Raw genomic sequence first — 72,089 nt, 5'->3', positions numbered from 1 at the left:
GGCTCACGAGAGGCTCCTCATCCTTTCTTACCTGTAAAGACAAATAAAAACGGTAGCCATGCACCAGAAAACAGGCTTTCCCTACACACCACATACCATGACCGCAAATATTTTCTCTGGGAAATTTGGGTCTCTGTGTTCTATATCATTTTGTGACTGTACCCTAAGCAGATGATGCACCACTGAAGATTTAATATTAACAAAAAGATAGGTGGTCTGGCGGAAGCTCCACCTCAATCCTCCTCCCCCATCTCTCTCCCCAACCCTCCCCCCTCACCACAACACCCCCATCTCAGAAAGCCCGCCAAACGCAGCTCCACCCCAAGAGATGCTGAAGACCACTCCCACAGAGTATTTACACTGCCCCCCAGAAAACAGACATGTGGTATTTCAGTCTCTCTTCTCCATCTCCTGTCTGAGGGCCAAAAAATCACCCAGGAACATTTTACCCATTAAACTTGGGCTTTTTCTAATTTCGTTTGATTTGGTCTGTCAAGTTGGGAGTGTAGGCCCCAGCCCCTCGCATCTATCCCAGCCCCTCGGCCTGGTCTGGACTCCAAATCCCAGCAGGCCAGGTCCTGAGGGGTCAGGACCACTTTCCCCAGGTTATTTAAGTGATCTCCTAAAAGAGGAACACATGGTTCCTTTTCCTTGGGGGGGGGGGGGGGAGGTGTAGCATTTGCAGGGCTTCCCAGTTTCCCCCGTTGGGGCCACCTGAGAGTGCAGAACTCCCATTAAACCTGGATATTGCTTAATTTGGCTTGTTTTGATTTGGCTTGATTGGGAATTTTTGCTTCGGCAGGGAGCTCTCGTTAGGAAATATTCCTAACAGGTCTAATTTGGATTGCTATTTCAACTGAGAGTCTTATGGGGTGCAGAAACTTTTCAATAAGAAAATATAAAACAAAACAACAAATTCTGGAGCTAGGAAGTACAACTGAAGTGAAAATCTCCCTAGAAGGAATCGGCAGCGCCTGTCTGAGCAGTCGGAAGAAAGGATGCGCAGATGTGCAGTCCAGGCAAACTTAAAACTACACATTTCAAAAAACAACGGAAAATGGAGCAAAATGAACAGAGCCTAAGGGAATTTACAGACATCTCAAAAGAGGATGAGGGGGAGAGGAAAAAGATTATTTAATGAAATCCTGGTCAAGGAAAGCTTCACAAGTTTGATGAAGTGCATCATCTAGTAACTCCAAAGAAGCCAAATGAACATTAAGTATGAGAAACTAGAAAGGCTGCATCAAGACACTCTGTAAGTCAAACTTTCAAGACAAAATATATTGCCGGGCGGTGGTGGTGCACGCCTTTAATCCCAGCACTTGGGAGGCAGAGGCAGGCGGATCTCTGTGAGTTCGAGGCCAGCCTGGTCTACAAGAGCTAGTTCCAGGACAGGAACCAAAAGCTACGGAGAAACCCTGTCTCAAAAATTCAAAAAAAAAAAAAAACTTTAGAATTCAAGACAAAATATATTGACAGCAGCAAGAGAATGCCTCAACATGTAGGAAGAACTTCCAATAAAATATCACCGGATCCCACATCAAAATTCTTGGCCAGAGGATGTAGACTGATATTTAAATAGTCAAAGATTAAAAACTGTCAACCAACTTACAAATTGTTTCCTCGAAAATGAAGAACCAGGACATTGTATTGTCAAACAAACAGAAGCTGACAAAATCATTGCCACCTAAACAGGCCCTGTGAAAATTGCTAAAGGAAGTCTAAGGCATTAAAATCTAGGATGTTAGGTAGACACTCAGCCATATGATGAAATAGACCTAACAGGATGGCATAGTTTTGTGTCTAGTAAGCAGGCAGTCCCCAGCACTGAGTAAAGATCTCTTGCAAAGAACTTTGAAGATAAATGTGTTAAACATTTTTAATAAAACTATATTATTGAATACTTGGGTTTGAACTGTGCTCTTCACATATCCATATGTTGAAGTCCCAATGTTCAATATATCAAAATGTGTCTGTCATTAGGCCTAACATTATTATAGATGCCATAGTTAAGATGAGGTGACAATGCAATAGGGAGCCCTGAGTCTAACAGGACTAGTGTCCTAATAAACAGGAAAACACTGGAGGCAAGCACACAGGAAGGATGCCATGTAAAGAACAAGAATCATAATGAAGAGAGGTACCAGGGGAACATTTCCACAAGCCAATGAGCACCAAAGGCTGCCAGGGGATTATGGGACAGTTTTCCTCTCACAGAATCACTGTGAGGAAGCAGCCCTCCTAGCCTTCCAACTGGGAGACAAAAACAATCTCCCATGTACCAACCAGTTTGTGCTATTTTGCTATAGCACCCCTTGGTAACTAATATAAGCACACCATACAATACAAGCAGTTTATAACATCAATTACAGAGAGTGAGGCGGGAGGACATATCTGGACAGAACTTTTGTATATGATTGGAATTAAGCCGCCATTAATTAAAATCACATTATTATAATTTTGGGATGCTATATAATATAACTATAGTAGCCATAAAATATTGTGGTAGAATATATACAAAAGGAAATGAAAAAGGGATTGGGGTGCATGATGTGAAATTCCCAAAGAATCAATAAAGAATTGTGTTATTAAAAACTGGCTAAAATAAAAAAATTTATGAGATATATACCTGTATATATAATATCATAAAATTTAACTAGTTTACATTAAAATTTTATTTCACAATTCTCAAAGACCACTCATTAGCATATCAATTAACTTTATTTTCCATTACTCAGTCAAAATGTATTGAATACCATTAAAATGGTAGTTCTCTTTCCATTTCCCAGCTTCCAAAGACAACTAAAATAAGTCTCTACTATAAAAGACTTAACTGTGAGTCCCCTATAGTAGAACATGCCTATAATACCAGCGTTCAAGGATGAGGCAGGAGGATCAGCTCAAGTCCAGCTTTGGCTACATAGGGAGTTCAAGGCCAGCATGAGCTACAAGAGAACCTGTCTGCTTGGAAAGTCAAGGGAGTAAAATTAGAAAACATCCCATGTGATGAGAAATGCCACAGTGGTAGGAATAGGGAGGTTGGGAAACAGAGAAGTAGGAGCACTTGGCTAAGACAAGAAACGTCTTGAAACACTTATGGGAGGACAGGGATAAATTAGCTGCTGTGGTAGTTTGAATGTAATTGGCCCTATAAACTTTTAGGGAGTGGCCCTCTTAGAAAGTGTAGCTTTGTTGATGTAGGTATAGCCTTGTTGCAGGAAGTGTGTCACTGTGGAGACGGGCTTTGAAGACTCATATATGCTCAAGCCACGCCCAGAGTTTCAGTTCACTTCCTATTGCCTTTGGATCAAAATGTAGAATTCTTGCTGGCCAGTGGTGGCACAGCCCTTTTATCCCAGCACTTAGGAGGAAGAGGCAGGCAGATCTCTGTGAGTTTGAGGTAAGCTTGGTCTATAGAGTGAGTTCCAAGACAGCCAGAGCTACACAGAAAGACCCTGTCTTGGAAAAAAAGAATTCTCAGCTCCTCCAGGACCATGTCTGCCTGCACGCTGCCACGTCCCACCATGATGATAATGGACTAACCCTCTTAACTGTAAGCAAGGTATCCCAATTAAATGTTTTTCTTTATAAGAGTTGCCGTGGTCACGGTGTCTCCTCACAGCAATAGAAACCTCAACAAAGATAGTTGACGTTCTTGTCATTATGACAGAATGCCTGACAAAGCCACCTTAAAGGGGGGAAGGGTTTATTTGGTTCACAGTTTCTATTAATCATCATCGCAGTTGGAAGATGTGGAATGTTAAAATAGATTTTTAAGGTATAATGTGTATATTGTGTGCATGATGTGTGTTGGGGGTACACGTGTACCATGGCCTACCTGTGGAGTTCAGAGGACAACTTTGTGTGGAGTTGGTTCTCTATATCTACCTTTATGTCATTTCTGGGGATTGACCTCAGGGTCCCAGGTTTGCATGGCAAGACCCTTACCCACTGACTCCAGTAAAGTAGATTCCTTACCTCACAGCATAGATAAAAACTATAGAGAAGGGACCAGAAACCAAGCATAACCTTCCAAGATATGCCCCCACGTGACCTACTTCCTCCCATTTGACCCCTCCTCCTAAAGTTGAACCACTTTTCAAAATAGCACCATGAATCTCTGTGAGTTTGAGACCAGCCTTGTCTACAAGAGCTAGTTCCAGGACAGGCTCCAAAACCACAGAGAAACCCTGTCTCGAAAAAAAAAAAAATAGCACCATGAGCTGGGGACCAAGCATGGAAAAGTAGGAATTGGTCACTGACCTGAGTCTTAGTGAGTGTGGAGAAGCCAGGCAAAATAAAAAGGGGTTCAAAGAGAAAAGAAACATCACGTGAAGGCACAGGTAGAAAAGAGAGCACAAGGAAATTAGAAAACTTATGATATATGAAATTGGTAAAGATGGGTGATGAAACAAAGACTGAAGAGATGGACAAGATTCATAAAAGTAATCTTATACACTAATGAGAGCTCATGGTTTAGCCTAAGGGCAATGAGTACCCACTGAATAGTTTATAGAGTTGGGAAAAAGGAGTAGTCAGTCATGTCCCTAAAACAGGCCTCCCTGGTTATCTGGTGAGAAAAGACAGACGAGGGGACCAACTCTCCAACCTTACAGTCTATACAACTGATAAAAGGCATGACCATGATAAGGGGATGATCACGAAGATAATTAGAGTCAAGAATTGCTGATGAAAAAGACTCATTTAGTAGTTAGATGTAAGTGATGGGAATGCGTGGGTTTCTGGCTAGGAAAATTTGGCATGGACGGTGGTGGCACAAAACTTTAATCCCAGCACTCAGGAAGCAAAAGCAGGTGGCTCTTTGAGTTCGAGGCAGCTTGGTCTACGGAGTGAGTTTTGTGGTTTTCTAGACAGAGAAACCCTGTCTACAAAAGCAAACGAGAGAGAAAGAGAGAGAGAGAGAGAGAGAGAGAGAGAGAGAGAGAGAGAGAGAGAGACAGCAGGATGACGGGTAGGGAGAACAGATGGTTTTCAGGAGTGGAGTCTGGGAAATGCATGGTGTGCAGAGATTGGAAAGTCCACTGGACAGAAAGGAGAAATGCCCTGAAGTTTAAGAGAATTGATGTCTAAATGCAAATTTCCATAATTAGAAATAAATATAAATCTGCCAGTGGGTAATTTAAGCAAGAGAACAACTCCTCTATATGACACCAAGATCAAACCATATGGGCCATTGCCCACTCAGCTTTACATATAATAAGCTTATGAGAATAAGTCAACTAAAGATAAACGTGGACGCTTTCCAACTGGTTTTCATCTTGAAGCAAAAAGATGTTTTCTGTGGCAAATCAAAATCCTAAATTCTTTCTATTTGAAACCAATCTTTTCGGGCTCTTGTTTACAGAAAGGAACCAACAAACAAAAACAAAAACTAAACAAATGCTGTCATGTTCTGCTCTTGTATCAAAGAGAAAACCATCATCAGTTTTTCCTACAGATGACAGGAACCCTTCCTAACCAGTAAGTTCTATCTGAATAATTCCTGAGGAACTGGATCAGATCAAACAGAAAGGAAGACTGAGCAGGGTGGTGGTCGTGGTGGGTGGCGGCACTAGGGAGGCAGAGGCAGGTAGATCTTTGTGAGTTCAAGGCCCGCCTCCTCTATGGAGTGAGTTCAAGTACAACTAGAGCTGTAACACAGGGAAACCCTGCCTCAAACCCCACACCCACACCCAAAAGAAGACTGATCTTTGGATGAAGAAAACTCTAAATTGAAATCATATTCCATTTCTTAGAACATGTATTCATGCAGGGTGTGGTTGCTCACACCTTTAAGCCCAGCACTCAGTAGGCAGAAGCAAGTGTATCTCTGTGAGTCAGAGGCCATTCTAGCATACATAGTGAGTTCCAAGTTATCCAGGATTACAAAGAGAGACCCTGTCTCAAAGAAAGAAAGGGGAGTTTGGAGGTAAAGAATCCTCATGCAACAGATGGCTGCACCTTCTTATTGATTGATTGATTTTTTTTTATTTGACTTTATTTTATGTGCATTGGTGTGAAGGTGTCAGATCTTCTGGAACTGGGGTTACAGAGAGGTGTGAACTGTCATGTGGGTGCTCAAAATTGACCCTGGGTCTTTTGGAAGAGCAGGCATTGCTCTTAACCACTGAGACAACTCTCCAGCCTGACTATAGCTTTTCAATGTTATTGCTGCCAAGGGCTCTCTCCCGTTCATTTGGAGACTTTGACACTGCGTTCACAGGATCCTCTCTAAATTCTGCAGCAGCCTAAATTAGCCAGGGCTCTCCAGGGAGACAGAACCCATAGGATACATATGCAGCCAGAGAGACGTTTATGTTAAGGAGTCAGCTCATGTAAGTGTGGAGACTGTCAAGTCTGAAATCTGTTGAGCAGACCAGCAGGCAGGATTTCTACATTGCAGTCTTGGGGAAGAATTTCTTCCTCTTCAGGAAACCTGTTTTATTCCTGGAGTTCTTCCTCCTAGTTAGCTTCAGCTGTCAATTTGACACAGCCCAGAGTTATCTGAGTGAGTCTCAACTGAGGGATAGCCTGGATTATACTGGCCTGCGGACACGTCTGTGAGGCAGTTTCTTGACTGCTAACTGATACAGAAAGGCCCAACCCACTGTGGGTGGTACCATCCCTAGGCAAGGGGGCCTGAACTTAAAAAAAAAAAATGCTAGCTGGGCGGAAGCTAAGGAGGAACCAGCAAGTAGCTTTCCTCTATAGTTTCTGTTTCAGCTCCTGCTTGAATCCCTACCTTGAAATCCCTCAGATGGGAAGAAGTGTTAGCTGAATTGAACCCTTTCCTCCCCAGGGTGATTTTGGCTGTGGTGATTATCACAGCAGCGGAAAGCAAACTAGAGTATCAGCTAATAGGAAAGCCCACATACATCAGGAGCTCAGTCTGTATATAAATAGAGGAGCTGATGAGATGACCCAGGCAACAAAATGTTTGTTGTACAAGCATGAGAACCTGAGTTTGAATCCTACATAAAAGCCCGGCATGGTGGCATGGGTCTATAACCCTAGTGCTGGGAGAAGGGCAGAGACAGGTTGAGCCCTGAAAAGCCATGGCAAGTCAGCAATTCTAGTCAATCTGAAACCGAGGTTCAGTGGGAAACCCTGTCTCAAAAAAAAAAAGTGGAGGGCTGGGAGATAGCTCAGTGGGTAAGAGGGGTAAGAGCACTTGCCCTTCACAAAGACCTGAGTTCAAAGTTCCAGCACCCATGTAAAAGCTGGCCATGACTGTGAGTACCAGCATTGGGGGACATTTATATTAATCTACCTTTGTCACCTGGATTTTTAGCTCTCCTCCATATTGTATGTCCAATTTCTCCGTGTCTTGCTGGCAAATTCTTCTTCCCAGAGTTCTTATCTCTTCCTGAAAGTCCTGCCTACCCTCTTCTGCCTGGTCATTCATTCTAATTAAACCAACCAGAAGGTGCCTTGACAAAGACACATCTTCATAGAATACAAAAAGATTATCCTGCAACTACTTAACCAGCTACTCAATCTAAGAAAGATCACGTTTAAGCCAGCTTGGGCAATTTAGCAGATTCTGTTTCAAAATAAAAATCTTAAAAAGAGGGCTGGAGAGATGGCTCAGCGGTTAAGAGCATTGTCTGCTCTTCCAAAGGTCCTGAGTTCAATTCCCAGCAACCACATGGTGGCTCACAACCATCTGTAATGAGGTCTGGTGCCCTCTTCTGGCCTGCAAGCATACTCACAGACAGAATATTGTATACATAAAAAATAATAAATAAATATTAAAAAAATCTTAAAAAGAGGGGCTAGAGATGGCTCAGGGATAAAGAGCTCTGCCTGCTTTCCCAGAGGTTCTGAGTTCAATTTTCAGCCACCACAAAGTGGCTCACAACCATCTATAATGAGATCTGGTGCTCTCTTTTGGCATGCAGGCATCCCTGCATGCCGAACACTGTATATGTGATAAGTAAATTTAAAAACATCTTTAGAGAAAGAAGAGCTGGCTAGAGAGTTCAGCAGTTAAGAGATGTATTGTTCTTGCCTAGGACCCGGGCTTGGATTCCGGCAGCAGCATGAGTTGAATCATAACCATCTGTAACTCTTTTCCAGGGGATCTGATGTCCTCTTCGGGCTTCTACAGATACACACACACACACATTGAATCTTTAAAAGGAAGGAAAAGAAGAAAAAAGAGAAGGAAAAGATTGAGGCCTATTCAAGGACAGCACACACGTTCATTACGTCTAAAGCCCTGAATTCACACCACAGTACCAAACAAAACAGCAAGAGCAAACAAACAAACAAAAACACCAAACAATGGTCAGTCCCTTGCACAGCTACCTCTTCACTCATAGGTCCATTCTTCTGTTCCCCACTTGCTTCCAAGCCATCTCTCTGGTGTCTGGAATCCACAGCACACATCTAAACACTCTACCTCTCAAATCCAGCATTGTGGACTTCCTTTATCTTGCTTTACCCACCTCTGCAAACACTCAAGATTGAATATAACCAGACACTGTCTTTCTAATACATAGCCATGGCAGAAGCAAATAGGAACTTTTGAGAAAAACACTGCGGTACACGATGCCCGTCTGTCTTCTTTGCGCTGCCATACAATTCCTGAGCTGGGCAAGGGGCTGGAGATTGAAACACACAAAGACACAGAGACAGAGAGAGACAGGGACACAGGTCATTCTTGAAGCCAGAATGCCCCAAGAATGCCCCCTTTATTGTGTACAGAGGCAGCTTATATACGGATAGCCACGCCCCAGCCAAACGCACCAGAAACAATTCCCCTGCCATCAGGAACTCCTGAGGGTTTCCTGCTCAGAGCAGCTGTAGGCACTCAGATCAGGGGAAAACAAGTTGTTTGCAAGAAATTCAGTATCCTGGGGTTCACAGCTCCCAACAAAAGACAGCTCAAATTGCATCTCAAGTCTGCCAGTTACTAAGTAAGTAGACATGGGCAACCTATCTTAAGCCTTCATTTTACCTCAATAACTATTTCTACATATTGCATTATATACAATAAACACATAATAATATTTATCTAAGTATTATCAGAATTAATAAAATAGTGAATGTAAGGAGATTAGCAGAGTTCCTGATGCCACCAATAGATAGTGGCCATGATAAGCTTCTGCTTAAAATTCTCCAGACTGATGCTTCATAAATAGATTGTTTTCAACTTCTGCAACACCTGTGTGAGGTTTGAGACCATATCAGGCTCCACCTTTTCAATTCCCTGCCACTGCTCATCAAGGTCAAGCCACCGCCCACAACTCTGATCTTGCTCTCAGCAGGTAACTTTGCTTCCTAGTCAGTGAAATCACTGGGAGCATCAGGTACCAAGGACGATTCTCCTGGCAGAACCCTGGGACAAACATATAAAGCATAATCCACTCTTTCAGGGTCTCATTAAGTAGCTCAGGTTGGTCTGAACAATATATAGATCAGACTGACCCTGAACTCACAGAGATCTCTCTGCTCTATCTGCCAAGTACTGGAATTAAAGGCATGTGCCACCCCACTCGGCAAAAATCCATTCTTAAGAAAGTGAATTAGGAAATAGATGCCCATGAATGTTTCTGGTCTTGCCCTGAACTTAATTATTCTCCTCCAGAAGACACAAGTTCTAGATCAATGACCTCTGTGTTTTGTGTTCCTTTTTCTAATCTGCCCCTTCAACCTGTTTTTTCCTTTTTCTTTTTGAGACATATAGCTTAGTTGGCCTCAAGCGTCCTAGGTAAACACTCTTCCTAATCTATGTTAGCACAAGGGCCTGAGTTTGGTTCCCAGCACAATAACAAAATAAACAAAAAGGAATGTATATTCTACTTGTCTATTTGCCTTCCATTATTTTATATATGTTGTACTTGAGAAGTGGTGCAGTATACACACATTTCATTCATTGATTTCAGGTCAGCTTGGGAGAAGAAAGCGTTAGTGTTGATTTACCTAGTGAGTGAGTGCCCAGAACAAGCAGAAGCCACCTCTGCTGGCTAGCTTTGTGACAACTTGACAAAAGCTAAAGCCATCTGAGAGGAGAGAGCCTCAACTAAGAAAATGCATTTTCTTAATTAGTGATTGATGGGGAAGGACCCATGGGGTGAGTGGTGCCATCTGTGGGCTGGCGGTTCTGAGGTCTATAGGAAAGCAGGCTGAACAAGCCATGAGAAGCAAGCCAGTAAACAGCACCTCTTCATGGCTTCTGCATCTGCTCCTGCTGCCAGGGTCCTGCCCTGTTTAAGTTCCTGTCCTGACTTTCTTTGATGATGAACAGCAATGTAGAAGTATAATTCAAATAAATCCTTTTCCTCCTCCAATTTGCTTTGGTCATATTTTTTTTGTCACAATAGCAGTAACCCTGACTAAGACAATGAAAAACACAAATCTGCCATTCCTTCCACTGGTCTCTGTTTCTGGGTGCCGCTCATGGAGTGAGTAGCTAGCAACGGGAACCGGAGTCTAGAGTTTCTGAAGTCAAGCCACTGCCTTCCTCTCCTGTTCAATGAAGGAACGAATAATCGGCTCCAGCACAGAAGAGAACTCACAGGGGTGAGCTTATTGAGAGAGACATGGCAGTCTCTCGTGGCTCATAAATACAAATGACTTGCTTTATAAGTGATTTAAGAGATTTTAAGTGCTATTTTGACTATACATGATTACTTGTAACATATTTGTTGTATTATGTAAAACTTTTCATTTGACTGGAAAATCATAAAAATGAAGAGACTAGCTGAAACTGAGTAGAGAAGCAAATGGCATATGGAGCTTGTTAGAGAGAGACAAAAATAAGCAGGCTCCATCGTCTAACCTACATAGAGGAGGGGACCAAAGAGGAGCAAATATTTATGATTTGTCTTAGTTAGGGTTACTACTGCTGCAATGAACCATCATAGCTGAAAGCAAATTGGGGAGGAAAGGGTTTTTTTGGCTTACACTTCCACATCATTGTTTATCATCAAAGGAAGTCAGGACAGAACTCAAGAACAGCTGGAACCTGGAGGCAGGAGCTGATGCAGAGGTCATGGAGGGGTGCTGCTTACTGGCTTGCTTCTCATGGCTTTTCTTTCACCAGGACCACATGTCCAGGGATGGCACCACCCACAATGTGCTGAGTACCTCCCATATCAATCACTAACTAAGAAAATGCCCTACAGGCTTGCCTACAGCCAGATCTTATAGAGGCATTTTCTCAATTGAGCCACTCTTTTCTCAATTGAGGCTCTCTCCTCTCAGTTGACTTTAGCTGTGTCAAGTTAACATAAGACTAAAACTAACCAACACACTAACAATACATCAGGCACGTTAAACTTTCAGCATTTATGTCTTAAATGAACCACTCACGGTTGACTTTACTAGTCCTTTGCCTACCTTCCTAACGTAAACCACATTAGAACTACCCATTAAGTTGGTTGGTAAGATTCAGCTATTGGCCAGCAGAGCTGTCCTGCAACCTCTGCTATCTTTCAAATATAAAAGTACATAAGCTCCATGTATCTTCAATCTATGGGCGCCTATGCTCAAATATGAACTCTGATCCTCAGATCCACATCATAAAAGAGGAAAGCAGTAGCATGATTAATAAAAACCCAGAGACAGATACTGGAATTCAACCTGAAGGTCAGAAAGGCAAAACAGCCAGCCACTGGCTCTGACCTCTACCTCATTCTGAAATGGTGATCCTGCCCCCAGTAATCCTCAGAAAGAGAGTGACTGAAAGCTGCCTGCTCCTGTCTTATATTCCTCTCTAGAGCTGGGATTAAAGGCATGCACCACTAACTACCTGGTTTCTGTAGCAAACTAGTGTGGCTACTGGGATTAAAGGTGTGTGTCACCACTGCCAGGTCTATATGGCTGACCAGTGCAGCTGTTTTACGCTCTGATCTTCAAGCAAGCTTTATTTATTAAAATACAAATGAAATATCACTACAGAAAGCTGACTTGGAAGAGGACGAACAGAAACATGAACACTGCAGAATCCACAGTCAGGTAGCATGGTCTACCGCTCCACTATACCTTATCAACTATGTCGATCTACCTTATCTCTTTCCTCATATCTTTCACTGTGTCTCTTAAATTTTATAATCAAATACAATTCAAGTTTCTTATTTTAGTCAGTGGTTCTGTTGTTGTTTTTGTTGCTTAACCTTTTCTGGGAAGGCAAAGAAATTTATTCATACCAGACAAAGAAGACACCAGCAAGCCAAAGAAAGGATTCCAGCCAAGTAAAGCTTGATAAACCAACAAGTGTAACTAGGGTCAGTTGTGTTTTTCCTTTTCCCCAACAAATGCCTTTCTTCAGCTGGATTCTGTCTGCTGCTAATGGCAGTGTCTGAGATTTCTCTACTGCTATCTGTCCTGCTCCAGATTTTTCCTGCCTTTTAATTCTTTAACTGAGAAAACAAAACAAACCAATTAAGACCCCTATACTCAATCACAAGGAGGGAAGGGTCCTCATGAGGTTCTGAAGAAGACTAATGCATTTTGTGAAGCTCATGTGCCCCCATGAGCCACACAAACTTTGTGTACATCCCCTTCCCTCCAGTAGGGAATATCAATGGGCCCAATGTCATGAGAGTCCCCTGTGGACAATCATACTACTCTGATTCAAGATGATCATATTCAACCCAGAGGAAACAGGTATACAATACTACAGTTTTTTCTTTTGTTTCTTCCCACCTCATCTTCTTGCGCATAGGAGGTAATGATATAAAGATTATATAGGTATTATCCCAGAAGTTTGACAAATTATGAGTTTCCATAATAATTATGGTAAGAAGTTTCTATTACTGCAGCTGTCATGAGGAGCAATCTACGGGTATAAACACAGATATTTAGAAAGGAAATTCATAGATACATTACATCTGTTTAACAGAGCAATAGCAGCCGCCTCTCCACTCCTCCACCATCTTCCTAGCAAACATTTTTTTTGTCTGTGGTTACAATATGAAATATGAATCCTCTCCTCTGGAGTGGGGTTTAAATCCAATCAGAAGATAGTAGGTTGCACCCACAACAATCATGCCAATGTTGTACCAATAGGCACATCTTGCCAGGCATGGTGATAGCATAACATGCCGAGACCATAGCTGAGCAGGACCTTTAGTAATAATTGTATCCCAGCAGCCCACGTATGTATCAGGCATATAAATGCTAGCCAATAGGAAGGAAACTTACAGCACAGTGCAAGTTTGATTTCTCTGTGTCCCACAATCATACTATATGGTGTCGTCAGACATCGGAACGTTCCACATAGTTCTAGTGTGTAAGCAAGAACAGTGACAAGAGCTTGTAGGGGATGCTGGTGGAGAACAGGAGCTTCCCTGGACAGCAACATATAAAGAGGCAGCCCAATCTGTCACCGGCAGTTCTAACCAACAACCTTAGGGCTTTCAAAATGCTCTATCACACTCACACAGGGAGCCTTTATTCAAACTCACTAGCTATTGTTTTCACTGTTTCCTGGATGTTGTTCCAAGTCCAGAATACTCTTGAGTCAGCATTATATAATGAAACTTTTGCAGTGTGTGTGGACAGGATCTAGGAAGCTTTGGTGCCATCATTTCCAAGCAAATACAGTTTGGTCTTGGGACCTAATAGCTAAGGGGTTGTTACTTGGGAGGGTCCAGTATAGCCTAAAAACACCTATCCCAACACTTGTGTCATTTGTCCCATCAAGGGAGTGATGCTGAACGTACTGTTGTGGCTGAGGAACTTATTTAGACGAGATGTGCATGGGATGTCCACAGACACTTTCTATTTCTGTGTGGTCCTGGCTGTCCTGGAACCCATTCTGTAGACCAGGAGGGCCTTGAACTCACAGTTCTGCTTGTTTCTGTTTCCCAAGTGCTGGAATTAAAGGCTTGCACTACCTCTGCTGGCTCTATTTAGCTTTTTATAGTCCACTTTACCTCCACAAACTGTCTGCTTTCTTTGCCATCCATAATGGGCTACCAAAAAGGTATGGTCTATGAGCCCATATCACCCCGCCATGCATGTTTGATTTTATAGCTTAAATCTTCTAGTGAAAACTTCCATTAATGTGTGGAAAATATATTTGAACAGTACATGCATGTGCTGTCTGTATACTTTCACAGATGAGAAATGTACACAGCACACTAATAATTTTTTACACGTACTGTTCCATCTCCACTGGCCTTTCTGCTTTGGATGGTTGCTGTGAATTAAAGCACACCTAGCTCAGCATCTACAGCCTTCACAATAGCTTCACAACAAATCCCATCCAAGTGAGGGCCTCTGGTTACTCTCATGGCCTCCACAGACCTGCAACACTAGCTAACTCCTTCGGGGAGTAGTTAGGGTGGTAACCATCCCGCAGGTCTTCTTCCACAATAGCTGGTGGACAGGGGATCATCTGTACTTCTTTTGCCATTCATCTTTTCAGTGAACTGTTCAGACTTTAAAGCTTTCCAGAGGCTCATAAACATCTTTTTATCCCCCAACCCCCATCGCTCTCTCTGTCTGTGACCCAGACAGAGCTTTTCTATGATTTTCCTTAAACTCTTAAACTTTCCATTCTCTGTAAAAACTAAAAACTCAGCACTTTTTATCCCATCTTCCCTCTTATCCACATTTCCTACTAATAAAGAAAGTCCCTTCTGTGTAGTGTAATATTATTTTAAGATGCGTTACATTTGTTTATGCCGTGGAACATGTGTTTAATGATGCACAGATGTGTTGCATTCTTTTTTGTTGCATTTGTTTAACTCTGTGAAGCTGTGTTACTTTACCTGTCTAAAACACCTGATTGGTCTAATAAAGAGATGAACGGCCAATAGCATGGCAGGAAAAAGGATCGGCAGGGCTGGTAGACAGAGAGAATAAAGAGAGGGAGAAAAAGATCAAAGAGGAGCAAGAGAACAAGGAGAGGAGGACACTAGGGGACAGCCACCCAGTCACAGAGTAAGAGTGAAAGTAAGCTATACAGAAGTAAGAAAAGGAGAAACCCAGAGGCAAAAGGTAGATGGGATCATTTAAGAAAAGCTGTCTAGAAATAAGCCAAGCTAAGGCCAGGCATTCATAAGCAATAATAAGAATCTGTGTGTGTTTATTTGGGAGCTGGGTGGCAGGCCCCCAAAGAGTAAAATAACCAGCTACACTCCTGTATATCTATTTCCAGGTCTAGTTCCCTTAGGTGGGTAAGTTCCCTTGGGACAGACAGATAAGCCTCAGCTGCATGTTTCATCACTGTCAAGAGAGATCATATAAATGCAATTAGAGCTTGTGGCAATCCATTCGACATCACCCCAGGGTTTCTCCCATGGGCACACCATTCTGTAGTCATCTTTGATTCTGTCAGTTTCACATGTGAGATATCATGATAATCTTCCTGGGGAAACTAGTCATCTTTATAGAGTGGCACTACCAGACTCAAGATAGGTTCCATTCAAGTCCAGATTGGGGAAACAGGGACTATATTGGGATTGCTGCAGAAGCATAGGCGACACAGGCAACTCTGCCACCAGTAAGTCCCCTGGGCAAATGCGGCCAGCTACTTCGCTGAGGAATCCCACCTATACAATATCATTCCTGAAAGAAGCACCACTTTAGAGTCCCTTGAACAATCTATGAGAAACTGTACTACCGAGGAGTTCCCAACCCCCAATCAACCTTCCACCTCCTATATAACCTAGGAAAGTAGAGGGACTTTGTGAAGATTTCATGCAGATTCATGAGCCCCGTGAGCCCCACTAAACGAATGCCAGGAGCTTCCCCCCTCTTTCCAAAAGAGAACACTAATCTGTCCAAACTCTTGAGGGCTGCCCTTACAAAATCATGGCTACTCTGATACAAAATACAATCTAGAGGAAACAGATGTAGAACTCTGCTGTTGTTTTCATGACTACTTTTCCTAAGGCTTTTGGAAGCAAGCGTTGCCCCAGGCTAACTTCTTGTATAACATAAGCTCACTTCAGAAACTTTAACAAGAAAAACAAAAAACAAACCTGTGATTTTTACGGTTTCAAAGGTCATTAAATCTGTCTATTAGAACATAGGTTGAAAAATTACATGCAATCACATTCAGATTTCATCAACAGCCAGTGGATCTCTAAATTTGAGGGTTGCCTGCCTGGTCTACAGATCAAGTTTCAGGACAGCCAATGCTACGCAGAGAAATCCTGTCTCAGAAAACAGACAGGCTCCAAACCTACAGAGAAACCCTGTCTCAAAAAAAAAAAAAAAAAGAAAGAAAGAAAGAAAGAAAGAAAGAAAGAAAGAAAGAAAGAAAACAGAACTCATAAACAGAGATTTAGGACATCAGTATTAAGTACAATACCTTGGGTTCTGGAGACAAATTACTTCTAGTTAAATCCTGATTTTGATATTTAATATCATATGATCTTCGGCAAATGTCTTATATTTTTGGTTGTGAGCCTAGCCTTTAACGGCTGAGCCATCTCTCCAGCCTAAATGTCTTCACCTCTCTTCAGTTACCTCATTTGTCAGACAGATAACTACAGTGTTTACTTCATATATTTACAGTGAATAGTAGAGCATAAAAGAGCATCTTCTACCCATGTATGAACACGCATGCATATCAAGCCTGTGTCCGGCGTTCCTTCTTATACTATACTATTAGATAATAAAATAACAAGGAGGATTAATTTCCTTTGTAACTAATAAAATAAGATGAATAGAATTTGTAGGTGGACTTTTCATTGAGCCTCCAGCTCACAAATAATGACACAGAGACTTACTATTAATAATGAAAGCTCAGCCTTAGTTTAGGCTTGTCCTACTAGTTCTTATAACTTAAATTAACCCATTTATACTAATTTATGTTCTGCCGTGTGGTATTACCACATCTCCTTACTGCCCACCCTGTTTCCTCCCAGTCTAGCTAGCAACTCCACCTTCTTCTCCGAGTTTTCTCTCTGCTCAGAAATTCCACCTATACCTCGCCAGGCTATTGGCCGTTCAGCTTCTTACACCAATCACAGCAATGCATCTTCGCATAGTGTACAAATACCCCACACCAAGAATTATATCACCACATAAAAATTCCTAATCAATTAGTTGATATAAACATTACTCATCAGAGGCTGTTAGCATTACAAAAAGAAAAAGGCTAGCGCACATTTTTGTATTGCCTAGTGGAAAAACACACAGCCACCTACAAAGTAATCTGTCCTAAATAAAAATTGAATCTGAGGGGGCTGGAGAGATGGCTCAGAGGTTAAGAGCATTGCCTGCTCTTCCAAAGGTCCTGAGTTCAATTCCCAGCAACCACATGGTGGCTCACAACCATCTGTAATGGGGTCTGGTGTCCTCTTCTGGCCTGCAGGCATACACACAGACAGAATATTGTATACATAATAAATAAATAAATATTTAAAAAAATTGAATCTGATAAAACATCTAGATCCCGTTACTGATTCACACAAAAATGCAGAAGGGAAAGGAACATGTTATACACATCAAGTGTCAAAAATCTACACTGTGGTAAATAACATAATATAATCCCTTATCCCAAAAGAGAAAATAATATAGAGGCCCTAAAACATGTACCAACTAAGCCAGGAGTGGTGGTGCACGCCTTTGATCCCAGCACTCAGGAGGCAGAGGCAGATGAATCTCTGTGAGTTGGACCAAGCCTGGTCTACAAAGAGAGTTCCAGGACAACCAGGGCTATTACACAGAGAAACCCTGTCTCCAAACAAAAAAAAAAAAAGCACAAAATAACTCAACAAACTGGGAAAAATATTATATTATATGCAAATGTGTATGGGCAGAGAGAAGCTACGTTAGTGGTTGATCAGGACTGGAGAGCTGAGATAAGGAGAGTAATAGCTACGTAGGTCTGGGTTTCCTTTTGGGTAATGAGAAAGTTTAAAAATTGTATTCTTGTTGGTCTGTATGGGTCTGCAGATGATAAACAACAGCCGGACTTCCAGATTTGAATGAGCAAGTTTAGAAGAACATAGCATGCAAAAGAAAGAATAAATAGTGGCTGGAGAGATGGCTCCGTGGTTAAGAGCACACTGGCTGCTCTTCCAAAGGTCCTGAGTTCAATTCCCAGCAACCACATGGTGACTCACAACCATCTATAAGGAGATCTGGCGCCCTCCTCTGGCATGCGGGCATACATGGAATGTTGTATACATAATAACTAAATAAAATTCTAAATAAATCTTTAAAAAAAGAAAGAAAGAATAAATAGCTGGGCAGTGGTGGCACAAGCCTTTAATCCCAATACTTGGGAGGCAGAGGCAGGCAGATCTCTGAGTTCGAGAACAGCCTGATCTACAGAGCCAGTTCCAGGATATCCAGGGCTACACAGAGAAAATCTGTCTTACAAAACCAAAAGAAAAAAAAAAGAAGGAATAAATAGGATAACAAGGAGCAGAAAGAAAGCAAAACATCATCCAATTGGGTACTTAAAATATCCAGCAGGAATTGACGGGGGAGGCCCCACTGAGGCAGCCAGCTAGAGTTCCTGACTGAGAGAGTGAAGTCTCCTCAGGAGACGCTTCTAAGGAAAAGAATAAATAGCAGCAGAAAGGTAACATCATCAAATTGAATTTTTAAAACCATCTGGCAGAAACCAACTGATCAAATTGAAGCAGTCAGCTGAACCTCCAGTTCCCTGTGCCTACTGCAGGCATCTTAGTAGCATGGGATAAACAACAGTAACCTCTGCTAGAAATGGTTTGCCTCAGGGCTGTTTTCAAATACTTGCTGTTTCTACCCTGGGCTTGTTGGACTATTTTCATCCTCTTGCCGTTCCAGAAGTGTGTGTGTGCTAGGATGGCAGCTCATTCACAAACAAAGAGGCCTTAGAAGAGACTATGAGAAAAAGAGGCTTCCCTCTTAAATGGGGAGCAGGAAGGCAACCCCATTTCCAGAGACAACTTCTCAGTGAGATCAAACAGCACATGAGCATTTACCAATATTATGTACAGTAGTTTATGTAACAAATATAGTTTACATTATTCAAAGTGTATCACATAGAACTATCAGATACGTAAAAGAAGAGCTCTGAAGATGGAGGAAAATATCCAAAGAATAAAATATTACAATTTAGAGGAAATAACATAATCAAGAAAAAGCATGGTATTTTAGAGATTAAAAAGAAAAGTCACTCTGTGACTGCCATGTTTCTTTAAAGATGACAAGGAAGGACCCACAGTTTATGAAGACCACAGTAAGAGTTGGGACTTTACCTGAGAACAAGAGAAACTGTTGGCTGTTGGCTGACATGGTTTCCAAGCATTACAATTCTGGCTACCGTTTGGTTAGTGAAGAGAAGAGGGAGTCTATTTGGGAGCCAGGTAAGCCATATTACCATTTTCTAGGTGCCATCTGTTCTGTTTCAGGATGGTGGCAGTGGGAATGAGCATATTTAACAGGAGTTGTTCAATTGGATTGACTTGCAGTAGGGTAGGAAAATGACAAGGTTGACCTACCCAACTGAGCAGATGGTGAAATGGGAACATTGGAGAGGGGCGCGTTTCAGGGTAAGGAAAAGAGTTTTTGTTTATATAATTAGAAGAATCTAAAAGGAAGAAACTTGCATTGTGTTTTAGGTAAGTAATGGGCTCTTGTAGAAATAATTCCAGTCAGACTAGAAATCTTTCTCGTGAGTATAAAGCATTCTATCTCTGAAATATGTTTTGGTTTAAATAACTGAGTTCCCATTCAACAGTAATGATCTACCACAAGAAAGTACTGTTTTTACAAGAAATGAGTCTCCCAAGCAACTCATGGACAAAATAATACCCCCTCCCCAGAATTTGCCTGGAATTTGAATTCCTCAGAATCATCCACGCTGGGTTAATAATTAAAAGTCCCTCACACTGTCTAGTTTGTTTGTTTCACCTGTGTACAGGATTCCGATTTCACAAAATCCTCCCAACAGAATTATTCAACCTGGTGTCAAAGAAAGGTCTACCTATTCTAGCAACCCAAAGGCAAGTCTCTGCTAGCTCGGAAAGAAAAGAGGTGGGAGGCTCAAGAAGCCACAGAAGTTGATCCTGCCTGGAACCAAAATACAGAAGAGGCTTCCAGCAACAGTCGATCTTCTTAGCATTTTTTTCTCACAACACCTTCTGCAAGCATCTAGAACTCTGCCTTTAAGAGACCAAAAGCCATTTGTCAATAAATTCTTCAGACATAGGGTGGGAATGGGATGGGAAGATGATAACATTTTAGAAGCAAAATGAGAAACAGACAAAGCTAAAGAGAGAAAAGGAAATGAGACAAGAGAATTAAAGCTGTGTGTGTGAATGTGTGCATATGTGTGTGTGTTTTCTGCCCAGCCAGTCAACATTAGCTATCTCCTCAGTCCCTTGAGTCACAATTAGAGAAGTCCAATTGAATGCTCTTTTATTGACTGTCTATTAACTACCCTAAGACTTTGTCTACTTTATTCCCTCTAGATTCTTCACCGGTTGTTTCCATGACACATGTTTTCAGCACATACTCCACCAAGGGCTTTAAACCCAGGCACCGCCCTAGACAGTGAGATTCTTCAATTCTCAGTGCAAAGACACACCCAAAGTATTTTAAAAACATGACAGAGAAATACTAAGAAATCTATAGATTAGGTTGTCGAGGATTAAATACCTTCTATATACTTGAAAATTTGTTGGAAACTGTGAAAGGCTGCCGCAGACCTTGGTTTCGTTACCTTTATATTGAAAGAACCTTTCTTTGGGTAGGGAGCTCTGATGCTCGGAGGTTTGCCATGTGGAGGGTGGATTAAAGTCGGAGGAGGCCAAGTGTCTATTGCAACCGGGAGATCAACCTTGCACAAAGAAGTCTTTCGGTTTAAAAGCTGGAGGTGTGGGTACATAGTATACTAGTATACATATACAAATGCACAGCGCCCAAGGTGCAGAGCCTTGACTGGCATCCTGCCCTCCTCCACGCTTCCTTGGGCACAATGCCACCTGTCTCCGGGGGTACTCCCGGGGCACCCCCCGGCTTAATCACCAAGTCTGGTTCTCTGAGGGAGTTTTAATACCTAAGCGCTGATTTTGCAGGCAACCAAAACTTGAAAGCCCTTTAGACTGTATCAGTCAAGTGACCCCCACATTCCCTCCCCCAAGAGCAGAGAAGAGTCGGTGTACTAGGATGCCTGCCATTCACGGTTGGGGAAGGAATAGTTCACAGTCGCTTTAGGTTGTAGAAGCCACTCTGTGTTGGGGAAACGAGAGAGACATGGGAGCCGATTTCTCTTTTTCTAGTCATCTCAAAACTGCACTTCCTGCCACGGTAATCAGAAAAATGCTAGGGCCACCTCACAGCACTGCGAGGATGCCAGGCGAGCCATTACGCTCTGTGGGACCACTTATAAGGGATCCCTGTCCATCATGGAGAAAGCAGGACTCGCTAGGTTCTCAGCGGCCCTCGTGGCCACGCCTGGATAGGCCTCAGTTTCCACGTGCGAAAAAAGGCCACATGACCCAAACTTCTTTTCCGACAGAGAAGGGCTGGGGTGCTTTGCAGCTGCAACCACTAGAGAAAAACAGTTTCTTTAGGTTTTTAGTTTCAAGGAAAACCAAACCGTCCTAACGTTTCCCTTGGTGCAGCTCAGGGCACGTCTACAGAAGGACAAACTGGACAAGCCTCACGGCGCTTGTGCACACGTAGAAGCACACAGACAAGTGCACAGACCGGGTCAAGGCCCCGCGGTGCTTCTGTGTCTGGCTGGCTCGACAGGCTAAGGACAGCTCGCTCTGCGCTTGCGCAATAGCCGCGCACCGCCTTCAGCCCGGCCCCGCCCCTCCCCTTCCCCAGCCCGGCCATCCGCGCGGAGAATTGTGGGACACAAACAAAGTGCCCCCAAACAGGCTGGAGTGAAACGAGCGGCTACGGCGGCGCCGGCCCGCACGCGCGCTGCGGCGGCTCCCTCCCAGCCTCCCCTCCCCTCCCCTCAGTCCCTTTCCCCTTCCCCACCCCGCCCCGCCGGGCCAGCGCAAGCCGTCGCCCGCCCTAGGCAACCGCCCCCAACGGCCGCCCGCGCGCCGCGGGCTGGGCCCCTCGCTCCTCCTCTCAGGCCCCACGGGCGCCGGGCGCTCTCCTCCCCGCGCCTCGTACTCTCACACCTCGCGGGCACGCGGGCGAGCGGCGCCGCCATGCGCGCCCAGTTCCAGGCTGCACACTGGCCTAGGCGCGGCGGCCCGAGATAGGGTCCCCTGAGCCTCCCGGGGGAGGAGAGGAGCCAGCCGTGCGCTCCGCCCCCTCCCCCCGGGGTTGCCGGCGCCGCCGCCGCCGCCACCTCGCCGCCTCAGCCAGGCGGGGAGGAGGAGCAGGAGCAGGCCTCCGGACCCCCGCACCGCCGCCCGCAGGTAACGGGGAGGGGAGGGCCGGCGGGAGGAGGAGGGAGACGGCGGGCCCGCCCGGGGACCGACACCACGCGTCGCCCACCTGGACGCGGGGGTCGGGGGGAGGAAGACCGGTTTGTCACCCCGGTTCGTACCGGGAAACACCCCACAGGGCCCCCTCATTGGCATTTAATCGGGGAGGGGGGCTGGCCTGGATCCCTGCGGACCTGAAGTAGTCACCCGGATCTTCCGAGGGAGCGGATTTGCAAGACAATCCGCCCCACAGCAAACGCGCTGCTGGCGGGTGTTTGTACGCGCTCACCTGGTCTCCCCGCGAGCCCTAGACCTGTTTATTCCTCCCCTCCCGGCTGCTTCCTCCAGCCCCCCCCCCCCCCCCCGTTTTTGAACGGCACTTTTCTTTTAAAAAGAAAAGAGGAAGAGGATGCAAACACACACCGCGCACACACACACACCTACCTGAGGATCTCTCTGTATCTGGTCATTTTACTGTCGGCCTAACAAAAAGAAAGAGGTTACCTGCAAGTGAAATGACGACTTAAGTTATAACCGATTAAAGGAAATTGCATGTTGGATTTTTTTTGAACCCGAATCTATTGTAAACTGTGATGTCCGTGTACTTTCTAGTAACTTAAAGAATTTAAGACCAAAACTTACTTTTTTAATATATAAGCATACTAATCTGTTGAATGTTTATCGAAAAAATTCTTAACTTCCGCTTATTATCATTTTATGCGTAGATAAGTTAATATCCAAAACAAACTATAGATAATAGATACCAGAGACTGGATAAAGATTTGATATTTGCTTTTGCTCTTTTGATAATTTTTGGTTTAAAAAAAATATAGATCTTGATTTTTTTCTCATTCACATTGATTTCCAGCTGATTTATAATATTTGTATCTTTTGGAGTTTTCCACGTGCAATGTAAAAATGAATGTTTTCTTAATTTTTATTTTCTGATTTGATTTAATAAGGAGAACCAGATTTACTTTGTGCAACAGTGTTTTGCTTTTTATATGTGTGGTCTTAGTCTCAGAACCCGATGATGTAGGTAACTTTTGAATTTTATAGAAGAGACAGAAACTTAGTAACATTACTTGTAACTTGCCCTAGGTTATGCAAGTAGTAAGTTGACAATTGAACCCAGGTGTCTTTCTGCTCGTCCTCTCAGCAGTGATATTATTTCATTTATGGCCTGAAAGTTTTCAGTTTTACACAGTTGTCTGGAAAACACAGTGGCCGTATTAGTACCAGATTCAGTATTCAATGTTTCTTCCTATATTGCATGTTTTATTCTTGTTGAGACAGTGTGCCTCCTCCTGTTTGATTCTTAAATCTTTCCTAAAAATACCAAGTCGATAACAGTGCCCATCAAATTTTTTATTCAAATGTCCTCAGTAGTCCCAAAGTATCTCCACAGCTGTAGCCAATCGAGATTCCTGTACTGCATTTGGTGATTATGTGTATTTAGTCATGCCTATTGTTAAAGAGGGTAATACCCAGACTATCCATGGGGGGGGGGTGCACTTAACTGACCAAACCAGTTGTTTTTTGTAAAACATTTGAGCCGTGCATGACCTTGTCCTCTGAGTGTCATTTTATTTACTGCTCTTTCTTTTTAAGTGAAAGTTTGATTCCAGACCTGCCCAACTCTGTTTGCATAAGGCCAAGGATATCTATGAATACAACCCAACACAAAGTTGTAAACTGAAAATATTAGGTTTTTGTGTGGATAACATGGTTGTGCGGTCCTTTGAGAACTGTAGATAAAGATAGTATCTTGTCAAGAGATTGAACATCTCTGGAACAGAGATTTCATTGGTTTAAAGTCAAGAATGCTTAAATAGGTGATGCCCTATGCTCCAATTGTATGTGTTAGGAGTTGGTAGTGTTTGAACACCACACAGTTGACGGTGTTAAATAGAATCACTTGATTAAAGGGGTGACTGCAAGGTCTTTTGTAAAGGTGTGGTTTGACATTTTGATTATATGTGGTCTTAAGATAATAATGGACAGGGAAGCAAGTAACTTATTTCTGACTACTTTCCTTAGTGATTTTTAGCTCTTAATTATTTTATTGAATAATCTCTGAATTTTCTTTCTTAAGTATGAACTAAATTCCTAAAAATGCAGATTAAATGCTTGATTTTATCACCTTAATTGTTGGTTAATTTTAAAGATCTAGGGAAATTGTTATCCTAATGAACATACACACATATATATATTTCTTCGTTTTGGGGGGGTTATTAAACCATTACGGACTTGAGAGTTGAGGGAGTAGTACCACCAGGGAATTTATTAATTTTATAACCAATTAGGATCGTTTTTGAGGGCCACATTGTCACCAGTTTGGATATAAGAACCCTTTCAAACTGGCTACAGTGTCTTCTTTATCTTGAAGCACTTTGTTGTAAAAGGTACCCAAGGCTGCTTTTGCTGTGCCATCTGGAAAGGGCTGTTTATCCAAGGAGTCTTGGTCTTTTCAATGAGAAATGATATATATAAAAAGATCCGAAAGTTTGGCATAATCGTTGCTGCCAGAGTATTACTGTTTCTAGACTTGTTTGAAAGGGTAGAACTAAGAATTTACTTAGGGTCTCATTCTGGAACTCAAAGACATCCTTCTACCTCTGCCTTTCAGGTGCTGGGATTAAAGGTGTGTGCTGCCACACCCAGCCATTTTGCATTTGTTTAATCCTGAGTTCATAGTGATATAGCCAATTCAAATTAGCAAGACAGACTTTGTCATCTTTGAGTCTACTTTATCAAAAATGAACTTTTGCGGGGGGGGGGGGGGGGGGAGGTTTGAGACAGGGTTTCTCTGTAGCTTTTGGAGCCTGTCCTGGAACTAGCTCTTGAAGACCAGGCTGGCCTCAAACTCACAGAGATCCATCCGCCTTCCTCTGCCTCGAGTGCTGGCATGTGCCGCCATCGCCTGGCCTAAAAGTGAAGATCTTGCTAACGAAAGTATGTTTGTTTTCTGCTCTATTTACAATTTAAAAATTGCAATACTGGTACTACTGATTCTTATTAAAATGAAGATTTATTTTATTATTTGTTTTTTAAGATTTAAACATTTTTTTGTGTGGGGGTGTTTTGTGTACTTATTTGTCTGTGTACCATATATGTGCCTGTTGCCCTCAAAAGCTGGAAGAGGGTGTTGGAACCCCTGGAACTTACAGTTGGTTGTGAGCTGCTGTATGGGTATTGGGAACTGAGCCTGGGTCCTCTGCATGGAAGCAAGTACTCTTAATTGCTAAACCATCTTTCTAGTCCCAGGATTTTAGTTTTGAATGTATAAAATATATGCATAGTTCTAAAATAATGCTGTAAAAACTATGCCTTTAGTCAGGCGGTGGTGGTGCATGCTTTTAATCCCAGCACTGAGGAAACAGGCAGGCTGATGTCTGTGAGTTTGAGGCCAGCCTGGTCGACAAGAGCTAGTTCCAGGACAGGCTCCAAAGCCACAAAGAAACCCTGTCTTGAAAAACAAACAAACAAAAAACAATACCTTTAGAAACTACACTTAAAGCTGGGTCTTTAATCCCAGTACTCGGGAGGCAGAGGCAGGCCAATCTCGTGAGTTCTAGGCCAGCCTGGTCTACAGAGCAAGTTCCAGGACGTGCTTCAAAGCGACATAGAAACCCTGTCTTGAAAAACAAACAGACAAAAAAAAAAAACCTTCAGAAAACTTCACTCAAGGGCCTAGGTACAGGCCTCTAGTATTATCAGAAATCGAAATCAAAACCTTGGCTCAAGTGCCAGAGGGTTAGCAGTAGGATAGGCTGAAGTCACATAGTACTATAGTTTTACAGCTGCATTCAGATGCCTTTGGCTAATCTTCAGAAATTTGCAGAGTAGATTTGAAGCCTACTATTGCAGGTGTCATATATTCATGAAAGAAAAACTGCAGTTCTTACTTGTTCTGGGGAATGGGAGTAGCTCTGTGGATAAAGTACCTGCCATAGCAAGTGTGAAGACCTGGGTTCAACTCCCTAGCACCAGTGTGTGGAGAAGTTGGAGCCCAGGATTTGAGGTGTGTGGAGAAGTAGCAGGATCCTAAGACTTGCTAGACTGCCAGTTGAGCCAGTAGATGATCTCCAGGAAAGTAATAGAGGAAGACAGGAGACTAACCTTGTACCTTCCTTGTTCCCCACTCAAATCATCCTTAAAGCTGAATATATTTGATAGAGGTTTGTGAATATTTGCTTTTATACTATACAACAAAACTAGCTGCATATGCTGTCTGCAGATGTAAAGGTCGTTTGGACTCATGATCAGTGAAGATATGGATTAGATAAATTTTGTTAAAACTCATAATTATGTGGAATGAAATACTGTGTCCATAGTTTTCAGAGGAAGCAGTGGTTGTCTAAAGTATAGCCATGCAGCAGCTATAGCTTATTGTAGTATGCTGTGTGGGCTAATCTGATTGTAATTACTAGCCATTGTTGCACCTTTCCTGTGCTAAATATTTTGTAAATTATCTCAGTTAAGGCTCATTTTAACACTTATGATATTTTTTTACTAGTGTTTTATTTTGCAAGTAAAACCGATAGCTAGAAGAATTAAATGACATGTCTTAAGATGTCATAGCTAGTGAGTAGCAGACCCAGGTTTCAAATTCAAGTGTCTTTTCAGAGTTAGCACTCACCTAGTTGCTGTACCTCACAACTGAGTGTAACAAGTTAAGACAATGAACTTATTTCCAGAACTATATGTAAGGAACCACATGACTTAAATTATAGTGTAGGAACACTGAAATTGTAGGCCAGAAGTCACAAGTATTTGTCTTTATAAGTCCTTACTTATAAGTCCTTATTTATAAGTCTATTATAAGTCCTTAGATTTCCCTTCTAAGAAATTTGGGAGTCCTGACCCTGTGTCAAGAATGTTTGTAAGATAAGATTTTATTTAAAGGTATCAGAAATCAAAATGAATTGGTAAGTGGATAGGTTTGTTTTTTAAAAAAAAAATTAAAAAGTGGGAAATTATAGTTAAGGGAGTGATTAAACATCCTTTTTTTCCTTTTTTTTTTTTTTTTTTTTTTTTTTGAGACAAGGTTTCTGTAGCTTTGGAGCCTGTCCTGGAACTCACTCTCTCAGCCACTTGTCTTTTCCTCCTGAGTGCTAGGTTAAAGGAATGCTCCACCACCACCCAGCTAATGTCAGTTCTTATTAGAATCCAAGGCTGTAGCTCAGAGAAGAGTGCTGCCCAGCAGGTGGGGTTCCGGCATCGTGTAAACTGAGGTAGTAACAGACATGGTGAGCCTGTAATGCCAGCACTCCAAAGGTGGAGGAAGCAAGAGGATCATCCTAGACCTAAGCCAATTTAGGTCATCCTGGATTGTTGCATGAGATCCTGTCTCAAAATCTCAAAACTACAATAGGATTTGAGTTCTTCAAGACAAAATAAACAACCACTCCTCAGCTCCAATATTATGGCAGTTAACACAGAGACTCACACTATCCCGCCACACACAACCCAGTCACTGTACAGAAACTAGGAGATGTGATGTACTTAGCCTAAATGAGACATATAGTATTACTTCCAAGGCTTAGGATCTCCTACGAAGAGGGGCAGAAAAATTGCAAGAGCAAGTCAAAGGTAGTGGCTGACTTCAAGGAAATAGTACTTTCTGCACACAACAGGGTTTCTGTTCACATACACTCAGTGATTGTGATAGCATGAGCAAGACCTGCACAAGATCAGGCCAGACAAAATTCCTGCATTGTGGGAATGGGTGTAACAAGTCTTTGTCCTGACAGCCAACTCCCAAATAACAAACAACATGGAGACTTATTAATTGTGAAAGTTCAGCCTTAGCTTAGGCTTGTTTTTAACTAGCTCTTAAAGCTTAAATAAACCCATTACTACTAATCTACGTGCCGCTATGATGCATGTGGCTTTTAATTCTCCTGTATGTCCTGCTTCCTCTGTGTCTGACAGGTGAGTTCTCTCTGGAAGTCCCACCTATACCTCCTGCCTAGCTATTGACCATTTAGCTTTTTATTAAACCAGTCACAATGACATATGTTTACACAGTCTAATAAAATATTTTACAACAAATGGGCAGTGGGGATGGGCACAAAAATCCTATGATAAGCCGAGGAACTATTGATATTTGATAGTTGTTGAGAGAGACAAAGTTGATTTTCTATAATGTTAAGACTCCTGGTAGATTGACCACACTACAGGGCAGATCTACATGCAAGAGAAAGTTGGGCAACATAATTGGATTCATGGAAAAATGAGGAGAAAAGGAAAATTCAAAGTTAGGTAGGCAAGGGAGTTGAGAGTGGCTATGAAAGGAGTTGGTATAAATATGATCAAAATATGTGACATTCTCAAAGAATTAAACATACTGTTTTTATCCCAGTATTGACAACTACTTAAAAATCAGTAAGATACAGTATCCCCCGTGTCTTTATGTACAGTAATCCCCTGAAACTTCTAGTAAATCTTTATAGATTTTTTTAAAAGATTTATAAGAAATTATATTGGGGGAGATGAGTATGTAAGCTTAGGTGAGTGTAGTTATAAGTAGTTGTGAGCATCCTAACATAGATGATAGGAGCTAAACTCGGGTTCTCAAGCATCAAGGGTTAAGAGGGCTCCTATGCACTGAGCCATCGCTCTAGCCCCTTTCTAGACTTATAAAGGGAGTTTCCTCATTGCTTAAGAAGCTCTTAATTAAGTACCTAACAATAATTTTTAATGCCCTTATAATTATTACATATATCAAAAACAATTTCTCCCTGTGGTTTCTTGATATTTTGTAGAATGCAATTCATATAAATTTATGGGATAGTTTTATATGCCTCTACATTCATTATGAAACAAATAGTTCTCCCACTAAATAAGGATTGGTTAATAATTGGGTTAAAATAAAAGTCTTGGGGAAGTTGTTTGTTGTTCTTTGTATTAAAAATACTTTGTTTTACCTTATAAGCTGAAAATCTTTAGACTTAGTCACAGGTAGGTTTTTGGTATTAGCAATGTTGGCTGAGATTGGGTTTTATTATGTAGTCTAGACTGTTTGGTAACTCAGTATGTATGCTAGGCTATCCACGAACTCCTGACAGTTCTTGTATCTCACTTTCCCCAGTGTTGGGATTGGAGGTATTATACCACTATCTATGCTTCAGTTTACTCAGTAGTGACTGCCTGTATGTTTGCCTTTAAAAATACAAAGAAACATTAGGTTTGCATTATACTCTTGCCTGAATGCTACATTAATATCTTTATTTAACATTACTGCCTCAGATGTTTTTTCTTGGCCAGCAGTTTTACTTATTCCTTATTCTGGAGTAAATCCTGGTTTCCAAGAGGCCAAAAGTAGGTGTCGAATCCCCTAAAACTGGAATTATAGGCACTTGTGAGTCATGTGAGGGCTAAGAACTGAACTTAGACCCTGAAAGAGCAAAAAAGTGTTCTTAACCACTGAGCCATCTCTTTAGCCACTCTGAATTTTTAAAAAATTTTTTTCTCCTTACATTTTATTTTCTTCACTGATAAAATTGAGATTCTAAATGTCTATCTCAAATGGTTATGTGAAAATGAAATCATGTACTATGAAAAAATACTTTAAACATTACTAGGCACTTATTTATGATTATTGTTACTGTTTTCAATAACAGAATCTTCTTTTTAAGTTTATGAAATATAGCTTAAATGTAACTCAAAAAGCCTTGGGTCATTCCTGCTACCGATGTTGGCTCTCTGATTTAAATTGAGTTATCAGTGGCTCCTTGCAGTCCTTCTGATTTGGCTTGGTTGATTGGTTGGTTGGTTGGTTGGTTGGTTGGTTGGTTTGGGACAGTCCTGCTGTAGTGTCCATGCTGGCCTGTACAGCAGTCCTCCTGCTTGAGCCTCCCAAAAGCTGGGATTACAGGCACTTACATGTATGTCTGTTTTGCTTGAAAGTGTGTCTACACCACATGTGTGCCTGGTACAGGTGGAAATCAGAAGAGGGCATCGGATGCCCAGGGCCAGTCACCCTATCCCCCTCTTTGCCTGCAACTTTCAAATCAGATGTGAGCACTTAGCTACTGCTCCACCATCATGCCTACTTGCCTACTTAGCACTGTGCTCCCCTCAATGATGATCATGGAGTAACCCTCTGAAACTGTAAGCAAGCCCCCAATGTACCCTTTTATAAGCTACCTTGCTCATGATTTTTTTTTTCACAGCAGTAGAACAATAAGATACACTGTAAATGGAAAGTGACATAGAAATAGAAGGGATTGCTAACATTTGGGGTAGAGAGCAAAAGAGTAGAATTTAACCTGTTGAGAACATTCAAGTACAACTTCCCAAAAGAGTACCAGAGGTTGAGAACTAGAAATGCATATGTTGTATTTAAAGAATGAGGAACCAGAGTAGGTTTTGCTGAAGTAGAATTCATATTAGAGTTTATGGAGAGAGAAATGGGAGCCTAAAGCATCTAAAAGGAGAATGGAGCAGATAGTGTGTATATGAGTGAGAAAATCTAGCAGACTCAAAGTTCATATTACTGGCCTTGTGATGTTTCCCCTCCCTTCTTTCTTTACTTCTTTCTTTACTCCCTCCTTCCCTCCCTCCTTACATTATGTGTGTGTGTGTGTTCTGTACATATAGGTGTGCATATGGAGCTCTGAGGACAAAAGAGAGAAGTTGGTTCTCTTTTACCATATGGGTCCTGGGAATTGATCTCAGGTCATCAAGCTTGATGACAGGTGCCTTTATCCATTGAGCCATCTTGCCAGCCCACATTTCTTCTGAGTCTCCATTTCCTTGTTAGTATAGTAGGAAATAATGATTCTTATGTTAATAATCTTGTATCTTAAAATCAGTATTAAATGCTCTAGCCTATGAAAAGTGCTGCAAAGCACCAAGGGTTAATAGTTGTTTAATGTGCTAAAACATGATAATGTCTGAACTCCAGTGATTGTCTTATTTAAGTAACAATAGAGAATTTAAGTTTGGGTAAACTCAACACTCAGGATACTGGTTTTGGGGGGGGAGGGGTTGTTTGGTTGTTGTTGTGTTTTTGTGTGTGAGACAGTTTCTCTCTGTGTAACTCTGGCTGTTCTGAAATTTGTTATTGTAGACCAGGCTGGTCTCAAAATCACAGAGATCCTTATGCCTCTGCCTCCTAAGTGCTGAAATTAAAGGCCAGTACCATCATCCCCTGCTAGATACTGTTTTAAGTAGTCTTAACATACTTGCAGTATAGAAAGGAATTTGGTCGGGGCTGGAGAGGTGGCTCAAAGGTTAAGAGCATTGCCTGCTCTTCCAGAGGTTCTGAGTTCAGTTTCCAGCAACCACATGGTGGCTCACAACCATATGTAATGAGGTCTGGTGCCCTCTTCTGGCCTGCAGGCATACACACAGACAGAATATTGTATACATAATAAATAAGTAAATATTTTTAAAAAGGGAATTTGGTCTTAATGAACAGGTTTATGTTGAAAGGAAAGAAAAAGAATTGTATTAATTTCTAGAAGGAAAAGAAAAAGAATTGTATTAATTTCTAGATTATTACAAATTGCATAATTTACAGTCACATCTAATACTTTTCCATAAAGGTGACACTAGTAAATACAGATTAGGTAGGATCCGGACATTGGTGGGAAAGTATTTCTATTTTTGTTTTTGTTGTTGCTTCCTGGAGACATTGAAACTTAAAAAGTACTTTTGTAAGGCATGAGAATAGAAGTTGGACTTTGTATTAGTAACTGACCAAATATCTGATAGGAACAATTTAAAGGTGGGAAAATGTATTTAGAAGGGGAGAAGGAAGGAAGGAGAGTTGGAGGGAAAAAAAGAAGATGTATTTGTATCAAGGTTTGAGAGATTTTTAAACTGTTTCTATCAGGTGGGCATGGGGAGTTCAACTCATGAAAGCCTTAAAACAAGGGAGATTTTTTGTTTGTTTGTTTTGAGACAGAATTTTTCTGTGTAGCATTTGTAGCTGTCCCAGAAATCGCTTTGTAGACCAGCTGACCTCGAACTCACAGAGATCCACCTGCCTATGCTTCCGTGATTATGAGCATATGCCACCATTGCCCAGCTAAGAGAGAATTCTTAACTGGTTTTCTCTTTTTGTTTCATCCAGGACCCAGCCTATGGTGGCATACTCCCCACATTCAGGTTATACTTTTTCTCTAGTTACTACTCTCTAGAGACATCCTTACAGAGATACACTTAGAGTTATGCTTTGTCAGTCTCCTAGGTTCTTCTCTAGCTTACCAAGTTGACAGTCAAGGTCAGCCATCATGGGGCTGGAAAGATGGTTCCTAGTCAAGAGCACTTGTAGGTAGGTTTCTATTATTGTAATAACACCAAGTCCAAAACCAGCCTGGGGAGGAAAGGGTTTATTTCTTCTTACAACCCCAGCTCACAGTCTACCATTAAGGGAAAACAGAGCAGGAACCCTAAAGGCAGGAACTGAAACATAGATATACATGGAATGGCATCACTGTCTGAGAGCTGTGGCTTCCATATCAATTACTAATCAAGAAAATGGCCCACACTAACTTGCCTATAGGCAACCTTATGGAGGCATTATCTCATTTGTGGTTCTTCTTAGATGACTATCTTGTCTCAGGTTAATTAAAAAACTAACCAGTACATCCTTTTTGGAGAAGACCTAAGCTCTGTTCCAGCACCTACATCAGAAGGCTCATAGCCATCTCTAACTCCGGTTTAGGGGATCTGAGGCCTCTTCTGGGATCCATGACCACCTGCACACATATAGTGCACATGCATACACTCAGGTACACACACACATAAAATAAAACTTAAAAGCCTTAACAAAGATAAACCATCACTCACCATTTGAAGTGTCTATGAGATAGCTATATGAGGATACTAGTTTTATGTATTAGCAATCTTGATTTGAGTAGCTAAAACAATAAAAGCATTTGTCATTTCAAATAAGACATAAGCAGTACAGGAGTGCAGCTATGGAGTTGTTTTATTTAACAACTCAGTGACATCATACACTTACGTTCTCACATTTTCACTTTGCCATTCTTACACTAGCTCATTGATGATTACAAGAGACTCCTGATTCTCAATCTTAAATCCAGAGATGAAAGCACTCAAAGGGCTTGTTTTGTGCTGTACTTTCTTTTTTTTTTAAGCCAAGAGATTTAACTGAAGTTCTAGTTTTCTTGGCCAGATAAACATTTTTTACAGCTAAATTGAGAATCTGTTGAGGTCTGTACCTCTGCCCAATAATACAAACATGTCCTTCCTTTATGACGTTTTAAGTGTTAAATGACAGAACAGACTATTTGAGCACTTGTCATGAGACACTAATTTATTGTTCATCAGGCACTGGTTAGTGGTTAGTGTTGTCTGGGGACTCTTGTGGGGATCTCTAGAACTTCTAAGAATCATTGAGGTCAAAGCAATTTCATAACAGTATTTTATTATTATTATTTGCTTTTCAAGACAGTGTTTTTCTGTGTAGCACTGACTAGCTGTTCTGGAACCTGCTTTGTAGACAAGGCTAGAGCCTCAAACTCAGATTAGTTTGCCTCAAAGATATGTGAGTGGTGACCATCTGGCTCATAACAGGATTTAAATGCTCTTTACAGCTTTCTTTTTCTTTTCCTTTCCAGAACTAGCCATGGTAGGTAGTACATACCAGTAATTACAGCATTTGGGAGCCTGAGGCAGAATTACTAGCTTAGTCAGAGCTACAGTGTAAGCTCTAGGACAGCCTGGGCTAAAGTGAGACCTGCCTTCCAGAACAAAATCAACCAACAATAGAAAATTCTGTGAAACAGCAGCGTGCAAGTGCAATGGAAGAATTCTACTGATTTCCAATAACCAGAATCAACATCACACTTTCTACCTCCCCTTCTTTTGTCTGAGAATTTTTTTTTCTTGAGCACTGGCTGCTCTTTTTTTTTTTTTTAAGGTTTATTTATTTATTATGTATATAGTATTCTGTCTCCATGTATGCCTGCAGGCCAGAAGAGGGCACCAGATCTCATTGCAAATGGTTGTGAGCCATCATCATATGGTTGCTGGGAATTGAACTCAAGGTCTCTGGAAGAGCAGCCAGTGCTCTTAACCACTGAGCCATCTCCCCAGCCCGAAAACATTAAAAAAAAAAAAAACTATTTTATGAGGTGGGTGGTGGTGGTGCTCACCCTCAATCCCAGCACAGAGGCCGGCCTCTGCAAATTCAAGGCTGGTGTGGTCTACAGACATTCCAGGGCAGCCAGATCTACACAGAAACTAGTCACAAACCAGACAACAGCAAAGTTCTTTTGTGTTTACGTGTGATAGACTTGTTTTTAACTGAATCATTTTTTTCCATATTTATATTGTGTGAGTGTAGGTGTGTGTGTGCTAGTCAGATCAGCTTGCAGGAGTCACTTGTCTTCATCTACAAGGTGGCTCCTGGGGATGGAACTCGAGATGTTTTCAGGGGTGGCAGCAAACACCTTACATGCTGAGCCCTCACACCAGCCCTGAATCTTTTTTTTTTTTAATTTGCAGGTTTTAAATTATAATATGGGAGGTTTTTGAAATACGCATTTTGCATACACTTAAGAGTGTAAAGAGACAACAGAGTCTGAAATCTGACTGCTAGGGTTAATGTCATCCTCGCAGCATACACCAGAGTTTGTTTCTTGTTATTTTTCTGTCTTGATTATCAGTGTACATACCATGGCTTCATACGCTGTAAGGGTTCTTGAGGGTATTTCAGTCATTCTTGCTTTTTAGTATTTGTCCCATTGATAGGGCAGCGTGCTTAATTCCCCCCATTCTTTGTTAGTCTAGCTATTTCTGTACTTATTTGTTGTAATATGAGCGACGGGGCTGCGTCCCCAGCACCCTGGCCGCCTGCTAGCTTATGCCTCGAAATAATTACACGGACACTGTATTCTTTTAAACACTGCTTGGCCCATTAACTCTAGCCCTTACAGACTAATTCTCATATCCCGATCAATCCATCTCTAATAATCTGTGTAGCATCAGTCTTACTGGGAAAGATTCTAGTTTACTCCATCCTGGGTCTGAGCTTCATGTGTCTGCCTCAGAGAGCAGAGCTATTGCGTCTGCCCGGGAGAGGGGAGCATGGCGTCTCTGAGCTCACTTCCTCTTCCTTCCAGCATTCTGTTCTGTTTACTCCACCCACCTATGTTCTAACTATCAGGGCAAGCAGTTTATTTAATTAACCAATGACCTTCCTCCATCACTTATTTCAATCAGAATGTCCTGTTTTTGTTTGTTAACATTTTTTAGCATTTTTACTGGTTTTGTGCCCACCAAGCATGATGGATTTTTTTTGTAAGATTTTAAAACTAAGCACAGAACAAAGCAGTAAAGATCAGAAATCCAAGAAATAGATGGCATTATAAGTTCATTATTATTGACTGGATATGCTAACACATACATATAATACAAACTCTCAAAATGAGACTGAAGGTCTACCAGATAGATGTTCAAGGCAAGCATGGACTATATAGTAAGTACCAAGCTAGATGGGGACTGCATAACAAGACTGCCTCAAACAACAACAAAATTTTGTTATTTCTTAGTAGTAGACACAGTTAATACTCTTTCTCTGGAAAATGGCTTTATCATTAAACGTAAGTAGAAGATAGTCCTTAATCTGAAATTTTGGCTATAAAGGAAAATACCTGAAGGATGGTTTCCAGGTTTTGGTAGGTTGGGTTGGAGGATTAAAAATGAACAGTTTCCTTAATCCGCAGCTTGACTTTTGCCCTTTGAGCTACTCATGATAAGCTGTAAGTGCCATAAAAATTTTAAGAGAAAGACCAGGTTTACATAACTTTTGTTGTGTATATTGTTAAAATTGTACTATGTGGTTTTTGTTGTTCATTTCTTTCTGGTTAGGTCTGAATAATAGGGGTCAGTTCTATTACTACACATGGCTTCAGGCATCCACAGGGGCTTTTATAGCCTCAAATAAGAGGGAACTATTACTCTTAGATTTTAATCTGAGTGGCTGGGCAGTTGAAGACATCCATCATTAGAGGAGCCCATGCCTGTAATCCTAGGAGAGGCTCACGGAGAAAAAAATAAATCTGAAGCCAGTCTGGGACTCAGTAGTCCTGTCTCAAAAAAAAAAAAAGAGGGGTATGAAGAGAAATTGTGTAGCAGAATGTTAGCTCAGTTTTAGATACTGAATTTGAAATGTGGCAAACACATCCAAGTGGGATTATCAAGGTCTCTCACTGGTCATTAGAAGCCCGAAATTGAAGTTCAGGAAGGATGTTGGAGATTTGAGATTGATTTGATCAGACATCGTCAAATCTACCATTGTTTACTCATTGCTGTACCATATCTTTGTGTGTGTACTGTGTGCTAGCACTTGGATACTTTACTTATATTCATTTCATTCCTATACCTAACTTGAGTCATCCAGTTTCTTTGGTAATACAGTGATGATTCAGGGTTATCCAACTACAAAACTCTTTTTGTTTTTGTTTTATTAAACTAGGCGTTGAATCTAGGGATTTATACATAGCAAACACTGAATCATTGAGCTATAACCTCAAACCATTTTTACTTTTATTGTAACACAGGGTCTCATTAAATTGTCCAGGTTATCTTTGAACATTCTGTAACTCAAATATATGTGATCCATCTGTCTTTTTCCTACTGGCTAATTTTATAGGAAGTGAAGGAGTCTTGCTACATTTGGGGCACTACAAAAAGACTTTATTTTTAAATTAAAGTATAGTAATGTACTAAAGGCTTGATGGATAATCCTTAGTCTTTTAAATGGACAGATAACAGAATGTCTGTCATGGCAGATCTAGAATTAGAAACCTTAATTGGAATTGAAGAATAGCTATGATTTAAGGTACATACAGTTTATTGGGAAGACTTGAGGTAATAAGTTTCTAAGAAAATAATTGAAGTTAGATCCAGTGGCATGTTCCTTGACCCTCGAAGCTAGGTTCTATAAACATGCCTGGGAGCTCAGATGATTAAGATAGACACAGTACTGTAAAGCAGGAATCAGATGAGTTGTGTAATTTGATGGAGACATGTCAGCAGTCGGATAAACAGTGCATTCATAATATATAGAATGGTTGAGAAGGCAGGCCAGCTAGTTCATCTCTGTAGGGGAACAGTCAGAGCAGGGATGCAGCATGGGAGAAGGGACAAGGTGACTGCAGAACGTGCTTTTTGTATGTACCGCTTAGCAAAATGTTAACCTTTTGTCAGTATTCCTGCTTGGACCAGGAGAAGACCTTATCATTTCATGAGTCTAAGGCATTGGAGTTATTAACTTGGCCATGCTCCTATCATGAATACTCATTTACACAGGAGTAAACTCACTCTCCAAAGGCATGAGCCTGTTCTTGTCCAGCTACTAGGGTTGCTAAAGCAGCATAATCTCTTGAGTCACTTTAGTTTTAGTTTTGCTTTTGAGACAGGGTCTAGCTACGTAACCATTTCTCAGTCCTGCTCAGCCTCACGAGTGCAGGGATTATAGGCATGCACTACTATGCTAGACTGAGCCCAGGAGTTCAAGGCCAGATTTAGCAATAAACAAGATCCAGTATTTAAAATAAAATTAAAGGGACTGAAGAGTTGGCTCAGTAGTTAAAAGCATTTGTTCTTACAGAGGACCCGGGTTCAATTCCTAGTACTCTCATGGCAGTGCAGGGCAGTCTATAACTCCAGGGAATCTAACACCCTCTTCAGACCTCTGTGGGCACCAGGCATGCAAGCAAAATACTCATGCACCTAACAAAAAAAAAACAAATCTAAAAAAAAAAAGTTTAAAAATAGTTTTGTTTTGTATTTCAAGACAGAGTTTCTCTGTGTAGCCTTTGTTGTCCAGGAACTCACTTTGTAAACTAGGCTGGCCTCACTCAGATCTACTTGCCTCTGCCTTGGTGCACCACTACTGCATGACAAAATAAATACATGTTTTTAAGAGGCTTTTTTTGTAGTTTTCATTTTCACTTGCAGATTGAAAAGTATTTCTCTGAGACACTCAGACAGTCTTAGGTGCTACTGTCTGGGTCTTCATAATCACTTTTCCTTACTTGGTTTTCAAGCAGCAGTACTACATAAGAGAGCTTTTAGAATTCTAGCCCAGGCTGTGGCTGTGTGTGGCTCAGAGGTACTTGCCTAGTGTTCTGTGGTGTTTGACTTGATCCCTATCACTTCAAAAGTGACAATCATTATTCTAGCACAACAATAATTTTTTTCAATCTTTTGTTTTGTGTTTCAGTCAATATTAGTGACCTTTAAAATTTTATTATTATTATTATTTTAGTCTTGGTTTTTCAAGACAAGGTTTCTCTGTGTAACAGTCCTGGCTGTCCTGGAACTCACTCTATAGACCAAGTTGGCCTCAAACTCACAGAGATTCGCCTGCTTCTATCTCCCTAGTGCTGGATTAAAGGCGTGCGCTACCCCAGCCCCCCCACCCCCAAACTTATTATTTTTAAAAATGTCTTACTGAGGATCAAAAGTAGCACCTTTCACATGGAAGACACTATGACACTTACCACACTAAGCTAACTCTCCAGCCTCTTGTAGTACACCATTTTGTTATAGGACTTGCCTAACTTTGCAACGGCTTGATAGTTTTAACTAAAAAAGACAGTGTTGTAACAAGCCCTAACTTTTCACCAGAGGAACTGCTTTATTTCTGTATAGAAACAATTTGACACTTTTAGGAGAGTTGGTCACAAGTTCTAGAAAGAAAAGATTTCTATTCTATTAATAGTTGTCCTAGGACAGGGAAGGTAACTCAGTGGTAGAATGTTTGCCCTAACATGTGGGACACCCTGGGTTCTACTCTCAAGATTAGATACCACATCCCACCCTGTGTAAGGAAAAAGACAGTTGTTCCTTTATAGGCAGTTATTTTATTATTAGCAATTGCAAACCTAGTTATGTTAAAATATCATGAACCAAAAGCAATTTAGAATTTTATTTTAGCTTTTGGTTCTGGGGTTAAAGTCCATAATGGTAGAGATGCATGGAAGAAGGAAGGAGTAGCCATGGTGGTTGGAGCAGGAAGCTGAGAGATGACATCTAGCAAGCAGAGGGAGCAAAGTGGAAGTGGAGTGAGGCTCTAAACTCTTAAAGGCCACCCCTGTGATGGCCCTCCTCCAGCAAGGTTCCATGAATTTCCCAAATGACTCCACCAGCGTGGGACCAGGTATTCAAATATGTGAGCCTGTGGGGGACTTTTTTTCATTCAGACCACCACAACTTGGAATGCAGATTCAGGGTGTGTGTTTGCGCACGCGCATGTCCGTCCACCCTCCAAGCTCCAATAATCCTCCTGTCTCTGCTTCTACTTTCCTAAACTCTACAGTGACACCCAACTCCCAGCTCCCACTATGACTGCTAGGGATCTGAACTCAGGTAAGGTCCCAATCCATTGAGTCAACTTCCCAGTCCTCAGGTTCTAGTTTTAACGCTTGAGTTTTGTGCAAAGTTGTGGATTGTTAGGAACCAAGTTATCTGGGGTCTACTTCTAGTTCTGCTAAGTTACTAACTTAGCTAAGCTTTCTGAATTTTAGCACACATATCTGGCAGCTGATAAATGTTTAATTAAACTCTTTTCAGAACTATTTTTATATCTAAAATTCACATTCCTAAAATTATTTTAGTGCTTTCTTGTATAAACACATGTGCATGCCACTGTACATGTATAGTGGTCAGAAGTCAGACTTGGGTGTTGGTTCTTGCCCTCTACCTTGTTTGAGACAGAGTCTCTGTGAATTCTGGGCTAGCTGACCCATGAGCTTCCCATCTTACCATAGGAGTGCTGACATGACATGCACCACCCTATCCCCCTTTTTTACATGGTTCCAGGGATGCAAACTTAAGTCATCTGATTGTGTACCAAGTACTTTTATCCATTGAGCCGTCTCACTGGTCCAAGTAGTTTATATTTGTTTTTTTGGGGGGGAGGTATTGCCTGTTTTCAATTTAACCATATTTATCTTTTTAACCTTAAAAATAACATTTAAGCTATGAATACTAATATCTATACAGTACATGAAAATGAAAGGTCCCAGTTCCAGTGTCACATTGGCTGGACATATAGATTAACTAATCTAGAGCAGTGGTTCTTAACCTGTGGGTCAACCCCTTTGGGAGATCTAGGTGACACTTTCACAAGGGTCTCATCAGGTATTTGCATTATGATTCATAACAGTAGCTAAATTATAGTTATGAAGTAGCAGCAAAAATAATTTTATGGTTGGGCTACCACAATATGAAGAACTGTATTAAGGGGTCACAACTTTAGGAAGGTTGAGAATCACTGATCTAGAGGCACTTGGAATATTGCTATTATCAAAGCAAAATGTTTCTCTGTAGTTGTCTATATCTACACATTAACTATTTCCAGAGCAGCTATTTGAAGTCCTGTTCTTGATCAGTTTAGTCAAAGTCTTCAAATGAGTAGATTACTTATCAAAACTTTTGTGATTGTCATATGTTAATTGGTTACAAGTAAATCAGAGCTTCAAGAGTTGAGTTTCATCCTAGCACTAGGGAGGCAGAGGCAGACAGATCTCTGTGCGTTCAAAGTCAGCTTGGCCTACAAATCAAGTTACAGGACAGCAAGGGTTGTTAAAAACAAAACCCTGTCTCTTAAAAACAAAACAACAGAAAATTGGTTTTCTATCTTAATTTTTTAAAAGAACCATTACTAATATATAGTATTATTAATAGTGTGGTAGTTATCAGTTATTGGCATGATTGTGATTATTAGAATTCTTGTTTTTGGTGTGTGGTTATCACTATTATTATTATCACTACTTTGCAGTTCAGGGGATTCAATTCAAGGTCATACACATGTTGGGGAAGCACTGTGTGTACTCATTGGGCTACATCCCAGCTCTTGCTATCTGAATCAGCTGTCTCTGACTCCTGAGTACTGGAATTAAAGGCATACATTACCATACCTAGTTTGAATTTTTTTAAAAAATATTATTTTATGTGTATGGTGTTTTGCACATGTAAGCTTGTACACCAAGTATATGTCTGCTGCTCATGAAGGCCAGAAAAGGATGTTGGATTCCTTGGAACTGCAGTTACCCTACACCATGTGGATGTTGGGAATCAAACCCAGGTTCTCTGCAAGAGCAACAAATGCTCTTAACCTCTGAGTTTTGTCTTCCTTCCCCCAGCAATCATCATCATCATCATCATTAAGTCGAGAGAGGGTTTCTTTGTGTAGCCTTGACTGTCCTGGAACTTAGTCTGTAGATCAGACTGGCCTTAAACTCCCTGCCTCTACCTTTCAAGAACTGGCATTAAGGGTGTGTGCCACCACCACCCAGAACATTAATAACTTTTTTTTAAAGACTTATTTATTTATTATGTGTACAGTACAACATTCTGCCTCCATGTATGCCCTCACTCCAAAAGAGGGCACCAGATCTCATTACAGATGGTTGTGAGCCACCATGTGGTTACTGGAAATTGGACTCAGGACCTCTGGAAGAGCAGCCACTGCTCTTAACCTCTGAGCCATCTCTCCAACCCCATTAATAACTTTTTTTAAGGGAAGAAAGGGTATGATAATTGTTGTCATCCTTATTACTTACAGGCATCTAAGATAATAATAAAAGAAATTCCAAAAATATCCCCTTGTGTAGATTATGAGTTCTAATATTTGTGAAAATTTTTATTTATATATAGTATATGTACTTATCTTTGTGATATCTGTGGAGTAAAGAACAAGAAAGATTTCATATGGTCAAAATTGTTTTTTAAAATGAGGTTGAATATATTAATTATATAAAAACAATTTTGTGCTGTTGAGATGGCTGCACTACTACAAGTCTAACAACTTCCATGCCATCTCTGGATACTACGTAAACATAGCCAGAGAGAACTGACTGTACAGAGTTGTCCTCTTACCTCTCTGTAAGCATACCTTCCCACACATAACATGCACAAGTATGATAATACATTGTTTTAAGGAAAAAATTGCTGCCAGATATGGTAGCATATGCCTTTAATTCCAGCACTGGGTGGGTGGGGGTGTTATGAGAGAATGAGAATTTAAGTGCTTCCTTACACTTTGTAAAGTTCTTAGGGTATAACCATGTTAAAAATCTGGTGTTAGACTGGAGAGATGGCTCAGAGGTTAAGAGCACTGGCTGCCATTCCAGAGAACCCAGGTTCAATTCTTAGCACCCATGTGGCAACTCACAACTGTCTAACTCCAGTTCCAGGGGATATGAAACCTTCACACCAAAGCTCATAAAATTAATTTTAAAAAAAATCTATGGTAGTATTTACTTTACTTCCCTGAAAAAAAAAATTTTTTTTCCCCTTCGGTTTTTTTGAGACAGGATTTTTCTGTATAGCCCATTGTCCTGGACAGACTGGCCTCAAACTCACAAAGGTCTGCCTCCACCTTCCAAGTGCTGGGATTAAATGCATACAACACCACCTGGCCCCTGAAGTTTTAAAAATAGGTAAAAATGGTTCCACTTATGCTGCATATGGTGGAGCACATCTTAATGCCAACATTCAGATGTTAGAGGCAGGCAGATGATTGAGTTCCAGGGCAACCAGACCTTGTCTGGGGTGAGGGGAGACAGGGGGTGCTACTTATATAACAATATGAACATACTTAAGACATTGAACTGCACATTTAAACTTATTTTCAGAATGACATTTGTTAGGCTATCAGCCTAATTTTTTTAAAAATATGTATTTATTTATTGTGTATATAGTGTTCTGTCTGCAGGTATGCCTACATGCCAGAAGAGGGCACCACATCTCATTACAAATGGTTATGAGCCACCATGTAGTTGCTGGGAACTGAACTCAGGACCTCTGGAAGAACAGTCCATGCTCTTAACCTCTGAGCCATCTCTCCAGCCCCTTATTAGCATGATTTTTATAAAATAGTTTTGCCCATGGAAGTGTATCACATACTTGAAAATCAGTCAGTCATTATATGTCATGCTAAAATAATTAAAATACAAATGAGACTGTTAACTTGGAAAAGAAAGAAATGTGAATCATTTAAAGTAGTCACTGTTCTGAAAATACAGTGAAATGTTAGGATTTGATGTTTGGGAGGTCTTGAGTCAAGTATATTAGAAGGCTATAGGCATGCATAGTCATTCAAAAACACCTTTCTAAAGAGTTGAATTTGAGCACATCTCATTAATGGGTAAAACAAATGCTATACGTTCACACAGTATTGTAAATTGATAAGCTGTGGTGTGGCTCACTCAGGAGAGCATTATGCAAGTGACCACTTGAAAACCTTGAATTGTAAACTGAGACAGAAAGTAGGGAAAGGAAAAACTGAAGAGTTGTGTTTTTTGGGAACTAAGTTCCATTTCAAATTGGTGAAAACAATTTTGCATTACTGTCTCAGAACTATAAATATACTTAATGCCACTGAAATGTAGACCTATCTCAGGGTAAACTTTACGTAAGTAGCAAGTGCTCTTGAAGGATGAGCCGTATTTCCAGCCTCAAGAGGTTTTTGATTACTTCTTCAGTCATTTACTAGTCTTGAATTTGTCTTTCTCATCTTGGTTTCATGAGTCCATCTATTTGAATCTTCTCTTTTAGTTAGTTTGGCTATGGGTTTTTTGATCTTGCTAACTTTCTTAAATTTTTGTTTATTTTTGTTCTAGAGACAGGGTTTTTACATAACTCTGGCTGTCTTAGAGCTCACTATGTAAACCAGTCTGGCTTTAAACTCATATGGATCTGGCTGCCTCTGTGAGTGCTGGAATTAAAGTTGTCTGCCACCACCGTCTTGCTTTTACTCTTCATTCTCTTTTGGTTAGTTTGGCTATGGGTTTTTGGATCTTGTTAATTTTTTCAAAGAACCATTTCTTTGATTAAGTTAATTTTCTTTCTTGTTTCAGTTTCATTAATTACTGACCTGACTTTATTTGGGTTTCTATTGTTTTTAAATTAATTATTTATATTTTTGTATACATGCTCTGCATGCATGTATGTATGTATGTCTACATGTTAGAAGAGGACATTAGATACTATTATAGATGGTTGTGAGCCACCATGTCATTGCAGGAAATTGAACTTGGGACCTCTGGAAGAACAGCCAGTACTCTTACCCACTGAGCCATCTCTCCAGCTCTAAGTTTCTATTATTTTTGTTTTTACGAGGCTCTTGGAGCACTAAATTATCCATTTGAAGTCACTCTGCTTCTTAAAAATATTTTATGCTGGGGCAGGGAGGAGCACACATCGTGTGTGTAGAGGACAAAGGACAGCATATAGAGTTGGTTCTTCTCTTCCACCTTTGTGGTTTTGAAGACCAAGTTCAGTAATTGGACTTGGCAGCACGCGTTTTCCTTACTGGCCCATTTCTTTACCCTTGAACCATTTCATTAGACACCTGGGTTTTGTGGATTTTTTTTAAAATGTAGTCACTTGTAGTTGATTTTCCTTCTGTAGTACAGTTTTCCTGGTATCCTAAAAGTGCTGGTTTTCATTTTGATTCACTTCTAAGCATTTTAATAAATCTTACCCTCAAACTGAGCCAAAATAAATCCTCTCTTAAGTTGCTTCTTAAGTATTCTGTACAGCAAGAAAAAAATAGCTAGTTCAGAACATTGGTACCAAGAAGTACGTCTGCTATGTAATACACCTGACCATGTGGTTCTTAGGTGTTTGAAACTGGTTTGCAGGAGGAATGTGGAAGAGTTTGGAATTTGGGACTAGAAAATTGCTAGAATGCAGAAGTTAATGAGTTATTCTGGTTGGAGTTTGGAAACTAAGAGAAACATAAGGTGTGGATACCCAACTCAAGATGTTTCAGGGCCTCTATTAGGAAGTGGGCTAGATGCCATTCAAGTTACAAGGTTATATTGGTACATGAGAGGGGCAGGGGCGGTGCAATCAGTCTTCATTGTGACTGTGGCCTGAGAAATTTAGTGAGGCTGAATTTTAAAGTAATGAGTACAGTGTGTTTGGTGGAGAAAGTTTCAATGCAAGAGTAGCATTCAGAGTGTGTCACATGGCTACTTGCTCACTGCTCTTACTCAGGTCTAAAGAGAGCCACCATTTTACCCATAAATTCTCTGCTTAGTACTGAATTAAATTCATGTTAGTACTGAATATTTGTAGGGTTCAGTCATTGAGAATGAGAATTTGAACCTTTATATGAAGAACAATGATAATGTCATTGACTTTTGAATGTGGAAGATGTTGTTGATGATTAACCCATTCTAAAAGATTTGTTATACATTTTTAAAAATTTTACACTTTTAAAAAAATATTTGTTTTTATATCTATGGTTTTGCTTGTTTGTATGATTGTATATGTACTATATGTCTGCCTGATGCCCAAGGAAGCCAGAAGACATTGGATACCTTGGAACTGGAGTTAAAAAATTTTTAAGATACAGTGTAGAGATTCAGGGAACTGAACCTGGGTCCTCTCTAAGAACAACAAATGATCTTAATTGCTGAGCCATTTCTCTAGCCTGGGGTGAGCCTTGTAGACAGGGAATGAGAACATAATAAGCCCAACAGTCTTTAACTAGAGTGTTTTAGTATAGTTCATGCTCTTATGCCCTTTTGGATGGTTTTATAGTATAGAGTGAACTCTAAGTCATGATAACAAAGTTTCTAGAATTTCTAGAACAAAGTTAACAGAATTTCTAGAGTGAATAAAAGAAGTTCAGGTCATTTGGTAGAAATAGTAGAGTCATAATGTAAGCAGAAGAAATGATTACCACACAGCTGGAAATACATAGGCTCTAAAACACTGACCCAGGAGAGGAACAAGAAAACCCAAAATTAAGGATTGTTTAAATTTTAAACAGTTTTTATTATTTTGTTATTTAGTGTGCATAGGCACATTACCTGCATGTACATGTGTGCACTAAATGTTTCAGAAGGCCAGAAAAGGACAACATTAGATCCCCTTGGACTGGAATTACTGAAATTGTGAGCTGTATGGGTGCTGGGGACTAAACCCGGCTCCTCTGGAAGAGCATTACTGAGCCGTCACTCCAGCTCACGCAGCAGTTTTTAAACACAAGGTTAAATTTCTTGGAGATGTAATTAATTAATCTTAGAAATCTCCAATAGTATTTGTTCCAGGCTGGAGTTAGGGCATTCACAATAGCCTGAACAGTGGGCAAACTACTAAGGTATTTAGAGTAATACCCAAGTATTCCTGCTTTTTCAGACATGCGGATTTTACGTTTTTGAAGAGGAACTAGTCACTTGTAGATTTGTTGGTATAGTGTGAAAAGTTAGCTTCAGTTTAGCAAGACCTGAGATAAGAATCTTGAAAGCCTAGCTGAAGTGAGAGTGGTGAGAATTACCTTCCCCTTGGTTGAAAAGGTTGTTTGTCCTTTTAGGTCCTTTAAGAGGATACAGTTTCCAGGCCTGATTTTAAGATGTAGGGAGAGATATGAAGAGGGTGCCAGGAAATGTTGACCAGCATGCTTTCTGACCAGGCTTCTAAGAATCAAACTGTAAAGACTGACCTGGTTGTTCCTAAGATAGGATTTGGTAGGCATGCCAGTGTTGAGGAGAAAAGGCCTGTGGTGGGATAACTTGAAAGTGCTTAAGCATAAAAATGCTCGTTACCATTATTTCTTTTCCTGTTGCTATGACAAACTACTGACACAAAAGCAGCTTAGGGGACAAAGGGTTTGTTTATTCTGGAGATCATGGTTAGAGGACAGATCTGTATATTATCTCTTGTAAGAATACCTGGTTGATTTCTGAGGCATATTTTGTTTTGGGGAGAAAGACTTCTAGGCAGCCCCAAAAGGTGTCAATAACATTGAATAAACCACTTACATTATTTGTATATAGATATGCGCGAAATCCATTTGCCAATCCCATCTAGATATGTTTTCCCTCAACTAAGTGGGAAAGAAAGAGGTTAGCCTGAGATGTCCTTGAGGACTGAAAGGCCTGCACATAGAGCAGTTTTTACTGAATTAAAGTTATAATTTAATTCCTGGTTTGAGAAGTAGATAAAGGGGAATATGGAGATTGTGAGAGACTTGCACCCTACATAAGTATTATGTAGTCTGAGAGATGTTGCCTTGTTGACAGAGGAAGGATTATTTTTTTCTTGTAAGGAAAGCCAGAATCATTCTTTGTTAGCTTCTTCCTCTATTGGTTCCTCCTATCTTTTTAGCCATACTCAGGACTGATTGAGGAAATGAATAGCCAGGGCTGCAGTGGCTGGGAAGGGTTAAAGGACAGCTTTCCTTCCTTTTTTTTATCCATCCTGATATTTTTGCAATGCTTCTGAAGCTTGAGTCTTTTGTGTTTTGTGCAGTAGATAACTGCAGCCTGGCTTGGGTTTAGGGCAGCCCCAGTTAAAAGTCCTCTTCTAGATTGCTGCATGTGAGTGTAGGATGTGGAAGGCATGTTAGGAGTCAGTGTGTATGTTAAGTCTTGTACTTTTTCCAAAAGGAGAACTCTGGTAAAGGCAGTAAGTTATATGTCTTGAGAGTAGATGTTGTTTAGGGGTATGTATAGACCTATAAAAACTAAGAATCTTTGCCCCCACGCAATATGTATGAGATTGTCCTTAACCGCAGTATTCATAATCAAAAAATAGAAACAGGCAGAAGAGAGAACTCAGTGGCTCGGGTACTTGTTGTATAAGCACGAGGATCTGAGTTCAGTCCCCAACACTCATAAAATGTTGGGCATGGTGTTATGTACCTGTGATTCCAGAGCTGGGGACACAGACAGAAAGATCCCAGGGGCCTAATTGTAGTTTTTGGTACTTTTAGGATTGAAAGAGACTACTACTATTCCAACTACTGAATTTCTTTCTCTGTTGCTTGTTAACTATGTATTCAATTAGCCTCCAGTCTCTGATATAGGTTCTATTATCGCTGTTTTACTGCTGAAGAAATTAAAGTACAAAGGTTAAACTTCATATCATTATATACATGATGTGATCAAGATGGTAATCCAGTATTCTGGTTCCATTCTATGCTTTTAAATCAGACTCATATCCTTCAGAATTTACCCAAGTATAATAGGCCTGAGATAAAGAGAAAACATGCCTCTGCTTTTAAAGTTGGGCCATTAAGAGTGATTACTTTGATTGGCACCATGTAGTTGAGGGCAGTCACTAATTTTTTCCTTTCAGGAGAGAAGAGAGTTGAATAGTGTTTGGAATTCAGGACTCACTGATTATTGGCAAAACTCCTCTTTTAATTTCTGGCTCTTTAATCATAGAAGATGGAGGTAACGCCAGATTGAAAAAGGTTTTCACTCCTTTCTTGTCTGGGTAGCCTTGAACTTTCTTGAAGGCTGGTACAGTATCTAGGATCTCCACCCAAATCAAGTTTGAAGTGGTCTGATTTTAGGATTCTGTTTAACATTTTCTAACTATGACGCTTAATTTCTAGTTTTTTAATATCTGAGTTCATACAAATGGTCCCTAGGCCTTGAGTATCATTTGCTCTGAAGGCATGCTACTGCTGTCAACCACATGATGGGAATCAAAGTATATTTACTGACATACAGTCAATGAACAACACATGTATACAACTTTCTGTTATACAAATAAGAGAAAAAATTATCAAATCCATTAAGTTACTTTCTGCCTAGATCAATCCTAACTGTATTATCTCTTTGTGATTAATTTGGGGGTTTTGTTTGTTTGTTTAAGTTTGGAGTTTGGGTGTTTGTTTTTTGTTTTGTTGTTTTGAGTTTTTAAAGACAGAATCAGTGTATCGCTGGTTGGCCTGGAACTAACTAACTAACCATGTAGGTCAGGTTGGCCTTGAACTTGTGGTTATTTTCCTAATGTACTGCCCCTACAGTGCTAGGATTACAAATGCACATTACTATGTCTGCCTGTGATTTCATGTATTTAGGAAAAATATGTGGAGTAGGGCTTGTTTTGAATGATGTTCCCTGATTTTTCTCCTTTGGAAGATTGAGCAACACTTCAATCTGCATAACAGAGTAAGTGTTTCTGGAGGTTTGATTTGGTCAAAGCATTATTTCTACCATATCAGCTCTCTTGCCTTCTTAAGATTCATCTTATGTTATCTTTTATCATGATGTCAAGTGGGGAACAATTTTGTCTCCTGCCATTAGATTATTCAGACTTTTTAAAAATCTTGAAATCTTTCTTTTTCCCTTCTCCCTTTCTCCTATACCTTTATCTGAATAAAACATTTGACAGAATCATTATATAATACTTGCCTGAATTATTTACTGCATGGTCATATTTAGAAGCAGGGATAATTATATACCTTCTGACCAAGGTGTCTTTGCCAGTCAAAAGATTGTCATGTGTTAAGTACTTACAGCAATTTCTAGCACATAAAAGCACTCTATAATTGTCACTTAACTATCATTTTAAAATGCTGCTCATGGGGCTGAAGAGATGGCTCAGAGGTTAAGAGCACTGACTGCTCTTCCAGAGGTCCTGAGTTCAATTCCCAGCAACTACCTGGTGGCTCACAGCCATCTATAATGAGATCTGGTGCCCTCTTCTGGCATGTAAACATACATGGAAGGAATGTTGTATACATAATAAATTAAAAAAAAATGCTGCTCATTAGTAAGACCACTGGTTGATGGCATAGAGAATATATCTTTATTATTTGTGCATTCATTGTATTTATTTGATACAGGATCTTATCCTGTAGTCCAAACTGGCTTCAAACTTACTGTGTAGCACAGATTGGCCTTGAACTTGTGGCAGTCTCCTTACTAGGATTATAGGAATTTGATACCACAACAGACCAGAAAATATATCTTTATACCTCCCATACCTGAAATTTTTCACTGTCTTATTTTAGGCTTTTTATTTGTCACAGTGATTACATGAAAATGGTATAAATAGTCCATTTCAGCTATTAAGATATCATTTTGTGTTTTGTTTTCTATATTTTTTAGGACATTTCTGATTGATTGCATCCTTGAAGAGCATCAGTAGAAGAGGAAAAAAAAGATGGGTGTGAAAACGTTTACTCACAGCTCCTCTTCCCACAGCCAGGAAATGCTGGGAAAACTAAATATGTTACGAAATGATGGACATTTTTGTGATATCACTATTCGTGTCCAGGATAAAATCTTCCGGGCTCATAAGGTGGTACTAGCAGCTTGCAGTGATTTCTTTCGCACAAAACTTGTGGGCCAAGCAGAGGATGAGAACAAAAATGTGTTGGATCTTCATCATGTTACAGTGACTGGCTTTATACCTCTTTTAGAATACGCTTACACAGCCACTCTGTCAATTAATACAGAAAATATTATTGATGTTCTAGCTGCAGCCAGCTATATGCAAATGTTTAGTGTTGCTAGTACCTGTTCAGAGTTCATGAAATCAAGTATTTTGTGGAATACACCCAATAGCCAACCAGAAAAGGGTCTAGATGCTGGGCAAGAAAATAGTTCTAATTGCAATTTTACTTCTCGAGATGGAAGTATTTCTCCAGTGTCTTCAGAGTGCAGTGTTGTGGAAAGGACCATTCCTGTCTGCCGAGAATCCCGGAGAAAACGCAAAAGCTACATTGTGATGTCTCCCGAGAGTCCTGTAAAATGTAGCACACAAACAAGTTCACCCCAGGTATTGAATTCCTCAACTTCCTATGCAGATAATAGAAATCAGCCAGTTGACTCTTCCTTAGCTTTTCCATGGACTTTCCCTTTTGGAATTGATCGAAGGATTCAGCCTGAGAAAGCAAAGCAGACAGAAAATACCCGGACTTTAGAGTTGCCTGGCCCGTCTGAGGCAGGTAGAAGAGTGACTGACTACGTGACTTGTGAGAGCACAAAAGCTACCTTGCCTCTAGGTACAGAAGAAGATGTGCAGGTCAAAGTAGAAAGATTAAGTGATGAGGAAGTCCATGAGGAAGTGTCCCAGCCTGTCAGTGCATCTCAGAGCTCACTGAGTGATCAGCAGACAGTGCCGGGAAGTGAGCCAGTTCAAGAGGACCTTCTGATTAGTCCACAGTCTTCCTCTATAGGTATAAATGCTTCTTATATTTTTCATTTTTTAATAATTCAAACTTTTTTATTTTCTGTGCTCAGTCTTATAAAAATCATAAAAGGGGGAAGGCTAAAACATAATTGAATTTAATTATTTGTTTGTTTGTTTGTTTGTTTTGGGTCCAGGTCTCAATAGATAGCCCTAGCTGGCCTGAAACTCATAGAGATCCACCTGTCTCTGCTTGCATAGTGCTAGGATTGAAGATGTGTGCCACCATGATTAAAGTTTGATGTTTGCATTTTCAAAATTATTATTAGCACTGTAAGTTTTGTGTATGTGTTTAATAAGTTACACATTAGGAAGAGGGTCAGTGGGGTATATAAGGTCAACGGGAGATATAAGGGTCAAAGGCAGAGATAAAAATTGTGAGTTACTGTTTATTTAAAGAGACAGCCTTACTTTGTAGTCCAGGTTGGCCTTGAACTGCTGTTTCTCTTACCTCAGTCCTAGGTGCTGGGATGACAGGTATGTACCACTGCACCCTGCTGCTAATCACTTTCAATATTTAAAAAAAAAACAAGGATTTTTGAAAACCTAGTTAAAGAATCTAGGCACAGTAATGTAGACACTAAGAAAACACAGGCAGGAAGAGGGCAGTAGCTCACAACTGTCCTCAGCTGCATAATCAAGATGGCTGTGAGAGACCCTGTGTGTCGTGGGGATCTACTTTATTAAAAATGGGTGAAGGCATTTGCTGCCTGAGGACCTAAGTTTGAGCCCTGGAACCTCTCTGATAAAAGACAGATCTCCTCTCCCTTTTCCCTCTCTCCCCTCTCGTCCCCCCCCCCAAACACACACACACACACACACACACACACACACAATACATAAATCTAAAAAATAAAAATATTTATTGAAATTTTAAACAGTGTGCAACACATGGTGCTATGTAAGGAGAAGACATCACTCTTTTACAACAAAAGAGATAAAGATATATCAGTAAGTGACTACAACAGACTAATGAAGATCCTGTGTTAGGCAAATTAAAAGGCATTATTAGTGTAGCAATAGAAAGAGCAAGTTAACCACATATATTTGAGTGGAGTCTTAAATACCAAGAATTTGCCCAAATAAGCCCACAAAGTGAAGATGTTAACAAACAAAGCATCTAGTAGAAGAGCTTGATTGATGGTTTAGAACATCCAGTAAGCAGCAGATTTAATGCAAAGTGATATATAAAGGGAGCATGGATACTTGAATCTTTGAGGAATGAGTTTGGAAAGTCCAGTTAAGGGTTACATTCAACTGCATGTAACAGAGCCCTTCTACAGTGGCTTTACCAAACAAGATTTTATTTTTATTGCATGGTATGTTCTAGAATAGGAAGTCTAGAACTTGTAATGTGGATCTACAGTGTAATCAGTTCCAGGCTAATTGTATATTTATAACTTAACCATCTTTAGTTACCTGTTTAGATGTAAGCTTATTTGCTTTGTGGTGATGACTTTGTCTTGACTTGCCTTCTAGAACGGGATAGATATCACTTGTAGTCGGAAATGCACTAATGAAGGTTTCCCAGAAGCACTTCTTAAGAAACTAGTGCTATTTTCTTAGCTACAGAGAATCTGAGAGATTATTTGTTGAGTAAATGACTACTTTGAACAGAATTAGAGCAAAGTAGAGCTGATTGTAGCAATGCATGCCTTAACTACAGTATTAGGAAAGTAGATGCAAGTGGATGGGTCTTGAGGACAGCCAGAGCACTACATAGTAAGAGCCTAATCTCAAAAATACAACAGCAATAATAAAGCACAGTGGATATTGAATATGCGGCAAGCATTGCCCACCATAGATAGGCTAAGTAAACTTATATTTTACCCTAGTTTATCTTAAAAAGAATTTTTAAAGTATGCATATACTTAAGGAAAACTAGTAAGTTTGCTTATTTTATTTACTTAATGACTTTTTTTTTTTTTTTAATGTATGAGTGTTCTGTCTGCCTGGCCTGCATGCCAGAAGAGGAGCTTTTTATAAGATGGTTGTAAAGGCACCATGTGATTGCTGGGAATTGAACTCAGGACCTCTGGAAGAGTAGCTAATGTTCTTAACTGCTGAGCCATCTCTTCAGCCCCTAAAACCTTTTAATTACAATATTTTATAAATAATACAACCTAGTAATGTTGAATGTCTGCAGTGAGACAAAGAAGTCAAAGTGCTCAGGATGAAATAAATTTTTTCTATTACATTAATTGATTCTAAGTAACAAGTTTAGTTTATTGTCTGAATTCAGATGTATCTTATTATTGATAATCTTTGCCATTGTTTTTTTCTTTCTTAAGGACACAAAAATTGATAATTATAAGATGGATAGAATTTTTGTCATCTAAACGCAATAACTACAGTATGAACATTGGTAGGAGAAGGTTGGAACCTCACTTTTAAGAATAATCAGCAAGATCAGTTGTGTGTGAATTTTGCTTGAATATGACCAAGCAGTGTCAGGCCACAATGAAATCAAAAGGTGGGATTGGTAATAATTTACAAATTTGGACTTTATAAAACTATGGAAGAGCCAAAACTCTTGAGAGATTCTTATACTCATGGTTGGGAAGTAATAAAACTAATAATAATAATTAGTAATGATCTCTCTAAAAGATTAAAAGACTAAGAACATATTAATTTTGTTAATTTCTTGTTTGACATACTCTTGAGTTTCCAGGATTGCTACAACACAGTATCACAAGCTTGATAACTTTGAAACAGTACAAATTTATTTTCTCAAAGTTCAGAAGGCTCAAACTCCAAAATAAGGTGTAGAATATCTCTGTTCATTTAAAGGCTCCCTGGGAAGAACCCTCTCTTGCCTCTTAAAGTTGTCACAGTTGCCAACCATCATTTACATTCCTATAAATTACAGTTTTATCATTAAAATCTCTACTTTTATCTTAACATGACTTTCCTTGTGTGTCCAGATCTGTCTCTGAATGTCTGTCCTTATGAAGATGCCAGTCATGGCGTATAGGACCTCATTTGGTCTTTTGTAACCACATTCCAACTTGATTCTATCCACAAGAATCCCATGTGCAAATAAGGTCTTATTTTTAGTACCACGGTAGGACATCAGCTTTTGGGAGACATTCTATACCTCTGAATTTGAGTCAAGAAATTTTTGAAGACTTTGAATAAATATAACATTGATAAAATGTTTAATGTATACAGATCAGAGCCATTTTGAATCTTTAGTCTTAAAACTATCTTAGTACCTTCTAAATAGTAAATAATTACTATTTACTTATCTGAAAATTTAGAAACCCAAATATTTAAATATTTTGGTAACTACATGTGAAATATTCATTCATTACTTCCAAGTGTATCTAGTCAGTTTATATTTTGCCTTTACAATCTTATTAAACATTGCTATATAAAGAAATGAATATGAGTAGACAAAACCTTTAAGTTATATAAGTACAGTTTTTGCCTATATTGTTGTGGATTCTATACCATGAACATAGGAATATCTGTCCTAGATATCATGTAATCACATACTCTTAAATGGATTTTTTTTCTGCTTTCATATCAAGTGCACTAATTACTTTAACCTATCTTACTTACATCAACAGATTTCTACATTAAAGCAAAAGTGTAAAGAACAGAAAAATAAATTCCTAGGATACTGTGGTCAGTCATTCTGTATTTCAGAAGACCATTAATGTGAACAGTTCATTTTACGTATTAATTCATTAAAGATACCAAAGTGATAGCTTAACATTCCACTGACTGATAAATTTGATACCTAATACATTTATTTTGAAATTCTGAAGTAGTAAAAATTTGACTACCAGTGAATTGTATTCAGATGGAATTGTACCTATATTTTAAGTCCTTATTTTCACTGATTGCCCAGTAAGAGTAAAATTTAACACCTTGAATATATAGGGTAAGTAAAAGCAACCTTTACAGCAAATCTGAAAGGGGAAAAAATGTTGCCAAGATGTATCCTTTTATCCAGAAAGATATGACTGGGGCTGGAGAGATGGTTCAGGGGTTAAGAATGCTTCCTGCTCTTCTAAAGGAATGGATTCAGTTTCCAGCACCCACCAGGTAGCTCACAACTGCCTGCTAACTCCAACTCCAGGAGATCCAGTGCCCTCTTATGGCCCCTGCAGGTAGTGCATTCACACACAGGTAATTAAAAATAATGTTTTTAAAAAAATAAAAACACAGAACAATTTGTAGAACGTTTAAAGAAAAAGAGAATCTTAGATGTAATGTCTTCATTACTTTATTTAAAGTATTCAGTTATCTGTATTCACCAAGGACAAATATAAATGACCTTAGATAAGCTAGTAAAGGAATTCTGAACTCTAGAATTCTACCATTAAAAATAAAGTGACTAAAGTTTGCTCAGTTATCTTTTCCAGAAGTCCAAAACTCAACTTTATGAGATTGTCAGGAGCTGCTCCTAGTGTCATTGAAAGCAGCCCCTGCCTGTTTGCCATAGAGTTGGAGGCAGCATGCAGATCTTTTGAAGTATGATCATGCCCATTTGTAAGAGTAAATCATAAGATTCAAAGTAAAATTCCCAAATGTAAAAGATTATCTATTCACTTACATGTCTTTTAAAAGACAACAAAACAATTAGTTTCATCAAGGAACAGTTTGTATCTGGTTAAATAGCCAAAATACTACTAAAAAACCTTACTTATGAGAAGCAAAATAGCCGGAAGGTGATGGTGCACACCTTTAATTCCAGGCAGAGGCAGGCAGATCTTTGTGAGTTTGAGGCCAGCCAGGTCTACAGAGCAAGTTCCAGAATAGGCTCCAAAGCTACAGAGAAACCCTGTCTTAAAAAAGGGGGGGAGGGGGAAAGACACCAAATAAACCTAGAGGTGGTGCACTCTAATCTCAGCACTCGGGAGGCAGACACAGGCGGATCTCTGAATTCGAGGCCAGCTTGGTCTACAAATTAAGTTTTAGGACAACCAGGACTACACTGAGAAACCCTGTCAAAAAAAAAAAAAGACAATGAACAAGAAACAAACCCAGCAACAAAGAGCAGTCACTGAAGTATTTCAGCTTGGTTCATGAATTTACCTACCAGGCAAGGGCAGTTTGCATCTCAAAGGATTTGCCCAGCTTGCTTACACCCGAAATAACCACACAGAAACTGTATTCATTAAAACACTGCTTGGCCCATTAGCTCTTGTTTCTTATTGGCTAATTCTTACATCTTAATTTAACCCATTTCTATTAATCTGTCTATTGCCACGTGACTGTGGCTTACCAGCAGGATTCTAACCAGCGTCCATCTTAGGCAGGATCCTTGGCATGTCTCACTCTGCCTTTCTTCCCAGCATTCAGTTCTATCTTCTCTACCTTCCCAAATTCTGCCCTATCAGACCCAAAATAGTTTCTTTATTCATTAACTAATGAAAGCAACACATGAAGAGAAGAACCTTCTACACCATTTACCCTTTTCTGTTTAAACAAAAAGGAAGGCTTTAACTTTAACATAGTAAAATTACATATTCTAGTCTTCAGTGTTAATCAAAGAGCTTTAATGCATGACAGCTAGACAATCTCCTAGGCTACTATTTCTGTCAGATCCTATCACCAAAGACGAACTATAGTGAACAGTTCACTTCATTGCTTCTTTACAAGGATGATCACACCACAAGGCTTTTAGGGTTTTGGGTTTTTGTTTTTTTCTTTAAGATGATCAAATAGATACCAAATAAAGTTACTGGAAGGACCCCAACTCAAAATGGCTTACAGATCACTAGAGCCATTTTTATTTAAGATTATTTTTATTTAAGACCTTTGTCCAATTCCATGCTGCAAAATATTGCTTGTGTTGGGCAACATCTTCTGGCTCTGCAATCAAAAATGCTCCGTTTGCCATCATTATGAACTTCTGCAGTGCTTAGCCAGTGAACCTGTTAAACACAGAACACTGCCACCGTCTCTGCCTTAAGAGAACTGCCAGATGAAATACATTTTCAGACATGGTCTTCTGGCCCAACTTCCTTACAGTGTTGAAGATGAAGACCACAAGAATATACCCTAGCCAAATGGAAGAGGACCATGATAATATCCCACATGGGCATTTGGCCTCACTGGTCATAAAGTACTCCCACTGGTGCCTTGGCCTGACTTAGAGCTATGTGATAGTCAAGATCATAAAGGCCATGATTGTGAACCTCACCACCAGCTGTGTGTACTTGCATTTCAAGAACAATAACCAGCCTTGTATCTTTATTCCAATTCCCTCGACTTTCAGGTTAGTAAGATGGAACTCAAATACTACTAAGCAGATATGTCAGAAGTAGTGTTTCTCACAGATGAGCTATAAGACACTGTTGATTCTGAAGAATGATACATGTGTGGTGGTGGTAGACTCCAGGGAAAACTAGAAGATCCAAGGGTAATATACTTTTTGTTCCTAAGAAGCCTATTGGCAAGAAAACACAACCATCTGTGATAGCAAGGACTGTAGCCAGTTAGAAGTACTGATGTCCAGAATTCTTCGAAAGCCTAACTTCTACCTCTGGAGCCTGTTTGAGCATCACAGGTTTTGTGTCAGCTACTGTCCATCTCGTGAACCCTGGCTTTGCCTGTCTGCTGCAGTATCTACTCTAGGCTTTTTCATGCTGACCCAAATGACTTCTTATTTTTAACTGTCAACAGCAATCTTCCCAATAACCTACTATTGATCATGAAAGAATATCTGGACATAAGACCCTGCTGTGCAAGAACCAAGAAAGCCTGGTGTCAGCCATGACAGAACCTTCTTTGCTGTACTCACACTACGCTGTCATTGTATTCTTTATAGTAGCTGTACATTGGTCTGTGGTAATTCTGAAAAGGTTTAGAATCCTGAATGAGAAACAGAAAGATTGAAGGAGCTCCACTTTCAGGTTTGCCGTTATTTTGAGTTTTGATTGTGAGCCATCACATTAGACATCATGCCTGTTGGTTCTTTTCTGGAAGAGGTTATTTTTATAGCTCTCTCTCTCTCTCTCTCTCTCTCTCTCTCTCTCTCTCTCTCTCTCTCTCTCTCTCTCATACAGTATTTTGCCTGCATGTCAGAAGAGGGCACCAGATTTCATCACATGGCTGTGAGCCACCTTATGGTTGCTGGGAATTGAACTCAGGACTCTGGAAGAGCATCCAGTGCTCTTAACCATTGAGCTGTCTCTCCAGCCCTATTTTTTATAATTTTTAAATAGTTTTTCTAGCTCTTTAGAAGCTCTTCCTGTATCCTTGCTGCTCCTCCTTTTTTCCCTTTCTCTGAAAGAATAAGTGAGGTCTTCTGTTGTGTAATCAAAACTTGTAGATTTTCAACTGGGCATGATAGCGTACCTGTACTCCCAGCACTTAAGTGAGACAGGAGGATTAGAAGTTAAAAGTCAGCCTCTACTATGTAAGGAATTTGAGACCTACAGGAGCCACATGAGAACCCTGTTTCAGAAAAACCCACACTGAAAGGGCCTTATGATTTTTTTTGGAGGGTTTTGTTTTTGTTGGTTTTTCGAGACAAGGTTTCTCTGTGTAGCCCTTACTGTCCTGGAACTCTCTCTGAACCAGGCTGTTTTGGAACACAGAGATTTGCCTGCCTCTGCTTCCCAGGTGCTGGAATTACAGGCATGCTCTACCACCTCCCAACTATGGGCCTTATATTTTTTAAGAATAGTACAAAACTAACTAGTCATAGACTCTCTCGTTGAGGAGAGAATGTTGAGAGCTTTGCTAGACACAGAGGGAAGAGTATGGACACCAGGTTTCTATATGAGTAAGTGCAGGTTTTTTCAGTCTTAGGTTGCTCACTTGAAAAGACTGGATTGCTAGGACTAAACCTGCTCCTTATCCTTTAAACTCTAGGACTAGTCTGTAGCAGTCATCTGTGGCTGTTGGCAGATTAGAAGAGGGAGGAGGGAACTGGGGAGGTAGTTCAGTGGGTAAAACATTTGCCAGAGTTCAGATCTCCTAGCAACCACATAAAGCCAGGCAAGCATAGGATTTATAATTGCTTAGAAGACAGGACTACCCCACCCCCCAGAGCTGGCTACACTACACTAGCTGTATTAGTGAGTTCAGTGAGAGACTTTACTGAATTCAGTGTATTCAAGAAAGAGCCAGGTGTCTACATTTGGCCTACACACATGACTACATGCATATGAAAGAGAAAGAGGAAAAAACACTTGCCTGAAAAGTGATCACCCACTAGATCACACACATATAGTCAGTCATTCTGGGTATGCAACATGTGGACAGGCCAGTAAACTCTGCAATATCCTCTCCCTTATTTTCATGTTTTACCAAACCCTTCTTTCTCTAATAGTCTCTATTTTGTCTCTTCTCAACAAAACATTAAAATGATTTAAATGATTTTAGATTCTCAATTCTTTTGCTAAATCCAATCTGCTACCAAAATATTCAATGAGATTTGTTTTTTAGCTAGAATTTTTCTTTTAAATCTTTTATTTTGTGTATAATTCATTGTTCTCTGCAATCGTTCAAACCTGTTAAGTGGTTTTCTATCTAGTTTTTTCTAAGTTTCTGTCATCTTTTCCTTGTAGGTGTGTCTCTCTGTTGCCTTGCTTCCTTGCTTACCCCGGTTGTTTGTGGCCTTGTTTTCTGTCTTTTATGAATGTAAGGGATCAGGCCGGCAGTGGTGGCACACACCTTTAATCCTAGCACTTGGGAGGCAGAGGCAGGTGAATCTCTTAATTTCAAAGCCAACCTCATATACAGAGTGAGTTCCGGGACAGCCAGGACTACACAGAGAAACTGACTCTGCTCCCCCCCCCCCAAAAAATCCAGACAAATTCATGCAGAAATATAAGTATTACTTATACAACACAGTGATAATATCTGTAGGCCTAATCATACAAAGTACCAGAAAATTTGTTATAGAATTGAAGCAGGTAGGAAAGGAAGTTGAAGCTTTGTATTATGTAGGAAGTAGTAAAGGTTTTGGTTAGACTTGGTAAGTTATATCCTGCCCCAGGTTCTGGGAGAAGGAGTTGTTAGGGACAGAACCCAGGTCATTGTCCATGCTAGGCATTTGATTTACTACTGAGCTACACCCCAGCCCAGCATATATGTAATGACTAAGATAACCAACCAGTAGAAACAGTAGGGAAGGTATAAAATTTCCAATAGGGAAATTTGGATCATACATATGTGCATTAAGCTACTTCTGCAAGAACATTTACACCACTATAGTTCATACTGCCCTTACAAGGGGATGTGTTGTTAATATTCGATAACAATGAAAGTAACCTAATTATATATAACATGAATGTTTACAGTGTCTAAAGAAGCAAACCCCATGAATATGTATGAGTATGTAATTCAACTTTACATAAAGAGTTTATAACTAGACATCACTAAACTTTTTTGTGGGATTTTTTTGGGGGAGGGGTTGTAAATAAACCAAGATACTAAATTGTATTGTTTTAGTGGGTTGATAAGCTTTTCCATAAATATCAAATAATAAATAGCTTAGACATAGATGCCATATAATCGCTAGCACAACCACAGCCAACCTTGTCACTGTGTTTAGTGGGTCAAAACTGACACAGTCAGTGGTAGCATGTTTGGTACATATATTTGATAAAAAGATTACTTTAAAGGAAAGGGAGGGCAGATAATAACCATAAAAATGGGTTATTGCCGGGCGGTGGTGGCGCACACCTTTAGTCCCAGCACTTGGGAGGCAGAGGCAGGCGGATCTCTGAGTTCGAGACCAGCCTGGTCTACAAGAAAAAAAAAATGGGCTGTTGGAGGAAAGGAGATTACTGATCAATGAGGACTTGTAGGATGTGGATACTTCATTGTGGCTTGTATTTAGAACACTTTTTGCCCTTTTAATTTTTTCCATTATTTGTTTTATGTGTAGGTGTTTTGCCAGCATGTGTCTCTCTGTACCACCTGTATTCTGATGCCCTTAGAGGCCAGAAAAGGTGGTCTTATGCCCCGAAACTGGAGTTAAAGACAGTTGTGAGCTATCATGTGAGTGCTGGGAATTGAACCCAGGTTTCTGGAAGAGCAGCCAGTGCTCTTAATGGCTATGCCATCTCTCAGTCTAGACCCCTGTCCTTTGAATTTTTTGTAAACATTATGTGTGACAGTGTACCAACTCTTAAAAGTTCTAAATTGTCTGGCTGGAGAGATGGCTCAGCGGTTAAGAGCATTACCTGCTCTTCCAAAGGTCCTGAGTTCGATTCCCAGCAACCACATGGTGGCTCACAACCATCTGTAATGATGTCTGGTGCCCTCTTCTGGCCTGCAGGCATACATGTATACAGGATATTATATACATAATAAATAAATAAATATTTTTTAAAAAGTTCTAAATTGTCAAATGCTTTCTTAAAAATATGGTTAAGTATCATTTTAATTTTATATGGATTTCAATTTGCATTTAAATTGTGTTTTCCCAAGGTTTCTATTAAAGAAATATACCTGAAAGAATTTAAATATTAAAACAAAGTTACATTTATTGTCATCTTGCTGGCTTTAAAACAAGTGAATATTTAATCAAAAATAAAATATAAATACTGCTTTTTAATAGAATGTGAACACTAGATAAGTTAGAGGATTGGGTTTGTGGCGTGCAGTTAACATCATGGCTTATTTGCATCATGCATTAACAGCTGTCCCTCTTAAAAACCCTTTCACAGGCTCAGTAGATGAAGGAGTTACAGAGGGGTTGCCTACACTTCAAAGCACTTCTAGCACCAATGCTCATGCAGACGATGACGACAGGTTAGTACCAACATAGCGTGTCTTTTTCTTATGAAGGTTGTTGGGCTTACAGCTCTAAATTCAGACTTGTATAAGAAATTTATTGAGACTTTATTATAATTTTGCACATTTCCAAATTTGTGTAGTCCCCCCACACCTTATATAATGATTGCTCTCTTGCCTGCTACAGTTTCCCCAGTCCTGTTCTACATATCATCCAGAATTCCCAAGGAATTGTCTTCATTCAGCTTCTGAGGACTATATTTTCCTGTTTTCATCTCATCACTTCTCATGTAGCCGTCTGTATTTAATCTCTAAATTCTTTCAACTCTATCTTCAGAATCCTTAGTTCACTTTTGCTCTGTACTACAGTCACATTGGTTTAAATCATCTTACTATCATAGTTTTCTTAAAATTGGCCCTTGATTGCATTCTTCACTTAAATTCATTCTCCATGTATTACCAGAGCATTTCATTTCATTTTTAACTAAGATGCTATGGTTTTTACTTAAATTCTCAATTCTTGCTGGGTGATGGTGGCACACACCTTTAATCCCAGCAGGTATTAAAGGCGGAGGCAGGCAGATCTCTGAGTTCAAGGCCAGCCTTGTCTACAGAGTGAGTTCTGGGTCAGCCAGGGCTACAACCCTGTCTCTAAAAACAAAAATAAATAAATCTAAATTCTTTGCTGTTTATAAAGTCCTGCATGATTCAAATTTACATGACCCTCATCAGTTCTTAAAACTGTCCATATTGTTCCTGCCTTTGGTCCTTTCTATCTCATAATCTTCTTTTTTTTTTTTTTTTTTTTTTTTTTGGTTTTTCGAGACAGGGTTTCTCTGTGGCTTTGGAGCCTGTCCTGGAACTAGCTCTGTAGACCAGGCTGGTCTCGAACTCACAGAGATCCGCCTGCCTCTGCCTCCCTAGTGCTGGGATTAAAGGCGTGCGCCACCACCGCCCGGCTATCTCATAATCTTTTGGTGTGGGAGAATTGTCTGTATTCTGTCAATCATGTTTTAAATAAACACTGATTGGCCAGGCAGGAAATATAGGCAGGAAAACCAGACAGGAAGTAGAAATGATGTAATGAGAACAGGAGAATTCTGAGAAGGAGGAAGTTGATTCCTCCCACTCCTGCCCAGACCACTGAAGCAGCAGGATGTGATCTTCCCCACTGAAAAAAAAGGTACTGAGCCACATGGCTAACCTAGATCAGGAAATGGGTTAATCAAGATGTGAGAGCTAGCCAGTGAGAGGCTAGAGCTAATGGGCCAGTCAGCTTTATAACTTATAGAGGTCTCTGTGTGGTTTTTCTCTGGGACTAAACAGCTGGGGGACCTGGCAGGACAGAAACCCCAACAAGCAGGACCCTTTCATATTACAATCTTTGCTTAAAATAATTTCTCCCCTGATTTCTACTCACTCTTAATTTTAATAATTTTATATATATGGGTGTTTGGCCTGTGTATATGTTTGTTTACTACATCTCTGCCTGGTACCTGCAGAAGCCAGAAGATGGCATTAGATCCCCTGGAACTGTGGTTTCAAATGGTTGTAAGGCACCATGTAGGTACAGGGATTCGAACCCTGGTTCTGGAAGAGCAGCCAGTGCTTTTAACAACTGAGCCATTTGTCCAGCCCCTTCTTTGACTGTGGCCTTCAAATCAAAGACATGTCAGTTCTCAAAGAGACCTTCTGACTGCCAGCTTAAACCAACACCCAATCACTGTTGGATCTTTCTGATTCAATTCTCTACCTTCTGGTCCTTTCTATGATTATTGCTTATTTCTCACCACTGAATGTAGAGTCTACTGAATGAATAATTCCTCATACAGAGAGCAGAACAGTCTTAATACCTATATTTGCTGAAAACTTGAAGAATTCAAAGATGTATTATTCTCCAGTAGTTAAACCTGGAAGATTATGAATTAAAATTATTTCATTTAATTAACAAAGGCATAAATAAGATCAAGTGTCCTTATTCCTTAATTTTAAATAGTAATCAAACTGTCTGTTCTTTGCCAAGTCATGGGAGTATGGAGATGAAATAGCCTTTTCTCTTGAGCTCTGTTGAGTTTTCAGGGAAGGAAAGAGGTAGATGATGTAGGGAAGCAGAACATCAACAGTAATCTGCAGGGAGTTTGTACTGTGTTTAGGAGATTACCTACTAAAACAGTAAGTCATTGTAGGTTTTCAGGAAGAGAAGAGAAGGTACTGACTTGTTGGCATGTGGTCTATAGAATTAACCAGACTAGCTTTAATATAAAATATTTAGCTTTAATAGGGGGAAGAAGAGGGAAACTTACAAAGCCAGAGTTTCAGCAAAGCACGGGAAAACAAACAAAGAGGGAAAACAAGCATACATCAATGGTTTTATGGGCTGTTTGGGGCCCCAGGGAAACACACCCCACAAACAAGGTGATTGGTTGAGATTCCCCACCACTGACTCACTACATTTTATAAAATGAGTGGATACTACTTAAGCAAAGAAGGTAGACTTGTAGAGAAAATTCACTGTAGGAAAACACAGCATATGGTACATTAGAGGAATTATTTTGCATCAAGTATATTTTGGGGAGTGAGAGTGACCAAAAAACGAGACTAGATATGGGAAGATAAGAGTTCATATATGAGTAGATTTAGACCCTTTGTGGGGGTTGAGAATTTATTCTGAAAAGCCACTTTTAGCAAGATTTAAAGGGGAGGGGATGATAAAGGCCTAAATTAAAACAGGAGCAGAAAGGATGGAATTCAAAAGATTGAAGGGTATCTAAGGTAAAATAACTTGTGATATGTTCTGAGGGGTTTATGTCTATACTGAAAGATGCAGGCATTTTGGACAGTAATATTGTTTAACAAATATTTCTAAGTGAAAGTCTTTGTAAAAGTCTTTGTTTTTCCTCTTTTTGCTTAGCATTGGGCTGCAGAGATGTGTGTTCAACTTAAAAATCAGAGCCTGGTTTCCTTCTTTGGTTTATTTTTTTAGATTGGAAAATGTTCAGTATCCCTACCAACTCTACATTGCTCCTTCTACCAGCAGTACAGAACGACCAAGTCCAAATGGTCCAGACAGACCTTTTCAATGTCCAACCTGTGGGGTTCGATTCACCCGTATTCAGAACCTAAAACAGCACATGCTTATCCACTCAGGTAATCTTTGATGTTGTTGCATAAGGGGCATACCAAAACATTTGACTTTGCATTCCCAATTAAAATAGAATTTGTACTGGACATACCGGCCCATGCCTGTAATCCCACCACTCAATAGACAGAAGCAGAAAGATCCAGAATTTGAGATCAGCTTGGACTATGTAATATAATAGAAAGCCTCCATCCAAGAAAGGGGGAGTGGTAAAGGAAGTGGAGGCTTAGTGGAATAAGGGAGGTGTATTAGAGAACAGGAAAAAAAAGTTAAAAGTCCAGAGAAGTCAGATGACACTAGGTTGGCTAGCTATGGTCTCCCCCTGCCCCCAAATTGTGGTAGTGACTATAATGATACTGTTAATGTACTTTATAACTCCCTTCTTATTAAACTGGGCATAGTGGTGCACACCTTTAATCCCGGCAATCAGGAGACAGAGGCAGGTGGATCTCTTGAGTTCGAGGGCCAGCCTAGTCTACAAAGTGAGTTCCAGGACAAGTAGGGCCATTACACAGAGAACAAAACTCCCCTTATTAATATCTAACAATATTAAATACTCAAAAGCGTATTCACCATAAAGTGAGCCTATCATGATCATAACATACAGAGATGTATGTAATCTTCTTATTTCTATCTAACGTAGTATCTTAGTTTTCTTGTTGCTGTGATAAAATACCCTGAGAAAAGCAACTTTAAAGGAGAATAGGTTTATTTGGCTCACAGTTCCAGGCTACAATAAGTACATCATGGCAAGGAAGTCATAACAGCCGGGACTTGAGAGAACAGTCTTGATCCAGTGAATAATGTATGCATGGGAGTATCCATTTTGTCCTGTTTGCTAATACAGTCCAGGATTACCTGCTCAGGAAAAGATCTCACTGGCAATGAAGCTAGATCTTCCCACACCAATTAACTTACTAAAGCTAAATCCTCAAAGACATGCCCAGAGGCCCATGAATCATGACATGCCCTACATGAATCCTAACAGATAGGTTTCAGTGTAAACCTCTCTAATGAAATATATTTTCTTATTGGGGAGTTGGGGTGTCTAAGTGGTATAGTTTAAGTGTGTTTTGTGGCTAGAGGTTTGACTCCATGGTAGGAAATCGGGGCAGGAACTAACAAACATAAAATCCCTGGAGGAATGCTGCTTGCTCACAAGCTCATACTTAGCTAGTTTTCTTATACAGCCTAGAACCACACACTCTAGAGAGTGATGCTACCCACAGTGGGCTGGGGCTTTTCTACATCAGTTAGTGATCTAGACAGTCCCCCACAGAGATGCAAGCTAATCTGATCACGAAATTCCTAAATTGAGATTTCATTCTGATGTGACTCTAACCTGTTGTCATGCTGACAGTTAACGCTAACAGGACAATTAATTCATTTTTGAAGTTTCTAAATACATGATTCAGAAAACAATTCAATAGATAGTACCCAGTACCTCCCCATTTTGCCCTTTTTTAAGCACTAGTGACTTCAAATATTCTGGAACATCTCTGAAAAACGTTAGTCTGTTTTATTGGCATTTTTTTCAATTATGATAAAATTGTTACTCAGAAACGTGACATCTTAGAACCTTTTAGTTTATTTTAGTTTTCAGATGGTATTTTGCTGTTTTGTTTTATAGGAATTAAACCATTTCAGTGTGACCGCTGTGGAAAAAAGTTCACCAGGGCTTACTCGCTAAAGATGCATCGCCTAAAGCATGAAGGTAAACGCTGTTTCCGGTGCCAGATATGTAGTGCCACTTTCACTTCCTTCGGGGAATATAAACACCATATGAGGGTTTCCCGGCACATTATCCGCAAGCCTCGGATTTACGAGTGCAAAACATGTGGCGCCATGTTCACCAACTCTGGAAATTTAATCGTGCACCTGAGGAGTCTGAACCATGAAGCATCAGAGCTAGCAAACTACTTCCAGAGCAGGTGAGGTGCACAGCGAAAACCCAACCAGGAAAACTGCTTTCTAAATCTCCTGCTTTAGGGCAGCCTCTGTTCTGTTAGCAGGTTGCCAGCTAATTAGTCACATCCATTTTCAGTTGCCACTGTGCATATATACTCTGATCTCCTGATCTGATGAGCTTTTACTAAATCTCCTAAGTGACAAAGTAATATATGTTGTATAGTTGTATAGTATTAAAAAATATTTACTACAAAACAAATAGTAAAAATATCCCCACAGAAGACTCTTAAATATTTTTTTAGTGAGGTTAAATAAATTTCTATATTGGATCTTAACTAAATTTTACTAGCAGTATCTTAGTAATACGCAGTTCAGACTAGCCGCTAGCAAAGTTCCTCAGCACCACCCCTCCTATTTAATATCTTATGTTGCTGGGTGGTGATGGTGACACATAACTTTAGTGCCCGCACTCAGGAGGCAGACTCCGGCAGATCTCACCTGGTTCATAGAGTTTGGTTCCAGGACAGCCGGTGGTATACAGAGAAAACCTATCTTGAAAAAGGAAAAAGAAAAAATTGAAATCTTACGTAAAGGAATATCCATTGATCAATAAAAAGCATTGTTTGACAGCTATTACCATGGATATGATTAGATCCAGTAAGTCTCCTGTTTTTCTTAGTTTAGTGCTCTGGCTTTTTAGCATTAATAATTTATTATGGTATTACCTTTCTGATTTATAGGTTATGCAAGTAAATATGGTTCTATTTCTAGCTCTGCTGTTGATTGAGCATGTCAGGTATCATTTAAATTTTAGCTGAAGATAAAACACAAGTTTTAATAAGATGGTATCTAAATCCTCCTTAGATATAAAACTATTGTGTATTTTTTAATACTTCCTAGGAATTCTACCTCTGTAGAAAGCCTTAGTTTCTCAAATATAAAAATCCTTCTAAATCCTTAGTTTTTAATTTATCTTCTTTTTTTAAAAAAATCTTTTCAGTTCCAAATTATTCATGAATAGATTTTGTTTTTCCCCTTAAACCAGGCATTCATTTTTTATTTTTATTTTATTTTATTTTATTTTTGGTTTTTCGAGACAGGGTTTCTCTGTGGTTTTGGAGCCTGTCCTGGAACTAGCTCTTGTAGACCAGGCTGGTCTCGAACTCAAAGAGATCTGCCTGCCTCTGCCTCCGAGTGCTGGGATTAAAGGCGTGCGCCACCACCGCCCGGCCAGGCATTCATTTTATTTAATCACTTCTGATTCTGAATATGTGGTTATTGTCTCTAAAGCTAGATTATATACTTAATAAACATAGTTGTTTAGGAATAAAATAGTTCGGTTTCACTACTCCTTTGTGTATATTTCCCATATAGGGCCCTGTATCTTATACTGCTCTTGTCTAACCCATGAAGACTATTTAGGAAATACAGCACAAGACATTAGAAATTACTTTGCAGACAGAGAAACAGATTTTATTAATACTGAATTCTCAAATTATTAAATGGTTACTTCAAATGTGTTATTGACAGATCTAGCATAACATCCTCTTAAGTTCAGCAGTGAAGGTTTTTTGGTTGTGTTTTGTTTTTCAATACAGGGTTTCTCTGTGTAGCCTTTGTTGTTCTGGAACTAGCTCTATAGACCAGGCTGGTGTTGAATTCACAGAGATCCACCTACCTCTGCCTTCCACGTGCTGGGGTTAAAGCATGTACCACCACCACCCAACACAGTGAAAGTTTAAATAAAATATCTGACTTATTTTTAATAAGAGATTCTTTCTAAATTCTTATTATTAAAAGGTAATTTATTACTGTTTCCATATACTAAATCTGCTAGTAAAATGAGCACTATTTTCTCCATCTTTCAGCTTCACATAGTAGAATATATGTAACATCATCTATGCATAAGGACTTGGCTTCTTAGCTAACCTCTATCCAGTTGGTAATATAGAGGGAGGTTTATATATACCTCCTATTCAGTGTGTGTTCCAAGAGAAGTTAAACATTTACATTAGTCACATGATTTTTGCTTTAGTGAAGTGCCACTTACGTTATATACAGACTCCTGTACGTAGATTCAGAAAGACCATTGAAGTGTCCAAAGAACCACTGGAAGTAACCATTAATCTTTTTTATTGCTCATAGGGAGCTGTGATGCATCTACTGAATGACTTCAGTTCATATTCAGGAAAGCTTATTAACAACTTCATTGAAGAATTAGTGAAACAAAAAGTTCTACTCTTGTTTTACAAATGACATTTCTTTATTGTGGTTTGAAAATTAATTCTGTATTTTATTCTTTGCCTTCCGTTTAGTGATTTCTTAGTGCCGGACTACTTAAACCAGGAGCAAGAAGAGACTCTTGTTCAGTATGATCTTGGAGAAAACACTTTTGAAAGCAACTCTTCTGTTCAAATGCCTGTGATTTCACAGGTCTCCTCAACCCAGAATTGTGAAAGTTCTTTCCCTTTGGGGTCTCTTGGTGGGCTTGCAGAGAAGGAGCAGGATGTGCAAGACCAGCCAAAGACCAGTGCTCATGCTGAGGCCACCCAAGATGACCCCCCAAAGTCAGAGCTGTCTTCTATAACTATCGAGTAATTTTGTGATTTGGCCTTGGTTTTGGTTTTTGGAAAGTGCCTGTGCTTGGTCTTTAATGTTTAAAGTTAACTTTTTAAACAAAGAAGGGTGCCCTTTGTAAGCCCTGAAATTGGAGGGTTGCTTTGTTTTTGTTTTTTCATAGCTGAGAGATTGCTTCTGTATGTATACAATAACGTAACATTGAAACAGAATATAAACTCTGAGAGTTAAAGAGAAGCAGCTGATTTCAAACATGGCAATTCTTCCCATTGTTAAAGTGGGCAGCAGCAAATACAGAAGAAACCAGGTTATTGTTGACTTTCCTGAGATAAGAGGGCTCATGGGAAGTTAGTAAACAGAATTTGACAATGCCTAAGTAAATGTTTACTCCTAGATGCAGGGTGTTATAAACCCTGTAGTTTTGGAAGTATTTATGGTAATTTTTTCAAATGAAGGTAAATAACTTTTGAAATCCAGCATATTCTTTTTTTAAGCCATTATGAATTTTCATGGTGAAAAATTGGTATCGGGCAGGCATTTCCTGTACCTTTATAGTACCACTCCAAAGGCTAAGAGGTGTGATTGAGAGAAGCCAGGCTGTGCATGGAATGGCCAGGGTACAGAATGAGGTATGTATACCCCAGCTTTATAGGAATTGTTTTAATACTGTTTTTCTTACTAGAATGAATGTTTACCTGGCCTTTGAATGCTGATACCTGGCTAACTAGGACATTGCCCAGATAAGTGTCCTATTGTCCCATCAACAGTACTTTCACTTGCATATACTATTGTGCTGCCATATAAAAGAAAAATATTGAAGATATTCTATATTTTATATATAGGTTTATGTATTGTTGGGGATGTTTATGCTGTGCTGTTTTGGACAAAATAAAAGAATTCTGTTTTGAGGCTACATTCTTAACCCAACTAAGATTGTTTACAAGATCACATATGACAACAGTACATTGTCCTTATTCTAAAATGGTTTGAGGTATTGCCAAGTTTGTTAAAAGCGGTTATAGTTTTCACAGGATGTAAGCAATAATGTGAGAGATAAGAAGAGGTTGTAAGATGATCATCCGTGACGCAGAAATTGGGGGTTGTTAAAGACTAAAACCTAAAAACTTTGCTACTCAGATGATAACATTTATATGATACCCTAGATTGGTATATACTTTTTTTATCTGGTGCCATTAAAGCCTCTTTGATCTGAAATATTCATGAGTCCATGAATAATAAACTTTTGAGTAATTTTTCTGTATAGAAAATCACCCCAAGTTTCATTATTATGATAGCACCTGATGGGTTAGAAAATAGAAACAACATATGTTTGTTGTTTGTTTGACTTTGGATACTTTCTTCTGTTTTGTGACAGGATCATATGTCACCATATGATAGGCTGGCCCAGAACTCATGATCCTCTTGCCTCAGTTCCCTCACAGCTCTTGCTAGCATTATATATTATAGACACTTGTCACCATACCCAGAGAAAACTATAGTTTCTTAGTCAAACACATGATCTGAATTTTCTTCCAATGCCAGACCTTACTTACTTTTTACATTATAGTAGCCTATTTCTTTAAAATTTATTGATTCTGTAATTTAGTTTCTTTCTCTTTGTCCATATTTTGCTACCTTACTTCTACTTTTTCTTCTTAATATTGAGAATTGGACCCAGGACCTTGGACAGCATGAGCACATGATCTTTCACTGAGACACAACCCTTTCCTTTCTTTCTAGTTTTTCATCTGACTCACTTGCTCCCAAGCATAGAGAAAAATCAACTATGAAAGTCAGTAGGTTTTACTTTACTGCCAAAAATGATATTCTAAAACTGTGCCTACTAATAAGTAAATTCTAAAACTCAGAATCCTGTTTTAGAATGGCAAAGATGTGTTAAATTCTTGTAATCAAGAATTATATTTTTGGTTCTAAGTTTTATTGTTAAGAGTCACAAAAAAGAAGAAGAAGTAAGAATAAATCAGAGACGAACTGTTGAATTCTTTTCAGATTTTTTGGTTGAAAGTGTTTCAGTCTACCCTCTCCTAAGAATTCTTGAGTTAGGGTGTCCCTGGCAGCCCCCTGTGAAGGACACTCCCCACTGTGAACTTTCATTGCTGATGACAAATCTTGTAGCCAGCCTTTGTGAAAGATTGGAGTATACCGTGAAAACACTTGTAGTTAGTTGCCAACTGCCCAAATATTTTATAAAGGTGACTGACCAGAGTTTAATATAAAATGATACAAAGACCTTTCTCTGTTCCAGTGAGAATCTACATCTTGACATTTGTTTATGGGTCTATAATAGGAAACACAACTGCAAGAGATCATTTTATATGTAGCAACATTTAATGTTTATTGAAAGTTGATGTCAGAAAGAATGCCTAGATAAGTACTTTTTACCAGAATGTATGGAAAACATTTTGAAGAGATGAAAACCAGTCATATGATCCCTTCCAAAGAAACCACCACGGTGACCAAGCAGAAGAGCATTCTTGTTTATAATATTTAAGGTAACT

General features: G+C 39.8%; 1 protein-coding gene across 4 annotated transcripts; it reads left to right on the top strand.

Moving 5' to 3' along the window:
- Positions 1-21,761: 21,761 nt before the first annotated feature.
- Positions 21,762-70,785, top strand: Zbtb44 (zinc finger and BTB domain containing 44). 4 transcript variants are annotated; one of them, XM_075966453.1, is made up of 6 exons: positions 21,762-22,289; positions 50,156-51,228; positions 61,880-61,964; positions 64,930-65,093; positions 66,716-67,016; positions 69,309-70,785. In XM_075966453.1, the coding sequence occupies exons 2-6, from the start codon at positions 50,211-50,213 to the stop codon at positions 69,589-69,591; spliced, it is 1,851 nt and encodes a 616-aa protein (XP_075822568.1). In that variant the 5' UTR covers positions 21,762-22,289; positions 50,156-50,210; the 3' UTR covers positions 69,592-70,785. The 4 variants fall into 4 exon arrangements, with proteins under 4 accessions (XP_075822568.1, XP_075822567.1, XP_075822566.1 ...); XM_075966452.1 differs by having other exon boundaries at positions 21,763-22,289; positions 64,984-65,093; XM_075966451.1 differs by having other exon boundaries at positions 21,763-22,289; positions 64,981-65,093.
- The last annotated feature ends 1,304 nt before the right edge of the window (positions 70,786-72,089 follow it).

The sequence above is a fragment of the Microtus pennsylvanicus genome, chromosome 3 (assembly GCF_037038515.1).
Source record: "Microtus pennsylvanicus isolate mMicPen1 chromosome 3, mMicPen1.hap1, whole genome shotgun sequence".
Taxonomy (NCBI): Eukaryota; Metazoa; Chordata; class Mammalia; order Rodentia; family Cricetidae; genus Microtus; species Microtus pennsylvanicus.
The sequence above is the reverse complement of the archived record's forward strand: the minus strand, read 5'-3'. Positions and strand labels throughout refer to the sequence as shown.

Bases quoted from the DNA above. Each gene is read 5' to 3' on its own strand.
- Zbtb44 (XM_075966453.1), top strand. From the start codon at position 50,211: ATGGGTGTGAAAACGTTTACTCACAGCTCCTCTTCCCACAGCCAGGAA. The intron at 61,965-64,929 runs GTTAGTACCAAC...TTATTTTTTTAG, and splicing joins CATGCAGACGATGACGACAG to ATTGGAAAATGTTCAGTATC. The intron at 67,017-69,308 runs GTGAGGTGCACA...CCTTCCGTTTAG, and splicing joins GCAAACTACTTCCAGAGCAG to TGATTTCTTAGTGCCGGACT.